This window comes from Hordeum vulgare, chromosome 2H, assembly GCF_904849725.1.
Source record: "Hordeum vulgare subsp. vulgare chromosome 2H, MorexV3_pseudomolecules_assembly, whole genome shotgun sequence".
Lineage (NCBI taxonomy): Eukaryota > Viridiplantae > Streptophyta > Magnoliopsida > Poales > Poaceae > Hordeum > Hordeum vulgare.
Window position 1 is genome coordinate 124,138,096 of NC_058519.1, and position 56,507 is coordinate 124,194,602.

At 46.0% G+C, this 56,507-nt stretch overlaps 2 protein-coding genes and 1 pseudogene across 2 annotated transcripts; 2 read left to right on the top strand and 1 right to left on the bottom strand.

Annotated features, from left to right (window-relative positions):
• The first annotated feature begins 20,686 nt into the window (after positions 1-20,686).
• On the top strand, positions 20,687-23,099 carry LOC123425817. The gene is made up of 4 exons (XM_045109552.1): positions 20,687-21,541; positions 21,644-21,895; positions 21,989-22,080; positions 22,172-23,099. Exons 1-4 carry the CDS (start codon positions 20,687-20,689, stop codon positions 22,956-22,958), a joined length of 1,986 nt encoding a protein of 661 aa, XP_044965487.1. The 3' UTR covers positions 22,959-23,099.
• A 7,179-nt stretch (positions 23,100-30,278) lies between these two features.
• On the bottom strand, positions 30,279-31,900 carry LOC123429767 (transcription factor RSL2-like). The gene is made up of 5 exons (XM_045113768.1): positions 31,345-31,900; positions 31,044-31,253; positions 30,858-30,923; positions 30,699-30,764; positions 30,279-30,605 (listed from the first exon to the last, which is right to left on the bottom strand). The coding sequence occupies exons 1-5, from the start codon at positions 31,798-31,800 to the stop codon at positions 30,507-30,509; spliced, it is 897 nt and encodes a 298-aa protein (XP_044969703.1). The 5' UTR covers positions 31,801-31,900; the 3' UTR covers positions 30,279-30,506.
• Positions 31,901-32,145: 245 nt separating this feature from the next.
• Positions 32,146-35,934, top strand: LOC123425819 (annotated as a pseudogene).
• Positions 35,935-56,507: the final 20,573 nt, after the last annotated feature.

The following is a 56,507-nucleotide window of genomic DNA, read 5'->3' on the forward strand; positions in this document are numbered from 1 at the left end:
ATCCGCTGGAGATGTCAACATCAAGAGTCCTTAGGACACGCTTGTGCCTCTGGCGGCTCTCCTTCTGAGCCACGTGCGTCTAGTACTGACCCTTAGCCTGCATACGGAATAGGGTCTTCATCTTATCCTGCAGTTTGATGGCCCAAGATGGCATGGCAGAAGAGCGGGAGTGAGAGGCGGTTCCTCTGTCAGTAGCAGTCTCTGTGTCAGTATCCATGTGCTGAGAGGAAGTTGATGGGTTGGCCCATTTATCCTTGACGCGAAGCTTGACAGGGTCGTGCACAATGTAGTCAGCCTGAAAGTATAGCTCCTCCTCCGTATAGGTATCTTGCCACTTCTGACTGATAGAAGCAAACAGATAGGGCCCGTATATGGGAACCTTGCGCATCATGATGCAGTTCCAGAGCTCCGTGAACATCACATCAGAAATATCAAGAGGGGCAGACTCCTTAGTCATAGCCTCCTCACAGAGTAGCAGCATCTCAGCCAGAGAGCCATGAACCTCGTCGAAGTTACCAATGCGAGGAAAGAGGGTGTTGCGGAAGATCCGATGCATGATGTCCAGATGCTTGGGGAGCACACCCTTCTTCACATATAGTTGCTGCAATCTGTCTTGGTGGGGGCCCTATCAGTGGGAGCTGCAGCATGAGGACGCGACCCAAGTGGAGTGTTAGCTCCCTGGAACCCAACCTTGAGGAATGCCATGAATTCACGCCAGGTACTAGTCATCTTCTGAGTCCCAGTCATCCACACCATAGAGCGCTCGTCATCAGGAGAGAAGTGGACTATGACATAGAACTGGGCAACAACATTGGGGTCAAAATCTGTCTTGAAGGTGATGATATCCTTGATGCTCAGTTTTTCAATCAGAGAAAGGGTGTCACCAAAATATTCCAGGTTCCGCTGAAGATGAGCGAGGTCAATCCACTGAACGGGGACAAAGTTCTTCTTGAACTGCATGACAATGTCACGGTAGATCCTTGAGTGATCCCTGGTCCAAACATGTTCAACATTCTTGATCACAGCCCGCTCTTGGAGATAATGGTTCTGAGTGCGGAACCGCAGAAAGTCCTTGGGGGCATTGTGCGGACATTGATCCCCTTGTCCTTTTGCGCAGTCTTCTTGAAAGCCTGCTTTTTGGGTTGCAGACCTGATGTGGCGGAACCCTCTGGAGCCTCTGGGTTGCGATAGTGCTTAGACTGCGTGTCCCGTGAGGGGTTCGAACGGCGAGCACCACCTGTGACACAAAACACACACCGAAAAGAAGCGACAGAAAAGGAGTCAAGGCAATGAACTAGAAAATGGCAGAAAAATAAACACTCATGGCCAAGCACATGAAAAGAACGCACAGTGATTCCTCCTGGCGGTAGTACCGCTACCCCTGGCGGTAGTACCGCAGGGGGCATAGCGGTAGTACCGCTACCCCTGGCGGTAGTACCGCTGGGGTTTGATTTTCAGATCTGACAGATAAAGAGACCCCATAGATATGGCTACACGAATTTTTTATGAGGGGCATGGACTGTGTATGAACACTAGGAACTCCACCACATCCCTACACACATGAGGATCACAAGTACCACCGAAATAAGTACAAGCCTAGGCAAGAGAGAGCACGTTTTAGATCTAATCCAAACATAGTTTTAAGTGCTTGATCTAAAACATGTAAATCCTAGGGCATGGCAAAACAAACAGCAAAGATTCACAGGACCTACACTCCCCTCAAATATCTGCTTCATGCCATCCAAGAACAAGGCACAAAATCAAAGACATGGATCCAAACCACCAATGCTCCTACCCCTCGAACGAGAACATCAACTAAGAGAAGAAGGGGAGGAGCTTTACCGGTATTCATGGCCCTTGGAGGAGGAAGGAGAAGTGGAGCAAACGCTCCAATCCAACGGAGAGAAGGAGCTCCACGAATATAGATCAAAACAGGGGGATTTCGGGGTTGGGGAGGGAGGAGCCGCGAGGAAGAAGAAAGAGCCAGGGAAAAACGGGCTCCCCCTCCTTTATATAGCCCAAGGGGTACGGACCAGCGGTAGTACCGCTGTGGACCGGGCGGTAGTACCGCTGGGGTCCTGGCGGTAGTACCGCTCCCCCTGGCGGTAGTACCGCTCCCCCTTGAGACAGCCCTAAAAATTTCCTAGCAGGTCATGTTAGATGGAAATCCTGGCGGTAGTATCGCTATCCCTAGCGGTAGTACCGCTGGGGTCCTGGCGGTAGTACCGCTACCCCTGGCGGTAGTACCGCTACCCCTCGCGGTAGTACCGTTGGGGTCCTGGCGGTAGTACCACTGCAAATGACACAACGCAGCCTAGGATAAGAGAAGAACTTGGGCAAATGACAAGTAAGTAAAAAAGATAGCATCCTAGAAATATGTATTGACTTGTCATTGTATATCCTTTCTTCTATACGAAAGAAAGGTGGGAGGGGCGGTGGCCGAGGCCACCTATGTTTGAGACCATGGTATGACACCGCGAAGAATTATCCTTGGGTTCATGACCAATGCTCGTCTTTGAAGAACAAGTGCCATTTGACAATGGCTAAAGTGAAAGACTAGATTGATTTACGCATAATGGGGGGAGGGAAAGTTCATTGAGAGAACAACACTCCCCCTATGTCCATGCCTACATCTAGACCAAGATGGAATGCAAAGTGAGGTGCAACATGCCTAGTTTCAATCCACATTACTTGAATCAATGATATTTAGCTCATGCCTTAACTCCCGGAACCTTGCTTCGTCTAAAGTCTTAGTGAAAATATCTGCAAGTTGCTCTTCAGTGTGGATGAAGTGAACCTCAATATCACCTAGCTTGATATGTTCACGAATGAAGTGATGACGAATATCAATATGTTTGGTTTTGCTATGTTGCACTGGGTTGAGGGAAATCTTGATAGCACTTTGATTGTCACATAGAAGAGGCACTTTGTCACAAGTGACACCATAATCCTTTAAAGTTTGCCTCATCCATTGCAATTGTGCGCAACAACTTGCACCTGCCACATACTCAGCTTCGGTGGATGATAAGGAGACGCAATTCTGCTTATTTGACGACCAACTTACCAATGAGCGACCAAGGAATTGGCATCCTCCAGACGTTGACTTCCTCTCCACACAATCTCCTGCCCAATCTGAGTCAGAATAGCCAACTAGATTGAAGTTTGCTCCTTTGGGATACCAAAGGCCAAAGTTTTGGGTATGAGCCAAATATCGAAAGATTCGCTTAACAGCCATGTAGTGACTTTCTTTTGGTGTGGATTGAAACCGTGCACATATCCCTACAGTCAACATAATATCCGGTCTAGATGCACAAAGATAAAGGAGGGATCCAATCATGGACCGATATACCTTTTGATCCACTGCTTTACCATTGGGATCACTGTCAAGCTTGCATCTTGTTGGCATGGGGAACTTGACCGGTTCGACATCTTCGAGCTCGAACCGTTTGAGCATGTCTTGAGTGTACTTGGCTTGTTTGATGAATGTCCCTTCTAGACCTTGTTTAATCTCGAACCCGAGGAAGAACTTCAACTCTCCCATCATGGACATCTCAAACTTCTCAGTCATTAGTGCAGCAAATTCTTCATTGAAGGAAATGTTAGGAGAGCCAAAGATAATATCATCAACATATAGTTGGCATATGAACAAATCCCCCTTAACCCTCTTAGTAAAAAGAGTGGGATCTATCTTCCCAATTTCAAACCCACGATATTTTAACAACTCAGTAAGATACTCATACCACGCGCGTGGGGCTTGTTTAAGGCCATAGAGTGCCTTATTAAGTTTGTACACATGATTAGGGAGCTTGGGATGTTCGAATCCCGAGGGTTGTTTGACATAGACCAACTCATTTAAAGGACCATTAAGAAAGGCACTTTTCACATCCATTTGTTGTAATTTGAAGTTATGATGAGAAGCAAATGCAAGCAACATGCGAATAGATTCTAGACGAGCAACAGGGGCAAAGGTTTCACCGTAGTCGATACCCTCGACTTGGGAGTAGCCTTGAGCCACCAATCTTGCCTTGTTTCGAATCACAATCCCATTGGCATCTTGCTTGTTCTTGAATATCCATTTGGTCCCGATGACATTATGTTCCTCCGTTGGCCTAGGCACTAAATCCCAGACTTGGTTACGCTCGAAGTTGTTAAGTTCTTCGTGCATGGCCATAAGCCAATCCTCATCATCGAGCGCTTCCTATACCTGTTGAGGTTCACAATACGAAACAAACGCGTGCTCACAATAATTCCAAATCTGTTGACGGGTGGATACTCCCCTTTTTAAACTGCGAAGTACATTCTTCATAAGATGTGACTTGACTCTCAGCTTGTTTGCAATCTTGGCTGCTCGACGCTCCAAGAGATCTTCATTAGATAACGGGGGAGCATCGACTTGTTTACTTTGCTTGCCCTTGCGTCTTGAGCCGGCTGTTGGTGCTCCAGAAGGGAATTGTGAGACAGTCTCCTCATCATCTTGTCCTTCGACTTGAGCAGGTTCACTAGTTTGTTCTTGTATTTGTGGTTGCTCTTGATCTTGATCTTGTGCTTCTACTTGGTCTGGATCTCGGGGTTGCACTTGATCTTGATCATGAGCAGGTTCGGAGTCTTGGGGTAGTGCTTGAATATCCTGAGACACATCATCATTGTTGGGCAATTTATCTTGACCTTGGGCTTTTTTATTTTGTTGAGAGTCTTCTCTTTGTTCATCGGAAGCGTGTGGGGCTTGTGGAGGTGATGGCTCCACTTGAGTAGAGCATTGTCCTTCTCCTTCGGCCACAAGGGGTTCCTCAATGGGGAGTATTTGACCAATCCCCATTCTTCTTATGGCTTGGGGAGGAATTTCATCACCTACATCACACACACCACTTTGCTCCACTTGGGAGCCATTATTTTCATCAAACTCTACGTTACACGTCTCCTCAATTAGTCCAGTGGACTTGTTGAGGACACGGTAAGCATGAGAGTTTGTAGCATAACCAACAAAGATACCCTCATGTGCTCTAGAATCAAATTTAGCTAACCGTGCACCTTTCTTGAGAATGAAACACTTACAACCGAATACCCGGAAGTACTTGAGATTGGGTTTGTTTCCAGTTAGAATCTCATACGGAGTCTTGTTCAAGCCTTTGCGGATATAGAGCCGATTGGATGCATGACATGCTGTGTTGATGGCCTCTGCCCAGAAGTTATATGGAGATTTGAGTTCTGCCATCATTGTCCTTGCAGCGTCTATCAAGGTCCGGTTCTCCCTTTCTGCCACGCCGTTTTGTTGAGGGGTATATGGTGCAGAGTATTGGTGTTTTATTGCCTCATCATCTAGAAACTCATCCAAGGTGTAGTTCTTGAACTCGGTGCCGTTGTCACTTCTAATCATCAAGATCTTTGCTTCATGTTGACGTTGCGCTTAATTAGCAAAGTTGATGACCGTTTATTGAGTCTCACTCTTCTTTTTAAAGAAATATACCCAGGTATATCTTGAGTAGTCGTCAACAATCACTAAGCAATACTTTCTGCCTCCAAGACTATCAAATGATGGAGGACCAAACAGATCCATATGGAGAAGTTCCAATGGCCTCTTAGTGTAGATAAGAGTCGTTGGACGATGAGCAGTTTCATGAATCTTTCCTTCAATGCACGCACTGCAAACACGATCTTTAGCAAAACTCACATTTGTTAGTCCACGAATATGGTCCCCTGTCAGAAGGCTTTGCAAAGATCTCATATTGTCATGAGCTAAACGGCGATGCCAAAGCCAGCCCACATCAACTTTAGCCATTAAACATGTCGCAGTCTTAGTGGGTCGCTTTGAGAAGTTCACCACATAAAGACCATTTTCGACATATCCAACATAGGCTACTTTAAGAGTCTTGCTCCTCGGGAGGACCACAGTATCAAGATTAAAGAAAGTGGAAAAACCCATAATTGCGAGTTGACGAACCGAAAGTAAATTGTAGGCAAGTGACTCAACAAGCATGACCTTCTCAATAGATAAATCTTGAGAGACGACCACCTTACCAAATCCCAATACCTTTGAAGAGGATGCATCGGCAAATTGGACATGGGTGGGCATAGATGGAGAAGGATGCACATCCACCACTAAGTCCTTGCTTCCTGTCATATGATTTGTTGCTCCACTATCGAGCAACCATGACACCCCACCGGAAGCAAACTCCTGCAATAGATCAAGGCTTAGGTACCCATTTTTAATGGGTCCTTTCATGTTAGAGACAAGGGTCTTAGGAACCCAGATAGCCCATTCAATATCCTCATCGTAGGAACCAACAAATCTGGCATAAACATGCCCATCACTAGCACAACATAAGACATAAGAAGAATTGAGTTTGCCGGCTGTGTTAGTAGGAATGGTTTTGCCCTTCTTGAGGTTTCCATAGCCCACCTTGTTCCTGTTCGCCTTCTGAGTCCCCTCACCCTCTTTGACAAAGATGTCCATGAGGGTGGGAGATCGTTTGTTCCTGTTCCTCCTTTTACCTTTTGACTTGGAGGTGAGTTCAAGTCCCTCCTTTCCTACAACACCCTTTTGAGTGCTCAAGAGGTCGTTTAGACTCTTCTCACCTTGTATGCATGCCACAAGGCCCTTCTCAAGTTTCTCCTTTAACTTGGCATTTTCCTCCACAAGATGTACATGCTCACAACAGGGGTTAGTTGCACAAGCATTATCAATTAACACAAAGGGAGGGCAAGTAGAGATCTCCTTGGTAAGCTTTGCTTGGAATTGATCATGCGACTCTTTTAGAGAGAAATGAGCACCTTTCAAGACCTTGTGGGCCTTGTCAAGTGTGTCAAACTCCTCTTTGACTCTGTCATGGACAACCTCAAGAGCATACTTTTCAGACTTAAGCATACGAGTAAGAACAACATCATGATCTAGTTTCTTTTGCATTTTAGCGCAATCATCGTTATATGACTCCTCAAGAGCCAATCGAAGAGTGCGCTCCTTTTCTAGAGCATTAGATAATTCGGCAATTTCATCGGCATAGTCACGACTGTGTCCCTGAAGCTCGAAGATGGTCTCCTCATGAGACTCAATGAGGTCAGTGGCCTCACCCAGTTGTTCCAAGAGAGCAACAAAGTGCTTCTTGGGTTCTCCCTTAATAGTGCAGAGAAACTTGTCAAGATCATGCTCATTAAGTTCCCCAACATCACTATCTTCAACACAATTTAACAATGAAGGGGCGGAAGTAATGTTGGTCTTAATGATGGGAGTTACCTGATTGATACCTTTTGCCATGAGGCACTTGGTGATGTGGTTCTCGTTGGGGGCGTTGAAGAGAGACACCTTCTGGGGAGGTGTAGTGGCAATAGCAACAGTTGCCGTTGCCACTGTATCATCATCATCATCATCATCATCGGAAGGGTACTCCTCAAGGGCCACCATCCCTTTTGGGTGAGGTTTCTTCACAAAGTTGTTCTTGATTGTAAATGATTTGGGTTTGTCTTTCCGAATGAGCTTGCCTCCGTTGTCTTCCCTTTTCTCATAGGGACATTCGGCCACAAAGTGACTCACGTTACCACAGTTATAACATGTCGTTACTCGTTGTTTGGGTTTGAATCCACTCGAGTTGTTCTTGGTGAAGGAGGGTCTTGAGTTCCTCTTGTTGCCCCAGAATTGCCTTGATGCAAGAGCCGTGTGCTCATGATAGGCATACTTTGTTTCTTCAGGGCAGCCCTCCTCTTCCTCATCATCTTCTTCTTCTTCAAGCATTGCTTTTGCTTTCAACGCAAGGTTGGGTGAAGTTGTCTTTGATCGAGCACGAGCAAGTGCATTGTCGGCTGTTTTGTTCATGATTGACATTGCAATGAATTCATCCAACACCTCACTGGAAGACAAGGAGTGGAAGTCTGGCCGCTGACAAATGAAAGATGACATGGCTTTGTTGAAAGGCATGATGACTTTAAGGAACTTGCGCTTGACCCATGTATCATCCACATCCTTGCTCCCATGATCCTTGAGTGCCACAGCAATAGCAGTCACCCTCCGATAGAGATCACGAGGGTCCTCGTCTTCCTTCATCACAAACTCATCGGCCTTATCAAGTATCACTTCATAGTTGGATCGTTGAATGCTTGAGCTTCCCTTGTACAATACCATAATATGCTCCCAACAATCCTTGGCCAAAGTGAAGGGACGCAAGTGAGGAAGATCTTCAGGTGGCACTGCAGACTGGAGGATAAACAAAGCGGAGTGATTGTATTGATTGTCTGCATCTTCTCTTGGAGTGAGGTTGCTTGGATCATGGGGATAATATCCTTGCTCGATGATTCTCCACAAGTTTGTTGAGCTGTGATTCAAATGAAACTTATTAGAAAATACCCAGTTAGCAAAGTCACCTTTCACAAGCTTAGGAGGAGGACCAACAGGATTAAGACGTGGTGCGGGAACGGATCCTCCATAGACCATGGGGGTGGAACTGAGGCATATGTTCCAGTCCCATCCTTTTCGTGAGATGAGGGAGGTCACATACCTTTAGCCGCTTCCTTAGAGGAGTTGGCCTCCAAATCGGTGACGGTGCGTTTAACCACTATAGCCGGTTCGGGTGAACTTTTAAATCCCTCAATTAACTCTTTAAGCATGGTCTTGACCTCGTTCGTCAAGGACGTCTTGAGAGCGGCCATAGCCGTATTCAAGTCGTCCCTTGTGACCGAAGTCAAGTCCATGGCCTCGGGTTGCCCATGGTTAATTCCCTCTTTGCCTTCCATACTCTTCGGGTGGTTAAACCCTTAATAAAGAGACGTGGCTCTGATACCAATTGAAAGGATCGATATGGTTGACTAGAGGGGGGGTGAATAGACAACGACCACTTTTTAATTAATCTTAGCAAGTTAAGGTAAACAACATATGGGTTCACAAATATTACGACAATGAGGTGAACCCTAATGAAGCTAACAACGAGAGTTATTAAGACAAGTAAGATTTAGTCCGCAACATAAGCATACACAAAGTAAAGGATAGAGATAACCACAAGTGGAACCGATGGAGACGAGGGTGTGTTACCGAAGTTCCTTCCCTTTGATAGGAAGTACGTCTCCGTTGGAGCGGTGTGGAGGCACAATGCTCCCCAATAAGCCACTAAGGCCACTGTATTCTCCTCACGCCCTCGCACGATGCAAGGTACCGTGATTCCACTATAGGTGCCCTTGAAGGCGGCAACCGGACCTTTACAAACAAGGTTGGGGCAAACTCCACACAAAGCTTGAAGGCTCCCAACTAGACCACGAAGCTTCACCACAATGTAATATGGCTTCGAGGTGACCTCAACCGTCTAGGATGCTCAAACACCCAAGAGTAACAAGATCCGCAAGGGATTGGTGGGGGAATCAACTTTTCTCTTGGTGGAAGTATGGATCTAGGCCTTCTCAACCAATCCCTAAAGAATCAACAAGTTTGATTGGCTAGGGAGAGAGATCGGGCACTTTTGAGCTTAGGGAGCAACAATGGAGCTTGGGGAGGTAAGAGATGAGGTTCCACAGCTAGAAGAACCCTTTATATAGTGGGGGCAAAATCCAACCGTTTTCCCACTCTCTGCCCGAGCTCCAGCGGTACTACCGCTGGCTGAAGCGGTACTACCGCTGACCAGGGGCGGTACTACCGCTGACCAGGGGCGGTACTACCGCCGACTAGCGGTACTACCGCTGGTTGCAGCGGTACTACCGCTGGCACTCCAGCGGTACTACCGCTCGGCCCCTGGTAGTGCAAAGACACTACCACCTCCAAGAAAGGTCCGTCCACGAACAACTGCTAGGCAGGCGGTACTAAGCTCCTGGAGCGGTACTACCGCTGACCAGGGGCGGTACTACCGCCAGCCAGCGGTACTACCGCTGGGGACTATTTTGCAAGAAGGAAAGAAACACAGTGGCGGGGGCCACTACAAAGATGAAGGTAAGGGAAAATATGTGAAGTGTGCGCATGCAAAGATAGATTCCACCCAAACCTTTCCACTACGGTTCCCCTCTTAATAGTACGACTTTCCTATGACTCAATTAAAGAGAATCGTAGAGAGCGCCGTGCTTCCGTTCCATGAATGAGGAGGCGAGTCGTCTTGTGCCGTTGACGTTTGTTATCTGAAACCTTAACACACACGGTTAGTCCTTTACGGTACTGTCATCAATCACCAAAATTACTTAGGCATAAACTATGCTCCAACAGTGTTCTCCTCATCATTTTCATCTTGGAAGACCCGAGGAGTGTTTCTCTCAAATCTCGGTCCATTCTCTTGGAGATTCATCATTTCAGCTTTGTGGCATCATCTTGAATTGTGCCAATCATGAGTAAATCCCTTTCTTGCTATCCGGTGCATTTCAATGTTGTGTTAATTTTTTTTCGATCCTCCGAAGGCCATCATTTTAGAAGATTCTTTGTTCTCAGCTTTCAGCTTTCATCCTCAATTCTTCTCAATTGTTGCCTCTTCGTTCGTCTCTCTATTATTCTGGTGTCTTGATTAAGTTTCCTTCTCTCACGTGGCTCATGATCTCTTCATTCTCATGTATCTCCATTCATGCATGGTTGCCTCATTCGTTTCAATTCTCACCGGTGCTTCGTTGATGATTTCTTCAGTTTGTGCTCATATATATCTCCTCAATCATTTCTAGAAGAATAAGTGGTATGCTAAATCCGTTGCTTGTCATCAAGTAAACTTGATGAAGGATAAGCATAACATAATTCTTATTCCTGTTTCATAGTGATTTCAAACTTTCTTCCGGATTGCCTCATGATATCAACTCTTTATCTCAAGTGCTTCATCTTTCTTTTTCGGAGGTCAAGTTTTTCTCAAGTTTCTCTTCGCGAAATTCCATCTAATTATTTGCAAGGCCATCATCTTATTCCTTTTAACCTTTAATTCTTTTCTATCATCCTTTCGTTCCGGAGTCTCCCAAGTGGTTCTTCATGGTGGTTTATTTAGGATTTAATTCTTTCTCAAAGTGTTCTTCAAGATTCTTGTTGGAGAACCTCAAGTATCCTTTCTCTTGCATTTCAAAGTGCAATTGTTCATCCTTCATCTTTTGAGGTGGTCTTATAGCATTCTTGTTAATGGAGGAGCCTCGAAGAATTTTTTTTTCAATAATGAGATAATTAAACCCACCAACTCTATGATCACGAGAGGTTTTCAACTCATGATTTCTCCATTGGTGCTATCTTGATTTAGTTTTCACCTAAAGCTTTTCCTATGGAATGTTGCTATTATGGTGATTTTCATTGATCCAAGTTATCAATGTTTCCTCTTGGTGTAAGAAGTTTTGATATCCTTGCTCTCAAACTATCCTTGTTTCTTTTAGTGGTTGGTTGTCACCTCATAAATGTTGAGATGATTTTCACAAGTCCACTATAAGCTTGTTCTTTTCGTTGTTGTTTTTTCCAACAACTACGTCAATTCTTCTTGTCCGGAGGATCTTCAATTCTATGGTGATAGTAGTTGTAATTCTCTTATTCATTCTTTGATCCCAATGATCTAGTTTTATTCCCTTGTTTCGGAGGCATTGTGATGTTGCTCTTTTGGGTCAACCATGTTGTTCTATCAAGATCATGGTGTTCCCTTGTTCTATTTAGTTGTTGTTGTGAATCTTGTCTAATTCTCCCATCTTATCGATTTTTTTGTCCCCTTTTCCTACCGAAGTGCTGCCGAAATTTTCTACGAATTCTTGCTTGTTTCTAATATCATTCCTCATCGCTTTGCAAGCTTCAAGGATCGTTGGTTTCACTCGTTTTTCAAAGAAGCAATTAAGTTTTACATCTTCTTCCTCATCCTCTTCCCCGTTCATTCTTGGATCTCGGGTCGAGATCCTCTTGTAGTGTAGGAGAGGTGTGACAGCCCCAATGCGATTCTTCCCCCTTTTGTTATTATTTCCTTGTTTGGCAACATTGTGATGGTAATGAGTTCGTGGTTGATCCCAATTGCATCATCATTTACTTTGCATCATGGCATCTTGCATCATCTTTTGCATGTGTGTGTTTCGAGTTGTGAGTGCTTCAAGTGCTGTAAATCTCTAGTGCAATAGGAACTCTTCTCTCCTCTCCTAATTCTTTTGAGGAAATTCCAGTTTCTGGTTTTGCCAAAATAAAAATGTCCCCCCTATTCTAAAAAATATTCCTATTATTTGGGGCAACCCTCTGGTTTTAACTTTATATTTTCCCCCTTTTTGTTTTTTTAAAACCAGCGCCTAATTTTATATAGAAGGGTTTTACTTTTATTCTTCAAAAATCCCAATCTTTTTTTATAAGTTGGAGTTTGATTTAGGAGCCCAAAAGTATTTTTATTTTAGTCAATTTCTTTTTCTTTTGTATGTGGTATTCTGTTTTTAAAACCAACTTTATTTTGATGCGAGGCCTTTTAGCTGAGACAGAGACATGCCACCCGAAGCCCACTACCAGCCGGCCAGCTAGGCCCAGCCGTCGCGTGCGCTCCTCCTAACCTAGCCCGGGCAACACTCCCTCTCGATTCCCTCCCCCTCGTCCCGACAGCGCCGCCGGTTGCACGCACGTACACGCACCAGAGGCGAGCGAGAGCCCCGCTCCCGAGGCCTTGACCTCATGCTCCTCCCGCAGCTGCAGCGCCTCGTCGCCAACCCCATGGAGCCTCTGATCCCGTCTTCTGTCGACGACCTGCTACACCAGGTCGAGGCCGCCGCTGACGAACACCACCAGGCCAGGCCCCTCGCTTCTCTTCATCCTCCCGTCTCTCCACTCCTCTCGTCTAAGCTCTTTCCCTTCCCATGTTCTTCGTGGAGGTGTTGCCATGGAAGTGAGCTCCAACAGTGTTGCGCCCATGCCCGATCTTCGCCCCATCTCCTCCGGTTGGCGAGCATCAGGAGCTCATCCCCGAGCTCTAGCAGCCGCATAGCGACCCCGAGCTCCCGAGTGGGAGCAGCCATGCCCTTGCTCCCCCCGCATCCACCTCCTATCATGCGGACCTGATGCCACCATGGCCATGCTGGCCCTCGACCCCCCCTCCACCCAGTGCTAACCCCACCCGGATCCCGCACGCAGCAGCTCCGTGTCCGTCACATCCTCCATGGTTGCTCTTTGTTGTTGCTGTGTGCGATTGGGGAGAAGAAGACACACGCTTTGTTTAGTATAAGTCGTTTCCCTCGGCTAGTAGACCACAAGATCAACCTTAGCCGAGCTTGATAGCACCACTCGGTTCCATCCTTGGTCAGTGAGCAGCGCTAGCACCAGGGAGGTCCTGGGTTTGAATCTAGGATGCTACAATCTTTTTTTGCTTGTTTCTGACTAGGCCACTTGTTGCAAACTCAACCTCTCGGGTAATTCGAGTCTTGCATTGTTGTATGAGTTGCGATGTTGCCCGTTTCGTAGATGCCATGTTAGTTGCACGTACCCCATATTTATGCCTCCGGCACATGGGAACCCGATAACCAGGATCACCCCATCATTCTTTGGCATGACACGCACACGCTCACAAATCGTTGGCACCGATACCTCATCGAGTTATCGGTACTGAAACGTTGCCGTGGCATCGTTTCCGTTTTGCCGCCTTGGTTTGCTCTCGTTCGCCATGGCGACACATGCTTCATATCCTTCTTGCCAATGTTTTCACAATTGCATGCATGTTGCATTCATGGCATAATATCTTGTGTCGCACGTATGTTTTTAACCGTAGCTCCGTTGGTGATGACCTATATGTGTATACCGGCTAGTATGACATGTAGAATCACACGCTTCACCTCTTGCCATGTTTAACCAACATTTAATATTGACGTGTACCTAATCAGGGTAGAACGAAATAAGTTGTATGTGGAGTTTCGTCAGTATTCAACTCGTTGCATATTGAACTTCACTTAATGTGTAGTGTTTGATTGTTATGAATTGCCATGCCATGCCTTGCATTATTGAACTGATCATGCATCATATTAGGTTGTGCATCATGTCGTGCATTGCTGTGGTGAATATATGTGTTGATGCTTGTTTCCGATTTGCTCTGTCTCGGTAGAGTTCCGCAAGCGTGTCGGAATGTGAGGACCCGTTCGACTATGTTGGTTCGCCGACTCCACGGAGTTGTTCTACTTCCAAGTAGGATCTCAGGCAAGATGACCATTTCCCCAGATAGCATCACTATCATTGCCATGCTAGTTTTATCGCTTCTATCGATTATGTCTCGTTGCCTACCACATGTTAAATATGAGTCTCTCAACAATGCCACGAAAACCTTCAACCTGTTCACAACCTAGCAAACCACTGATTGGCTATGTTACCTCTTGCTAAACCATGTGTTAGTGTTGCTAGTTGCAGGTGCAGTTGTTTCCATGTGTTAACATGGGCTCCTTGTTTTATCACCCTATCAAATGCTATTTAAATTAATGCACCTATATACCTGGTAAAAGGCGGAAGGCTTGGCCTTTCTAGCCTGGTGTTTTGTTCCACCTTTGCCCCCTTAGTTTTCGGCTACCCGTGTTATGTTCCATAATTGAGCGCTCCTAACACAATCGGGGTTGTTATGGGGACCCCCTTGATAATTCGTTTTAGATTAAAGCTGGTCTAGCAAGGCCCAACATTGGTACTACATTTGCCCAACATAATAATTGTGTTAATACTGAAATGCATAGGGAGTTAGCGCTACCCGAGGAGTAATTCTACATAATACAGGGAGGGCTAGTGCTGATGGTGCTGGTCCAAAACAGAGCACTGTGCGGGGCCAACCCAGGGAAACTTGGGTGATTTCTATCAGGTCACCGTACGCGTCGCTCATCTGTTGTGTCTTGAGAACGAGATACGCGGCTCCTATCGGGATCGTCGACACGCCGTGCGGCCTTGCTGGATTACTTTTACCTTTGATGAGATATCTTGTGCATCGGGATTCTGGTGATGCTTTGGGTAATCTCAGAGTTGAGGTTTTCTACTAAGGAATCCGACGAGATCGCGAGTGTCGTGATCGAGGATTTCTATGCGGCTTGTGGTAATTTGTGATGGACTAGTTGGAGCACCCGTGCAGGGTTAAATCTTTCGGAAAGCCGTGCCTACGGTTATGTGGCAATGTGGAAAGTTTGTTTAACACTGATTCTAGATAACTTGAAGTTAACTTAATTAAAACTTGTCAACCGTGTGCGTAACCGTGGTTGTCTCTTTCGTGAGTTCCTTCTCCGATCGAGGACACGGTGGGGTTATGCCTGATGTAAGTAGGTGTTCAGGATCATTCACTTGATCATCAGTAGTCCACGTCCGCTATGCGTAGATCATCCCCCTCTTTATTCTTGTACTCGTAAGTTAGCCACCACATGTATGCTTAGTCGCTTGCTGCAACCTCACCACTTAACCTTACCTCACCCATTAAGCTTTGCTAGTCTTGATACCTTTGGAAATGACATTGCTGAGTCCCGTGTGGCTCACAGATTACTACAACACCAGTTGTTGGTACAGGTAAAGGTTACTTGACGCGAGCGCGGTGATTGTTCATTTGGAGTTGCTTCTTCTTCTTCTTCATCATCGATCTAGGATGGATTCCAGGCCGGCAGCCTGGGATAGCAAGGATGGACGTCGTTCTTCTTTTCTCGTTTGTTTTCGTCGATAGTCGGACCCTGCTCTTCTTCATGATGATTATGTATTGTACTGATGTGACTCTGATGTAGCTTGTGGCGAGTGTAAGCCAATTCTTTATATCTCTTATTTTTAGTACATGTACTCGTAACGATATCCATTCTTGCGAAACGATGAGATGCGCTTCTATCCCTGACGAGGCCCTCGTGCCAAATTGAGGATAGGATCGCATCTTGGGCGTGACAAGAAGCCTCTAGTGAACATTATGGCCCACGGGTCTACTTCACCTCATATTTTCAGATCCACAAAGTTACTTTGTTGCACTTTTCACCTTCAGATCTCACCTTGCAAATAATCGTGAAGGGATTGACAACCCCTTTACAGTGTTGGGTGCAAGTTTGTTTGTTTTTGCGTAGGTACATTGGTGCCTCATCTTGATACTCCTACTGGAGTGATACCTTGGTTCTCAAACTGAGGGAAATACTTACTACTACTGTGTTGCATCACCCCTTTCCTCTTCAAGGGAAAAACCAACGCAAGCTCAAGAGGTAGCAGGCCCCAAGTGACATGATTTCAGATATGAGTTCTTTATGTTTCCATGAATATATATGTGTTTTGGATCTTATCTAGAAGTTTTATGCAACTGTTATGGTTCTAAACTCTAGACCTTGAAGTGAGAATAATTAAGGTATCGAAGTGGGAGGCTATGATATGAGGATTACATATGTTCATGGATTTAATGCTTTGCTCTGGTTCTTTGTGAAAGGAGTGCCTCGATTACGGTTAATTTCCTTTTGGATCCCGTTGGAATGGGATGGTAGGACAAAAAATGGTGTGCAAATTCTTATTGCAAACATGCACAACTACATATGGAATATATGCTTACATATAAAGGATGATTTGGTATAGTTTGTTGTCAACTTGTGCTACGGGCTATTACATATTTGATTCCATCCATGCAACATCTTCTGTCCACTCTCATGCCTACGCCTCTCATTGTTCTATTTACTTTAATTTTGTTCTTGGCAACTACTAGCTCTATTTACTTTACTTTTGTTCTTTGGAATTGTTGGGAACAACTGCTTTTGTTACTACTTCACAATCACAACTACATCTACTCCATCGCTTTTTGCTGCTTCTAAATCCTGTCAAGGAAACATTCTTTCTAGATGTGGTTAAATTGAAAACTTAATTGCTAAGGATTATAAGTATTCTTTGGATGTCCTTGTGTCAAATCTATAATTTTAAGTTGTAATACTTTCTTGAAGACTGTTGCGATCTCATACACTTCTGGGTTATCACGTTAGTGTTGCCCACCATCACGCGTTAGTGCTGAAACCGGTCGATGGCAATGTTGGAACCGTCCACCGGTAGTGCCGCGACTGGTGGCCAGGCATGTAGTAAGGGAGGCGACTGGATTCTACGACAGTAGCACATTTTGTAGGTACCGCTAAGACGATTTGTTGGTATAATGCTAGAACAAACTTTTACGCAAGTTGCAATGGTGATGCGATGGCGGCGAAGAAACGAGGTGGCGCTCGACAGTTTTGTGGCAATGCTGCCAACAAAAAGATGAGATGTAGCGATAGGGACAATGACGTTATTGGGACTTAGGGAAGGGGGCAAGATGATGTGACGAGGAAAATGGAGGATGGACACGAGCAGTCGAGCACCGGTGGGGCTCACTTACGAGGTGAGGGTGCAATTCCACTGTAAGACATGGGTCAACGAGTGATCGGCTACGAGCGGCATGGCAACATCGACAATCAACTTTTTTATGTGCGTGAGCCATGCGAGAAGAGGTATGCTTTATATTTTCCTGTCTTTTTTCACTCTTGAGAAGCGCATGACGAGAGAGACGACATGGAAGAGACTCGGTCATGGACGTACATGGCTAGCAAACAGATGACTTGGAAGGCCACCGATCGGGGCATTGACTAGTCGACCAACGCAAGATGTCATCCAAATAAATATTTCATGAGTACGTCTAGATAAGTCCATTTGAGCGTCAAGTAATTTCAGACGGAGATTGTAGTGTTAGGAAAGCAACTTATCTGTATTGAAGGCCCAAGGGACATATATACATTATACATGACTTGAGGTGCAAGGAAAGTAAACATAGACTAATAAGGACTCCTAGACTAATACTAATAGACTAATAAGGACTCCTAGACTAATACTAATACTTCCTAACACCCCCCTCAAATGCAAAGCATATGCAATAGCATTGCATTTGAAGAAGTGTAATACTAAAAAACAATGATAATCCAAATCCGCGTCTTGAGAGTGTTGTCGTAGCATGAAGAGTCTTCAAAACTTGTCGAGTCGCCGAAGGAGAGAACGAAGAGATGGCACATCAGAGGTAGACACAGTATCACTTGAAGATACAAGATAAGTATCAAGAGAAGATGGGTTGCCAAAATAAGATGGCACATCAGAGGAAGACATCGCATCACTTGAAGATACAACATAAGTATCAAGAGAAGATGGGTTGTCAAAAGAAGATGGCACATCAAGAGGAAGACACCGCATCACTTGAAGATACAACATAAGTATCAGGAGAAGATGGGTTGTCAAGAGAAGATAGCACATCAATAGAATAAAGCATTGCGCAGAAAATCATAGTCCACAACAACCGTCGGCGAAAGAAGCTCGGCGGATAAGACACGATGGACGTAGATCGACAATGCAAAAGAAATCCAAAAAATCCTATAGAAAACAGCAAGGACAAGTAGGCCACAAAAGTTGCATAGAAAGGATCAGGACCGGAGAAAGGCTAACGGACTAAGGTATGGTGGACTCACATGGCATGAGAAAACACAAAATATCAACGAATTTTGTGGACGCAGCGGAAAACAAGGAAGCTAAAAGCTAGGAAGCATACACGACACAAAGATGCAAAATCCGCTGTGTATGCAGAAGACATTGTACTTTTTTATATTATTATTGTTGAAATCAAAATAGGAACGGAGCAGAAGGTAGCACGCCGCCAACCACGTACATGACGGAAAGGCAGCAGCTAGCATGCATGAGCGAACGCAGCAACTAGCAAGCAGGCTAGCAGAAACGCAGCAGTTGAGCAGTTGAGCAGTGCAGCAAAGGGCAGCGGGAACAGAGCATGCAACCGGCCACGTAAAAAGGCAGCAGCTAATCGAACGCAGCACCGCGCAGCAAGATAGCAAAGAGGACAACAACACATGCAAGAAGCAACATCGGACAAGCATGCAGGAAGAAGGCAGCCATTGTCCACGATCTGGAATAGTGCCGCCATGTCGGCTTCGATTTGGAGAGCCGAGTTGATGCTCGCTGCCGGGTTTGGCGGGCAGAGACGAGGTGGAGCCCAACGACGAATCCGTCAGGTGGGGACGGAACTGCGCGTCGGTGAACCTGCCTGCTCGAGACGGGCGGAAGAGAGCAGGCCGGCGAGAGTGGCGATCTGGAACGGCGCCGCCATGTTGTTGACCCGTCGATCCGCCGCTGACTGGAGCACGAGATGCCCGTGCAGTTCTTCCTTCTCGAGCGGGAGCACGGGCAGGGAGATCCTTATAAGATCGGGAACGAGAGAGGAGGCCCGATCCGATCAAGGACGGGGTGAGCAGCGGCTTGGCAAGAGACGAGATCCAGCGACAGGAACGGCGGCTCGAGCAGATCGAGACGGACGGGATCCAGCGGGGGCTGGAGCGGGAACGGAAAAAAAATTGGATCGTGAGGACGAGTTGTGGCGTCCGGAGACCTAAACCTAGGCTCTAATACCATGTTAGGAAAACAATTTATCTGTATTGAAGGCCCAAGGGACACATATATATTACACATGACTTGAGGTGCAAGGAAAGTAAACATAGACTAATAAGGACTCCTAGACTAATACTAATACTTCCTAACATGTAGTATAGAAACTCATGATTATGTGCTCATATTAGTTTTATTGTGTGAATAGTGTTTATGAAATCATGCCCGTGATTTACCTACCTAAATGCAATGTTGAGGATATCGTTTATCATTAGCGTTTTGATAGGCTCGGGATTAGATATTACTCACAATTTGGTGGATTTAATCGATTTTATGGATTGACTATTAATCGGCCAGTTTTTGATTGTAATTCTTAGGTTCCAAACACTAATAAGATAAAAATGAGAACAAACATCAATATGCTATGAGACTTTAGATAGGTTAGCACTACATGAATACATAACGACATGCTAGCTACTCCCTCCGTTCTTAAATATAAGTCTTTTTTAAAGATTCTACATTTTCATTAGGGGACTACATACAAAGCAAAATGAGTGAATCTACACTCTAAAATATGCCTATATGCATCCGTATATAATCCCTTAATGAAAACCTTTAAAAAAACTTATATTTAGGTATGAAGGGAGTACATGTCAAACAATGATCCATTGACAAATAAAGCAGGACAACACTACAACATATGTCCTATCAAACAAAGGGATGAAGTGTGGTCTGCATGAGGCTACCGAAGGGAGGCCCTGTTACCATATGGACCGACCCGCTTAATAACTAGATCGATAAATCGGGCCAGATGACAAATTTCGAAGACAAGGTATAATCTTAGCGGCAATCCACCGATAAGCGATAAGTTGGCTGACAAATCGGCGAATCGAATGACATATTGACATACCAAAAGACATATTTTTTTCGCAAGTTAATCAAAGGGGAAACACTTAAAATGATTTTTAAGAAAAAAACAAGTGAAAAAAACATACAGATAGGAGGAAAAAAATCAAAACGAAGAGAGACAAGAAAAGTGTATTTAAGTTTGGAAGGGGAAAAGGAACACTATTTTTTTTCATTGTTTTTTATAAGTTTTCTTTTGAGGCTTTTATTTTTTTTATAAGTTTCTTTAGCGGTCTTTTTTTACAAGTATAGAGAAAACTCCAATTGCATCCCTACTGGGCCTGCCGTTTGGAAGTTTTTGTAGGCTTCATCTTGTGAAAAGGTGAGAATAGAAGGGCCCAACGTTAACAGTACTCTAACGAATAACCAAGTCCAAGCAGTTGAGGCCCCGTGCTCGGCCGAACCGTCGTTCAAACTCACCGCCGCATCGCCCGCCACAAACCTTGCTCCGCTCCTCCCGTCCCATCCAATCAGCCGGACATCTCGCGCCGGCTTCCTCTCTCTCTCTCTCCTCTCCGCTCCCCATCCCCATCTCGACCCGGCCGTCCGATGGCGCCACCGCCGGCCTCGTACCCCTCGTCGCCGCACAGGCCGGCACTCCGGCCGGGCAGCCTGCAGCGCCTGCTCCGCCCGCCGGACCCCTCCGACACCGACGACGCCCCCACCCCGCGCTCCCGCTCCCGTGCCCGCTCCAACGGCCGCGTGCTGCTCCAGGTCACCAACATCACGCCGGCGCTCTCCGGCGCCGACCCATTCTCGGGCCACCAGGGCTTCTACCTCCGCCTCTCCGACTCGGCCCGCTCCTGCTACGTCTCCCTCCACGCCGACCACGACGACCTCATCCTCGCCAACGGCCTCCACATCGGCCAAGTCATCGAGGTCGACCACCTCATGCCCTCCGTCCCAGCTCCCGTGCTCCGCAGCTTCCGCGTCCTCCCGGGGCGGTACCCCTGCATCCAGCACGACTCCACGGACGACGACGTGGACGCCGCCGCCGGCTCCGCCCGCGCCGAGGTCAAGGACAAGGAGGTCGTCTCTGAGCGCCCGCGCCCGCGCCGGCCCTCGCAGACGCCGCCCCTCCCGGAGAGGAAGGCGCGGCAGTCCGGTTCCCCTGCCCCGTTGGGCCACGGCCACAGGTCGCGGTCCGTCACGAATCTGCCGGATGCATGCGCGGCGGCGGCGAAGCCGGTGAGGAGGAGTGAGGGGGAGCGGAGGGGCGCCGATTTCCTGAAGAAGGTCAGAAAGATCAGCGTCGCGTCCATCGACGGCAACAGCAGCGACGTCGACGATGACGATGACGAGTCGGACGTCTCGTCGTCGTTGTCCACCGCGAGGAGGAACTGGGATTTCAGCGGCAGCATAAAATACATGAGACCCGTCGGCCCCCGGAGACGCAGCAACAGTGTATAGGAATTTCTCGAATTTTGTGTAGCTAACAAGAAAAATAAGATCCAAAAACTCATCAACCTACTAATTCAATCAATTTTCGTTTTTTGCATGCTGTAGATTTCGCCAGGGAAATCAGGCCCAAACCAGAGCGGCAGGACGAATGACCCGCTGGAGTCGGTGAGGAGGAAAGCCGAGAAGGCATTCAAGGTGCTCTCCAAGAGGAGCGCACACGCCTCAAGCAAGACGCCCAGAGAGAGCTCCAGCGCGGCGGGGACACCGCGGAGCACCGGTGGGACAAGCGGAATCCGGTGGTGCGAGGACAATGTGCTGTGGAGCTCGCTCTCCTCGAGCTTAATGAGGCATGGCAAGGTACATCTTGTTTCTTCTGTTCATGTTATCTGAAGAAAGCAAGCTCTATTTGCTGATAAAGACGGCTCGCAATTTCTGTTCCAACAATGGCAGGAGGCAGTGAAGCAGAGAGACATGGCACTGCAGGCTGTGCTTGATGGATTGCTAGAGGCGTCCACCACGGAGAAGTTGATAAAATGCTTGAGGTGAGTAAAATCGAAAGCTCATGCAAACGTGATCTGAATCTTGAAAGAACATCAGTCAAACTCATTTCATGCCTGATCCCTCTTTTCGCAGTACATACTCTGAACTGCAATCTGACAAGGACGACGACCCAAAGGAGCTCATCGAGAGGTTCTTGCGCTTCTCCCAAGAGCTGGATCATGCCATCTTCGTCGCTCAATCACAGACCAGACTTCGTCAGGCGAAGTCAGGTGGTACCAATTCGACCTCCTCGGCTTCGGCCAAGGCTGCCATGAAGGCCGCGCTGGACAGGAAACAGTCCGCCATCTCATGGGTCAGAGCAGCCATTGAAGCCGACCTCTCGCCTCTCTCCAGCCATGCAAGAGTCACCTCTGAATCCGCAAAGCCATCGCTGTCCGAATCAAAGCCTGTCACCCCACGTCTCTGCTGTTCCAAGACAAAGTGCAACTGCAACGGCAAGTCCTCCTCGAGGAAAGCCGCCGACGCTTCTTCCCATGGGAGCAAGCTAAGTGCCGCCATGGACCTGGCCGTCGCGCTGCGGTCGGAGTGCAACCGGTGGTTCCTCAAGTACATCGACAAGTTCCTGGACGACGTCGAGAACGAGGCCGGATACACGACGACGTGTGATTCGCAGGTCGCGGGGCTTCTGCAGCAGCTCAAGAGAGTGGACGACTGGCTCAACCATGTCGTGCGGCACGAGAGGATGCTCCCGGGGCCGGGAGACAGAAGCAGCAGGGACTGCGTGTTCTCAGAGGAGGAGGAGAACGATGCGTGCGAGAGGGTTCGGAGGAAGATATATGGGGCGCTCCTCAGGCATGTCCAGCATGCCGCTATAGCGCTAGAGAGTATGAGTAATGTAGCAACTGAAGAGGAGAATTAGTTGCTAGTGGCAGTAACTAGGTAAGCTCTAGACAGAGGCAGAATGAACATTTTTCAGAAGGTATTGTGTGCTACTGATAAAGTTGATGTAAGTGGATCATCGTCACACATCAAGTAGTAACATGAACAAGTGTCTGACTGAGAGAGGTCTGGCCACACAAAGAATGGGCATTCAAGGAGGTGTTCTCAGGCTTATGGTAACCGGCCATTGAAAGTCATACCGGTTTGAACGAAGTTTGTGCAAATTTAACAAACTTCACTCAGGTTTGAGTGACTTCCAAATTTTGTTTGAATACTTGGGTGGTAAATTACCGAATTTTTCTTCTTCAAAAGTACGCCAGATTTTGTACCAAATTCGAAAACCGATAGCCCAAATTAGAAAAATTCACAAATGGTATCCCGTCGGCCTCTGGTGGGCCGAAGAGTGGCATGTCAGCCGTCGGGAGGCCGAAGGGTGACCGGTCAGCTTGCGGGCGGCCGAAGGGGGCCCGACGGTCCACTGGTGTCCGAATAGCCACACGTCGGATTGTGGGCAGCCGAACAGGGCCCGTCGGCCTCCAGGAGGCCGAAGAGCCCCTGGATAAGGTCGACCGAGCCCTTCTGCCTCCTCAGTCGTTGGCTCCTCTTCTCTCTCTCGTTTTTCTTCCCTCATTTTGCCCCCCCTCCGATCTCCCTCCACCCTCCACCCATTTTCTTATTCAATCCGCTGAAACAATAGGTCATACCCATCTCCACCGGCCTACCTATGGTCTCATTTTGTGCCATGGGGTAGTTTTTTGTTCGTTTGGAGGAGCCATGGTGGGGTGGTGGAGGTGTGGATGGTGAGGAGGTGGTGTGGTGGAGAGGAAGAAGAAGGTGGAGAGGGAGAAGAAGGGGACACACATGTCGAAGGTATACAATTTTTTTTACTGTAGGTTCTTTTTATTTAGGTTTATTTTAGTATAAATTAGTTCGTTGCGAATAATAACAAGCTGGTAATGTCTGACACCCGAAAAGACTAGACATTAGGTAGTTGAAGCATTAGTTGACTACTAGTTTTGGGATGGATCCTGAAGTCTGTTCCATCAGTATCATGCATTGTGGACCAAATCCTGTAAAAATGTCAAGTGTGAGTTGATGCCGATAGATAGGAGCCAACATTGGTTATCCCTGTTAAGTCGTTCCAGAGACCGAAGAATCCACCCATATGCCCTAGTGCAACCAGTGGCGAAGGAGGAGAATTTCGTACAAGTCAACGTGGGTGAAAGGATCGATATGGTTGGCTAGAGGGGGGGGGGGCGAATAGACAACGACCACTTTTTGATTAATCTTAACAAGTTAAGGTAAACACTATACGGGTTCACAAATAATATGACAATGAGGTGAACCCTATAGAAGCTAACACCAAGAGCTAATAAGACAAGTAAGATATAGTCACAAGCATAAGCAAATACAAAGTAAAGGTTAGAGATAACCACAAGTGGAACCGATGGAGACGAGGATGTGTTACCGAAGTTCCTTCCCTTTGACATGAAGTACGTCTCCGTTGGAGCGGTGTGGAGGCACAATGGTCCCCAAAAAGCCACTAAGGCCACCGTATTCTCCTCACGCCCTCGCACGATGCAAGGTACCGTGATTCCACTATAGGTGCCCTTGAAGGCGGCGACCGAACCTTTACAAACAAGGTTGGGACAACTCCACACAAAGCTTGGAGGCTCCCAACTAAACCACGAAGCTTCACCACAATAGAATATGGCTTCGAGGTGACCTCAACCGTCTAGGATGCTCAAACACCCAAGAGTAACAAGATCCGCAAGGGATTGGTGGGGGAATCAAATTTTCTCTTGGTGGAAGTGTGGATCCAGGCCTTCTCAACCAATCCCTAAAGAATCAACAAGTTTGATTGGCTAGGGAGAGAGATCGGGCACTTTAGAGCTTGTGGAGCAACAATGGAGCTTAGAGAGGTAAGAGATAGGGTTCCTCAGCTAGAAGAACTCTTTATATAGTGGGGGGGAAAATCAGACCGTTTTCCCACTCTCTGCCCGAGTACCAGCGGTACTACCGCTGTGCCGGAGCGGTACTATCGCTGTCCGGCGGTACTACCGCTGGCTGCAGCGGTACTACCGCTGGGCCTCCAGCGGTACTACCGCTGACACCAGCGGTACTACCGCTGGCCCCTTGGTAGTGCACAAGCACTACTACCGTCGGGAAAGTCTTCGCAAAAGGGTCCGTCCACGAACTACCGCTAGGTAGGTGGAACAAAACACCTGGAGCGGTACTACCGCTGACCAGGGGCGGTACTACCGCTGGCTGCAGCGGTACTACCGCTAGCAGTCCAGCGGTACTACCGCTGGGGACCATTTTGCAGAGATAATCGAGACGAATAGGCGAGGGCCGCTCCAAAAGATAAGGAAAGGGAGAATGTGAAGTGTGCGTGTGTAAAGATAGATTCCACCCAAACCTTTCTACTACGGATCCCCTCTTAATAGCACGGCTTTCCTATGACTCAAATAAAGAGAATCGTAGAGAGCGCCGTGCTTCCGTTCCAAAAGAGAGGAGACGTGTCGTCTTGTGCCGTTGACGAGTGTTACCTGAAACCTTGACACACACGATTAGTCCTGTACGGTACTGTCATCAATCACCAAAATTACTTAGGCATAAACTATGCCTCAACAGTGGGGTATGAACCAGGCCAGGTAGTCAATTGGCTAACGAGATTTATGTATCCGGGTCACAGCCACCGGATGTGGATGCTAGCCAAGCCGAGAAAGAGTCATATTATGTGCCACACAATGTTAGTGGTCATGGTACTGGGCAGAGTATTCAGTCGATAGTATTACCTGGCTCTGGTGTTGCTGATGGGGATGAGGAAGGCGATGAAATGCAGAGGGTGATGGAGGAAGAGAAAGAGGATGGGTTTGCGGAGCATCTGGATTCTGAAAATTCCGAGGATGAAGTGGAGGTACCGATTCCTTCTGCATGGGATCAGGACATATCCGCCGGCATTACTGTCAACGATGGCCATGAGACTCCATGGCAATATAATACTAACCTAGTCCAGATCGGGGCTATGTTTGACACAAAGAAAAAAATGAAGTATGCGGTGATAAAGTGGGCTATGTCTATGCAAAGGGTTTTCCAGACACACATATCTAGTCCAACAAAATATACCGTGAAGTGTGTTGAAACAGGTTATCCTGCGAAGGTGCACGGGCATGTGCCGAAGTATAACGTCCACTAGGTTGTCACCAATGTGGTCATACATAATTGTGTGAGGAAAAACCTGTTGGTTCGTCATCCAAACCTGACTTCAACTCTCATAGCGCAACTCATGTATACTGAGATAGTTGAGAAGAAAGATATGGAAGCAAAACATATCCAGAAAGCAGTGAAGGTTAGATGGAATTATGACATTCCATATGGGAAGGCTTGGAGGGCTAAGCAAAAGGCTATGGAGGAAAGGTTTGGGACGTTCTTCGACTCATATGATAATGTTGTCCGTCTCCTTGACATTTTGAAGGAGAGGAATCCCGACACTTATGTTAACATAGAACACACAAGGTTGGAGATTATACCAGATTACAAGGTGTTGAAACGAGTATTCTTCTCTTTTGGTTTGTGCATCGAAGCTTTCCGGCATTGCCCTCCTGTGATGTTTGTGGATGGTACGTTCCCGACTGGTCAGTACAAAAGGCAAATCCTGACTGCTATTGGTGTGGATGGGAACAACCAAATCATCCCACAAGCCATGGCATTTGTGGAGGGTGAGAACTTTCCGAGCTGGGTATGGTTCTTCCGGCAAGTTAAAATAGTGATCGTGAAGGACCGACCAAACGTGTGTGTCATTCATGACAGACATCCTGGTATATTAAAGGCCGTGAAGGCACTAACGAATCCAAGAGCTCACGAGTCAACACCTTGGAAGGACTTGCAAAGCCGGTGGTGCATGGCCATCTCGGTGCAAAAATTTTCTCACAGTTTAAGAACAAACGGTTGATGAACTTGTTAAAAAATTTATGCAAGCAGAACCAGCAGCGCAAATACGAATTTATTTGGTCAAAACTAGATGAGTTTACTAAGAAGCAGGTCCTTGCTAGGAAGAAAATGGAAGAAGACCATGTTAAATTAACACCACTCATCGTGGAGCTAGAGGAGCCAGTAGGTCTTTGTGACTTGCGAGCAATTGACCCTCCTAATACGAAGAGAAAGAATGGCAGGGCAATAAAGAATTTTTCAGAGTGGATAGAGAAAGAGCCTCCAGTGAATTGGTCTTTGCTGCATGACACCCATGGAGCCAGGTATGGCCACATGACAACCAATATTGCAGAGGTGTATAACTTTGTACTCACAGGAAATAGAGCATTGCCACTGAACTAATGTGGAGGGTGTATTCCATGGGACTTTGAGATATTTTACAGAAAGACACGAGTTAGCAAAGAAGCATATTGCAGTTAATCAGAATACACCTTATTGTAGCCGTGTCATGGAATACATGGCTCAGAAGATAAAGAAAGCAAAAAAGCACACTGTCACACTCATAGGTAATCAGGAAAGGAGGTATGAGGTTCAACTTTCTACTGCTAGTTTTGGTTCTGCAAATGAGGTGAAGACGCATGAGGTTAAAATTGGAACGGAATTTTATCCAACTTGTGAGTGTACATGCAACAAACCGCAGTTGTTGCACCTGCCTTGCTCACATGTGTTGGCTGCCTGTGGCCAGATTGAGTTAGACACTATCTCCTTCATGTCTCTGTACTATTCAAAAGAGGCAGTACTCAATGTTTGGACATGTGAGATGACAGGGTTTAGAGTCATCGGCAATTTCAACAAGGTAAACGATGGTGAGAGAGTATACATCTCAGATCCTAGACTTCGACGAACTAGCAGGGGCAGACGTAAGGTAAAGTGCATTCGAAACGATATGAACCAATCTGAAGCTGGTGGAGCATCCAGACAATGTTTGCTCTACGCGGCTTATGGACATAGGATGAAATATTGCCCCGACCTGAACAAAGACGGTGCTTCCACATCGACGAGTGTTTCCACATCGATGACTGCGACAACAGTAGCAAGAGGTGGTCGTGGCAGTCGTGGTGGACGTGGCAGTCGAGGCCGAAGGGGTGGACGAGGAATAAATAACGCAGAAGCTACATAATGTGTCGGCCTACGTTTTAATTTATAATATGTCTGCACTATGTTTTAATGTGTACTATGTCGGACTATGTTTTTATTTGTAATATGCAAATTTGAGAACAATTTTCGAACATGAGCTTAGTTAAAAAACATAATTACTGATACTATTGGATAATTCTACTAGATAATTCAATACAAATTCTAGTACTGGATATTTCTACTACTGGATAGTTCTACTACTGGATAGTTCAATACAAATTCAACCATTACATACTTAAAAACATGGTCTGCCAACTTCTTCTTCTTCTTCTCAATCATGGTGTGCCAACTTCTTTTTCTCAATCTCCTCTTTCAGATCACTGATAGCCAACCTAACATTGCCAAGCTGATTAATAGCTTCCTCCTTGTCAGCCATAATTTCTGCAAAATCAAGTTTGAAAAATCTAAGCTCTTCCTCCATCTTCCTCTTTTCTCCAATTATTTTGAAATTTCTTCACCCAACTTAAGATTTTTTCTAATTCTGTCCTCGTTTTCTTTGTCATGCATGCTCCACAATTGACCTATGCAAAACTGTATAACAACCGACCACTCAGGGTCTATCCACTCCAGATAGCTGCACTTTTTTCCTAAAATTTAAAACAATTTTAGTGATTAACATACATGAAATTGAGTGGAGCAGAAACTAACTAAGATTAACTAATTACAGTGCAACATACCTTCTCCTTTGCACAAGCAAGAAAACACCTGCGAGTGTCAGTAGATTGAAATACAACTTGCCTGAGGCAAGGCTCTAGATGTAGACATCGAGAAGATAGTTCATGAGCAATGCCAGTCCATTCATAGCATGGGATAGTCCTAGGAAGTTAAAAACAGAAGACACCGAACTGTTATGAATTCCCGAAATGAAGAACCCTAAACCTAACCGTAAATGTTGGAATCCCGAAATTAACGTACCTGGCTAGTCACACTCTCGTCATCCCAATAAGAGCTTGATCCCTCGCTCCAAAAAACCATGGCAAATTAATTGGCAGAACTAAATCTACCGAAGAACCTAAAAATATTTAAACAAGTTAGCTGGAGACTTAAATATATCTACATCTAACGGAGAACCTAAAATATATTTAAACTAATTAATTGAACAAATTAATTGGCAGACCTAAATATATTCAAATCTACCGGACAACCTAAAAATATTTAAACAAATTAATTGGCACACCTAAATATATCCAAATCTACAAGACAACCTAAAAATATTTAAACTACTTAATTAGCAGACCTAAATATTTCTAAATCTACCAAACAACCTAAAAATATTTAAACTACTTAATTAGCAGGCCTAAATATATCCAAATCTACGAACCTAAAAATATTTAAACTACTTAATTGAGTCACCTAAATATATCTAAATCTACCGGAGCATACGGGAACGATTGTTGAATTTTACCCTTGAAACGGGCGAAGAAACGACGACCGACGACCCACGAACTACCACCACCTTTACCCACACCTCCACCACCACCACCACCACCACCACCACGACGTGTGTCCCCTTCTTCACTCCTCTCTACCTTCTTCTTCCTCTACACCACACCACCTCCTCACCATCCACACCTCCACCACCCCACCATCATGGCACAAAATGAGACTGTAGGTCGGTGGAGATGGGTATGATCTATTGTTTCAGCGGATTGAATAGGAAAATGGATGAAGGATGGAGGAGATCCGAGGAGGGAATGAGGGAAGAAAAACGAGAGAGAAGAGGAGCCAGCGACTAAAGAGGAAGAGGGGCTCGGTCGGCCGTATCCAGGGGCTCTTCGGCCTCCTGGAGGCCGACGGGCCCTCTTCGGCCGCCCACAAGCCAACAGGTGGGCTTTTCGACCACTTGTGGGCCGACGGGCCCCCGTCGGCCGTCCGCAAGCCGACCTGTCCCCCTTCGGCCTCCCGTCGGCCGACAGGCCACTCTTCGGCCCACCAGAGACCGACGGGGTACCATTTGTGCATTTTTCTAATTTGGGCTATCGGTTTTCGATTTGATACAAAATCTGGCGTACTTTTGAAAAAAAATCTAAATTACCGGCGGTAAGTGCCGCGGTATATTTTCTGCCCTTCCGGCCTTCCTTTTTCTCCCAAGTGTTGTTGTGAAGTCATGCATACATTCAAATGTCAACAGAATTAATAAGCTAGATCTACAAATCATAACCCAGTGACGTGAAAAAAAATGATCTGAAATGTGAAGCCAATCATATCACTGTGACCTTTGATCATTTACATGATTATGATTACTTCTTTGTATAACTCCCAGGAAATGCCAAGAAAAGTGAGAAGTGAAACAAAGTATAGTTACATTACATGTATAATGATTGGAACTATATATAAGGACCCGAATCAGTTAATCCCTATGCAGTTCGGTGTTAGCGCCACATCTGCAGAGTGGTATTTATTTTTGCAGAGCAGCGATGTGCATCTCAAGACTGCTGACATTCATCCCATTGTAAGCGAGGGGTGCGTACATCCACATGTCGTCGGAGCTCAACAACTGCACATAAATGTTTGATGATAATTTAGTACATTTGGTTATGAAAAGTGTTTGGTCAGTTGACAAGGAAATGTAGATGTTAATGTTACACACCTTAATCTGAAGCTGCATAAACTTAACATACTCCACTGCCTCCTCTAGCATTGTACTGATGTCAACCTGTCAGGTCAGATTAATCCAAGTTAGACCTCAATTTATATGTTCAAACTTGCTCCTTGCAGACCAATTAATACATCCCAGACAGGAGCCTACCTTTGTTCCATTGGGAACCAAGTTCTGCAGGGTTTTCAATCTTTCATTGATCCTCTCTCTCCTTTTCTGCAGAATTCACATTAATTTACACCCATCAGAATTCAGAAACAAGCCCTTGTTGATTCACCATGCAACCTTTATTATCTTTTTTGTTGCACTTTGTGATGTTGTTTAGTGAGTACTTACCCTTGCATAGAGGCTCTGGGGATCAGTTGCTGCTCCACGGCTGGCTCTGGTGCCTGCCTTCTTCGAGCTGGACTTGGCGTTGCCATCCAAATCCCCATCTTCTGAGGTGCAGCTGCTGGAGCTTTGAGGATCGATGGCATAGGTGTCGTCACCTTCGATGTCGTTGCCCGTGAAATCCTTTTTTCCAGCCTTCTTGGCCTTCTTTGATGCCTGCATGAGTACATAATTATGATAAGTATGGATCAAGGCAACATTGCAACTGAATTAAGTGACCAATCCATTGAAACTTCTGAAAGCTTACCGTGGTGGCAGCTCTGGACTTCCTCTTGTTAGTCACAGGCGTGTGATCATTTGCTGCTTCTTCACCTCCGGCTGGCACACAGTTGCCATCTAGAGGACTCAGATCCTCGCCGCCGAGGTAGGGGATGTCGGTGCAATGGGACTGGAATTCGGCATGCGGGAAGGGGTCCACCACCGGGAACTCAAAGCTCTCGTAGCCGTGAGCCGGATCAAGGAAACTGGTGACGCTGGAACTGTGGCCTGGCTGAGGCTGTGGCCAGCATTGTGGAGACACGTCGTAGTTCAGGCAGCTAGAGGAGGAGTTGGAGTCGGTGTCGAGGGCAGGCAAGAACATGGCCGCCATGGCCTCCATGGACTCGTCCTGCTGCTCGTAGGCGAAGCAGTGGTGGCTGTCTTCGAGGAACTGCGACATCATGTCGGTCTCCATCGGCATGGCTGAACTGTAGGAGCTTTCCATTTCAGCTGGGAGAATTGGGAGGGAAGGCTCAAGGCAAGGGAGGGCACTATACTAGCTTACAGAGAGAATGCCTTGACTTGGGTGCTTCTGCCTGGGGTCTGCGCAGGGTATTTGTAGGGTGCAGCCCTGCGGGGTGGCTTGGCCTTGGCCTCTATTGTTGACAAAGTACGGAAGCATGTACAGCAAACACCTTATCATCACCAAGTTGCCTGTCTCGAAGCCAAGAAATGTTATCTCCGGGGTCAAACCGTCCGCCCCGTGGGGACGCTGCTGAGGTGTTGCTGCCGGATTCTTGATCTTGATATCGACAGGATAAACAAGAGCCTCATGCGCAATTATGCCGCGATGGTGTGGCGATATTGTTTATCGTCCAGGGAAGATATGTTTATGTTGGAGGTGATGAGGAGATTGGCTTGGCATTTGCACAATCACTCGTCCTGTGGGACGTGGGAAGTGGTGGCGGTGGTGGTGGTGAGCTGACGGGTTGAGGTTGAGGTTGAGGTTGAGGTGGAAGCAGGAAGGATCATTATGGGGGTTTAGTTCGTGTGGTTGTTATTGAGATCAGTAGATAGATACCAGTTGATGCCTGTGTGATCTTGTGCTTCCCATGGAGATTGCATTGCAGATACTACGTTGCTGCCATCTTCTGTAACTTGAAGAGCTGTCAGATCCTCAACATGGGGGAGAACAGGATTTCTGCCTTAATTCCTAATGCATGTGAGTTCAATTATAGCATTGCAATGCCGTTTTAAGATTGTGGAAAAATCTTTATATTAAGAAAATACCAGTGGCCACATAATTTGTAAGTGGTGGCCAATCTTGCACTATGTACAAAATAGCAGTGATCAAACAACTTGTAAGTGGTGGCCAATCTTGCACCAGGTACAAAACAGCAATGATCAAATATGAATGTGATTAAGTTCTTTACATGTTGATGAAGAAAGACATACTTTTTTTTTGTTTTGCCAAAAGGCCAAAGGCCATATATTAAGTAGCACAAAACCCTTACAAAAGCATCCTTACAGAAATTGAAAAACGTATCCAAATCCTTGGGGGTGCCGAAGTCTTCTTCCTCCTGCATCAACTGGCGATGCGCTGTGAGCAAAGCTCGTTGCCACCTATGGGCCTCCGCCTCAGCGGAGCAAACTTGTTTAAACCCGGTCTTAGCAAGGACATGATATCAAGAGCTATTTAAAACATCAAGGATGCACATAACCAAATCATTAAATATATAAGAAAAAAAAGGAAAAAGTGCAACAATGATTCACGCGAAGCTGCCACATCGGCCACCCTTGACAACACCAAGACTGCAAGAATGGTTCTCGAAAAGCAGCACCTCTAGGAAGGGAACGTGTGCGACGCTCCTATTGCCAAATCCAGGCAGTAAAGTCCAGATCATGAGTTTCTCATCATGAAAACCGTAGGTCTATGATACCGTCTCATGGGCCTTCCTTCGGGAAGTGCTCCTCCGGAAGGGCTCTCATGATCGGTGGGTGACCCGAGTTATGCACATGGTTTCGTCTGGCCGGACAACGGTTAACATCAACGGGGAGGCTGGACCGTACTTCCGCACCCTTTGTGGGGTTAGACAAGGGGATCCCTTCTTCCCCTTCTTGTTCAACATGGTGGTCGACGCCCTTGCCACCATCCTCGATAAGGCCAAGGCGGCCGGACATATTCATGGAGTTGTTACTAATCTCATAGGAGGGGAGGGGTCTCCCTCCTGCAATATGCTGATGGCACCATTATCATGGTGGAAGGATCTGAGGATGACATTATCGACCTCAAATTCCTCCTCCTTTGCTTTCAGCAGATGTCGGGGCTCAAGATCAACTTCGACAAGAGTGAAGTGATGATCCTTGGCTACTCCCCCGACGAGGCCTAACTCATCGCCGACCGCCTCAATTGTCAGCTTGGGTACTTCCTCTCCTCCTACCTCGGGGTACCCATTAGTGACTCGTGCCTCTCCATCGCTGACCTGCGGCCTATGGTGTCTAAGCTCCAACACCGGATAGAACTCTGGCAAGGCAGGTGGTTTTCCAAGGTGGCCATGCTCATCAACTCCTTCCTGTCCAGCCTTCTCATTTTCGTGATGAGCTTCTACAGTCTCCATGAGACTCTGCATCACGAGATTGCCAAGTACGAGTCTAGATTTTACTGGACCGGCAAGGGCGTTAAGCAGAAATACCACATGGTCAGCTCGCCCGACATCTGCAGGCCTCATGACTAGGGAGATCTCGGGATCATGTCGTCGAAGCGCATGAACATCGCCTTGCTGACTAAGTGGTTGTGGAGGATTGCCAATGGTGACGATGGCCTCTGGCTGTACATCATTAGGAACAAGTACCTTCGGGGACAGCCGCTGGCATTCTGCCAACGCTGAGGAGGCTCTCAGTTCTGACAATCGGCCATCCAGTTGCCCCCTATCCTTCGCATTGGTTCTTCCATCTCGACTGGATCCGGGTCCGCAACACTGTTTTGGTTTGATCAATGGGCCGGTGAATCGCTGTTCGCTGCCGTCCGCTTCTTGGACTTATTCTCCAACGCGGTGGAGCCTAGGACCTCGGTCGAGGTCGCCCTTGTGGATTTAGGGAGCCTCGCGTTCCGCCGCCCTTCCGGTCCGCCGAGATCGCTCTCTGGGATGGGATGCTGGAGTGCATCGCCCTCCACTCGCCCTACGTCGACATTGCCGCGGACCGCATGTCATGGCGCCTGGAACCCTCGGACCGCTTCTCCTCTAGGTCTCTGTACTGGGTCAAGATGGGAATGGGTCGACCCGGACCTGGCCTTGGACCTGGCCCGGTGGCCTCAAGGTCAATATGCGAGGCTATGGGTCGACCCATTTCATTAGAATTTTCTGGCCTCAATGACCCATTGGATACACGAGGCCAACCCAAAATTCAGTATTTTTTTACACACGCTTGGTGTCCTCGTGCATTACTCATCCAGTCGTCTTCCTCTCTCGATTGTTTAACTCATCATGTCCGCACAGAGATGAGCTGAAGTACACGTCATTAGATACCTCATTACGGGAAATAATTAGCCACAGTGCACTCGCAGAGGCAATATGCCTATATGTATGCATGCACGCTATGCAATATGCCTATATGTATGCATGCATGCACGTTGTTTTGCGTCCTTGGTTCAGAACTTCAGATGCTATAACACGAGGATATCAAATGGCCTCACGTACTGACCCATTTAGGCAATATGTATATGCATGCCTGCTATTTTGTGTCTCATTGGTTCAGATGGGTCGACCTGCCTGACCCATCGGGTAGCACGGTGTCGGCTCCACTTACCCATATATGATTCAAGGCCAACCCGCTTGACCCATTGGCCTTGACTTTTTGGGCCAAGTCAGTGACCCGGTAGGCCGACCCGGCCCGTTCCCATCTTGAGTACCGGGCCATCGCTCTGTCGAATGCCCCGGAGGCCCTCACTGCTGTGTGGGCCATTAGGTCACCACTAAAAATCAAAATCTTCCTGTGGCAATGGATCAGGGGCCGGATACCCTCAGAGGTGGAGGTGCTCAATCGCAATGGCCCTGGAGATGGGATCTGCCCTCTCCGCGACGTGATGGAGGACTCCAATCACATCTTCTTCACTTGCGTCACTGTTCAATTCCTCCGGAGTTGCTTTTGCAACACCATCGATGGTCACTGGTGCCGTACCAATGTCCCTGACCTCTTCGTGAAGATTCAGTTCATCCCCTCGTCGGCCCGCCACATTAGGTGGCTGACCATCGGGGTGCTCACGTGGACTCTCTGGACTGTTCGCAACAAGCTTGTGATTCAGCGTGTGTCCCTACGACGTGACATCCGTGTCGCCTATCCGGATGAGGCGTTAGGGCTCAGTTGGCAAAATAGATCAGAATCTCTTCTGAATCTTAAGCTCAGAAGATTATTCCATCAACTGCTGACTAAATGTACTCTGTACTTTCTAAAACAGTTTGCAACGATAAGTTATATCCACTAATCTGATGGTAGTTTGGTACTACACGCTTACTTAATCCATCATACTTTGCTTGTACTGAATTTCCAATTTAATTGTCCTTGTTATTCTGTACAGATCAATGGGCGTAGAATTACATTTCAGAAAATTCTGGACAGATCAATGTGGCTTGTTCTTTAATTGTTCTTTATAGTACTTTGCAAATGATAGCGGCAATCAGTCAACTTGAATCATCCACTTATATGATGGCATCCTACTCTGTTAACCAAAATCGGCGTACTTTGTTTGTACTTACATTTCAAATTAACTTCACTACCTGATTAGTACAGTTCTTGTCATGATCTGAGAGAGAGAAGCTATTCTCGAAATCTGTACAGTACTGTTATCTTAAAAAAATGGTAGCTCTAACAAGTCAATGGACAGATGGTTTGTACTGTTCTTGTCTCCAAGTCATTGCTGGACCAATAGGAACCATACGCTCTATTTCTCAAAATTTGTTGTTTAAACGCATTGTGAACCCATTCTTAACTGGAAAAGGTTGTACCTCATTTGTAGCAAAAATAAAAAGATAGAGAGAGAATGAGTTCGCGTATGTGTTTTGTCGGCTAGAGGTCAAAGATATGAGATATTTCTCTTTTTGAATATTTGATGTTAACATCAAGAAGAAAAGGAAACAAACATCACTGCAAGAGAAAACTGTAGTAAAATGCATAGTACTCTTTTGTCCTTGCTCAGGCACATAACTTACTTCTAAGTGCTAACTCACTGTCAACTAAAGCAGTTGACATTTGCTTTGGTATGACATGACAGGTTGACATATGACTAATTAACAGCAATGCACTGAGTTTTCTCCACTCATGTTGATTGACTCTTGGTTTACGGAAAGAGAGAAGGAAGTTTCCTGTATGTCATCATTTCTCTGATTTCATAAGATAGTGTGCATTTTGATTTTAATTAGATAATCTCTCTCATGTGTTCCTCCTGTTATTGCTAGTGCATTGAACCTACTTCAAATTGTGCACAGTTTCTCCCGGTTGATTACTGAAACTGAATAAGTCTACTTAGAAAAACCATGCTAAATACATTGAACATTCTTAAGTTTAGACAAGAGACATCACAGCTGAGTTAATGAGAGAATAAAAAGGCTTGGCCTTGGTTGTCAGTGTTGTCACCATTCCAGGAAGCAAATCTGGTGTTGGAATAAAACCACACACTTGGAATCCTTCAGTGTTTGCCAGCACTCTTGGTCCATTGCATTGGGCTAGAATTACTACTACATCATTTCACTAGCTAGTAAGCACTTGACCAAACTTAATTATTTTTAATTATGTGCAAACGTGCTCCTGCTCCATGGCAATTATCATATGGATAAGCCTAGTAGTTTTGTCACTAAGATGCAGCTCAATTGCACTGATTAAGAACCGGTGACATCATTGGCATAACAAAAATATATCAAGAAGATGCACGTACTACTCCCAAGAGAGAAGGGCTATGAAAAGAGAGGACAAGCCGTTTCATGATTGCTCCATCGTTGTCATGTTTTGACGTGATTAAACTAGTTAACCGCCAAACCCTAACCACCTAGCATCCAATTAACTCTTTGTCTGATGTAACTAACAAGATGAGATAAACTAAAGCAATTTTCTTTTGAGATAAACTAAAGCATTTAGTACAACTGATGGACCAAAACAGAAGCCAGGACATAGTTATTATATTTATCAAGAACACCAACCGAACATGCAAATCTTAGCGTAACACGCAATCACAGAAAATATACTCTAGTAGTTAACAGTTGCTCTTTTTTATGGGCACGTTTAATTTAATATCATATCGTTAACTGAAAATTAATAATAGCATATCGTTGACAATTGCCTGTGGTTAAGTCTCGTGCTGCATACTGCACCATGCTAAGCTCTCAATTAGCTACTGTGTATAGCGTAATTAATCGTTTGCTCATCATTAGCAAAGAGAATATTCGACCCACTTGTTTGCCTTTACCATCGTTTGAAGAACCAATTAGTTAGCATTTGTTCTTGGCAAACTAGTAGTAAGCCGTTGGCTCCTCCTCTTTATAGGTCTCTTACTAAATATGTTTAACCTTGTATCTTAAATACTTTATTTGGCTAATCCATCTTTGTCCTTGAACTTTAAATTCCGGAAAGCCAAACACATCCTTAATATTCTTTGGAAAAAACAATCCTAAATGTTGTGCCCAGAATTCATTTTTGCAATTTAGTGCAACAAAAAGCAGCATGAATTTTTTTGAACAGAAAAAGCAGCAAGAATGTTACAGGACCTCATTAATTGTGGCAGCAGCCCACTAATCTCTCACTAGCAAGTGCCATTTTCAAATAGCCAATGGCAAAACATACACTAATTAAGTTAATAGTCGTGCCATGATTTTTGTAGAGGCACATATATTTCAATTTCTCTGGAAGCTAATCATTTGTTATGGTGGCAACACCATGAATGATGCCGTATTACGTGGCATTTTCATCTAAGGCCCATTAACATTCTCATGTCCATATGTTTATTGTGCACGTGTGCAATGGTCATGGCTAACAGACCTTTGTTTTCTGCATACACAAGAAGAGACGTTTGTTTGATAATTACTTCTCAAATTATATGAAACATTTAGGCCAATTTATCTTTGAGCTAAATACAATAAGCAACCTACTCTCGGTTTGACATGCAGTTCAATACTTTTAAAAATAAGGCGGCGACCAATATTACATTTCCTCGAGGTAAACTACTCCCTCCGTTTCTAAATATAAGTCTTTTAAAAGATTTCAACATCAACTATATACAAAACAAAACGAGTGAATTTACGTCTTAAAACATATCTATATACATCTGCATGTAATTTGTCTTGCAATCTTTAGAAAGATTTATATTTAAGAACAGAAGGAGTAGCAGACAAGCAAGCACACAATATTTACGAGAGACCTACAAGCAAGAAACTAAACTACATGATATCACACATTAGAGCATCTGGCAACCTGTAATTTTTCTCCCGCATCCGTCCATGAACAGGGGGACCAGTTCGCGGACACGAATGCGGGAGGTCGACATCCAACGTTGTCCGCATACATTTGTCCAACAATTCAAACTAAACGGGCAAAATTCGTTTAAACCAGGCGGATTTCAATCAAGTTTGGATATAATTTACATAAACGAACGATATTATGACTGCTTTACTAAAAACTATAAAAAACACTAAACCATGTATCACACAATCACCTCGTAAGCATGGCCGCCCTTTCCTGCCGCACCGCCGCCGTCGTCATCCCTTTAGGGATGCAAGGGTGTCGTAGGGCGTCATCTGCCTAACGCTCGCGAAGGGCCACCTTGGCCACTTCCGAAGGCGCCGACGGCGTCCTGGCGGCGGCCTTGCCCTGCCAGTGTTGGCGGAGCAGTTGCTAAACGACCGCTCCTCGCCGATATTGGCCATTTCGCCCTCAAGGTGGCAGCGCCGCCTTGCGGCTTCTTCCACGGTGGTGAGGGAGCGATCGAGCATCCACGTCGCGGCAAGGTGGTCTGCGTCGTTGCGGACCCATTCCGGCGCCACGTCCGTCTTGACGTACGAGGAGCAGCGATCAACATTGTGCCGGTCGTACCTCGCCTGCTACCACCTCGGGCAGAGGGTCTCCAATACCACATCCCGGGAGCCGGAGGCACCGACGAAATCGCCACCTCCGAGGTAGTAGAGGATGCGGCCACATGCCTTGGTGATTCTGGGTGGCAGTTCTCCTTTATCGGGCGGCGGTGGCGTCGTGGTGGCGAGGAGGGTCCATCGATCCACGCATACCAGTTGTGTGGCGGGGGCGTCTACTTGTGAGTTGTGTTGGGGTTTTCCCCGAAGAGAAAGAGTGAAGCAATATATTAGCTGTCGAGTCAACGTTCCTGACAATGAGTACTAGGGGTGCGAACGAGGGGCAAAGCCTAGGTACAACGCAAGCATATCACTCGGATTTAGCTAGTTCAGAGCCCTCTCGGAGAGGTAAAGACCTGTAATGCCCCAAGTGTAAAACCTTCACTATTTGGAACCTACTTCATGTGGGTCCACCTTGTCATTGATATGAGAGAGTCCTATGCATGTATGATTTCATGTGTCCCTTATTTTCTTCCTTGCATGCATGCATACCATATTGTGATATGCCATGTCTTGTCCTTGTGATTGCATTGTGTTCTTATGAGATGGTGGTTACCTTGTGATTTCATGTGGCTAGTAGTAATAGTATTGTGGTGGCACTAGTTTTCAAAATCCCTTTCTCTCAATTTATCTCTAGCTCCTTATTCCAACTATTCCTTCCCTGATTTTAAATGTCCAATGTTTAGGGAATATTGTGGGGATATTGGAGTGCTAGATTTGGTGTTTTGGGAAGTGTTCTAAAGGTGCAAATAAACCACAAAACAGAAACTAAATTGCTGTTTTGTATTTATTTAAGTTGCTCCAAAAATTCCATTTGTATTTTATTTAAATAGGTTATTTATTTTCATGACCAGGGACATTTTTAGTTTGATTTTATCCACAACAGATAGCCCTGTGTCTATTTTTCTTTCTCTGGTTTTCTTTTAATAGGAATTAGTTCGGGGTTTTCCTTTTTCTCTATCTGTCGCACTAGATGGACCTCCTCCCACCTAGTCGGCCCGTTCCCTCTCTCTCGCGAGCCCAGGGCGCGTCCCTCTCTTCTTCCTCGCTTTCCAGCTCGGCACCTGGGTCCCGCATGTCATCCTCTCCAAACGTTCCCCTTTGCTTTTCACCGGAGAGCGTCGCGCACATGGCCGCGCCGCGTCCCTCTCCTCCCCTTCGCCCTATTTAACCCCCTTCGCGTCCGTGCCTTGGCTAGGGTTCCTCCTCCGCCGCCGCCACTTCCAATCCCATCTTCCTCCACTCTCTGTCAATGACGCGAGGTAAGCAGATCGGCTCCGCCATGGCCGAGCCGTGAAGGAGGTCGTCGCCGTCGCTGTGCTGCCTCTTCCTCCTCGTCGAAGGGTCCAGGAGCTCGCAGATCTCTCGAGGAGCCCGTTCCCGTTGTTGGATCGTCTTCATCGCCTCTGCTTACTCTTCTTCCTGACGGCGCTTCTTCTCCGTCGAGCCTCTTCGCCGACGCGCTTCTTCCTACTACTTCCTCTACGAGCACCTTCCTCCTCGACCCGTACGTGAGGTAGTACCCCTCTTCCTTCCTCCCTGTCCCAGATCGAGAGTCGTGGCTTAGTTTCGTCGCGTGCGTCTCCTCTGTCGCCGGAGCCGCCGCTCGTCGTGGATCCATCGTGGTTGGGCCTCTCGGGCAGTAGTCGCGGTAGAAATGGAACCGTGGTTGCCCAAGCAACCTTCCATATAGCAGCCGTAGCTCAATTCGTAGCACAACACCGGCGAGCACCTTCCCCTGTTCCGGCCATCGTCGGGTAGTGGAGATGCAGGAGGGGATACTCAAAAGAGTTATGCCCCTTCTCTGTCAGATGCCGAACCGTAGTGTAGTGGTAGTGGTGTTGTGTGCCTGATGAGAGGGCGTGGGTTCGAATCCCCCCTCGGCACCTTTTGTTTTGAATTGTTTCGACACTGTAGCCACAGGGGACACCTTACCTTGTTCGATCCCCTCTCTCTGTCGATAGCATGGATTGTAGTGTGGTGGATCAGGCTCGGTGGTTGGAACCAGAGGCCCTGGGTTCGAATCCCAGGCCTGCCTCTTTTGTTTCCTGCCTTCTTTTATTTATTTTTCCTTTTGTTATTATCTTGCTACACCTTGTGCCTAAATAATAGGCATGAAGGTGTGCATCTTATTTTTTCTTTTCCTGTCTAGTACTTGTAGTGGTGTTGGTAACATGTGTGAGTATGGTGTATGTGAGTATATGTGTGCATGCATGGTGGTATGTATGTGAGTGTGTGGGTATGCTAGCATTGTGTAGTGTGTGTGTGTAGGTGCACATAGTGTCATGCTTATGTGGAGTAGGGTGGTATGCTTGTGTGCATATATCTTGTGGTGTGTGTGTGCAACACACACACATGAGTTTAACTCATGTGGCACAAGTAGTTGTGCATGTGTATGTGATATGATTCTCCCATGCTTGTGTTACATATTTATATGACTTACATATTGTGTTTTGATCAAGAGCATGTTGTAGTGTGGTGTATTGGAGAAGATGGTGTGTGTGGTCACCCCACCTTTGCAAGTCAACTATGCACCTTCACATGACCATATGTGAGTGGGCATGATGTCTTGTGTGTGTGGATAGCTTGGTAGATGATCTTGGATGATGATGTGCTATGATACACATACATGGGGTCAAAACCCTCATGTCACTTTTGTTGTTGTTGCACATGAACAAGTAGCTATGTAGGAGTGGATATAGTGATGTGCACATGAGATGATGCACTATTCACTATGTATGTTTCTAGTAGATTTTCCTTCCTTGTTTGTGGTCACTTGCTCCAAGTAAGTGCATAGATATTATATACTCCCTCCGTCCCAAAATAACTGTCTTAAGCTTAGTACAACTTTGTATTAGAGCTAGTACAAAGTCAAGACAGTTATTTTGGGACGGAGGGAGTATGATTTTGGGGTAGAATCTCCCAAGGAATCCATTGGTGAACTTAGTTTTGCCATTGGAACACTTTCTAGAGATGACATATTCAGATTTGTTCTAAGTTTAGTCCTTGTTTCCATGGAGTGAGATGAGCCCAAGGGCATGTTATCTTGTTATGGAAGTAGAGGGTGATCCCCTCTATAGCTTGTTGGTGTCATTTCTCACTTAGGGCATCTTGTGTGCAAGTTGTGCCTAGACAAAGTGGGCATCTGGCTGAAATTCCAGATTTTCACTAAGTCTAAGAATCTGTTTATATTTTCTTCTCCTGTTGATGAGGTTGTGCAGGTCAATGTGTTGTGATCTAGACTTAGCTAATAACTGGAAAGTTGAAGCTGATATGTTTGTCTAGCTTCCTGTAAATCGTCATTCCATTTGGAGTCCTGTATATATTGTTTTGGCTGCTGTCAAAATGCTTCAGAGCAAATACAGATAGTGAGAATATGGAATTTTCACCAAGTCCCTGAAATCTGATATTTTTGGGCAAGTTTGCAGCCTTGTAACTTTCTGTGTTTAATTACTTTGTGTGTGATTCTTTCTTGTGTTTGTTGTACTATTGGATAGCTACAGCCACATATATTATTTGTCATATTTGGGTGGCTGTAGGTGCTTTGCATGTAGCTCACAAAGTGCTATGATGCAGTTTATGGCAGATTGTGTAGTTTTGTCATTTTGACGTTTGTGAGTGCTTAGTTGATGATGTGGTCTTGTTCTTTGCTCCACCCATCCATGTTGGTTTGTTTTATGTCTTGGCAACCTTGAAATACCAGAGTTGTGCCATTGGAGTGTGTGGTGATGAATTTGACATGTAGGGCTTCATATCTTGTTTCGTTGATTCCCGTTGATCTGTAGCTCCGTTGGTAATGATCTTTGTATGCTTTTGCATCGTTTTCTCGAGACGCATATGATCATGTCACTCTCATGCATGTCAAAATAGTTTAGGATGCAGTTCTGTCCAGGAACATGTATTTGCTTCTCATGCTTGTGCTAGTGATAGAAATAGTGATGCATGCTCATATTCATCTCTTGCATCATGTGCTTATTGCATCTTGACGTGCTGTTGTTCATTGGATGTTATTCTTATGTTGGGTAGCACCGGGATCGGAGAACGAATACGTGGATTCGGGAGAGTACGTGCAGGACGAACAAGAACCATTCCAAGCTGAGGATATCACACGCAAGATGATATGACCTTGATTCCATCTTTAGACTTGTTATGCTAGATTACGTTTCCTTTGTCATATGCTCGCTGCCTACCACTGAAATAATTGCCTCCTGAAATGCCATGAAACCAAACACTTATCCCTTCCTAGCAAACTTGAATGGCTAAGTAGGCTTTGCTCAGCTACTAAAGTTAGCGTTGCTAGATGCAGGTGCTTTGTCTCATGTGATAACATGAGCTTGATATCATTATCTTAATTCTGTTATTTAAACTAATGCACCTATATACTTGGTAAATAACGGAAGGCCTAGCCTTTTTCCGGGTGCTTTGTTCCATTATTGCCGCCATAGTTACCGGCTACCGGTGTTTGATTCCATATTGATCGCTCCTAACACGTTCGGGGTTGCTATGGGCCCCCCTCGATAAATCATGTAGTGTTAAGACTTGTCCGGCAGGACCCAACATTGGTGTTAATTTGCTAATCACTTAATAATAATCTGCATAGGGAATAGCCATTTCCCTTGTTTTGTAGTTCGTAGCAGAACTACTTTGGTTGTATGCGTGATGTACTCTGATATATTTATGAGATGGAAATTGAATCCCTGATTTTCAATCTGTTGTTATTATGTATGTGCTATGATACCTTGTTTGCGAGACACTTAGATGCGCTCCTTTCCAATTCGGGGCCTCGATCCCCAGATCGGAAAGGACCGCATCTTAGTCGTTACAAGACCCTATATCTCGCGCCCGAAGTCTTTATGTTTTCTTGGGGGAGGGTGATTACAACAGGATGTTGAACCCTTGTCACGGAGCTCAGGGGTGACTTATATTGAGTGTGTTGAGCCCCATTGATGATCCATTTCAAGGGAGATGAAGGAGAGTAATGTGGGTAACGTAGCATAAATTCAAAATTTTCCTACGCCATATTCAGATCTTCCTATGAAGAGACCAGCAACGAGAGAGGGGTGAGTGCATATTCATACCTTTGAAGATCGCTAAGCGGAAGCGTTGCTAAAACGCAGTTGATGGAGTCGTACTCGCGGCGATTCAGATCGTGTGATTCCGATCTAATGCCGAACCATGGCAACTCCGCGTTCAACACATGTGCAGCCCGGTGACGTCTCCCGCACCTTGATCCAACAAGGAGGAGGGAGAGGTCGGGGAAGATCTCCGGAAGCACGACGGCGTGGTGTCGATGGAGAGACGAGGTCTCCCGGCAGGGCTTCGCCAAGCACCGTGGGAGGAGGAGGAAGGAGGGGAGCAGGGCTGCACCGAGGGAGAGAAGAAACCGTGTGAAAAACAGCCCCAAACCCCTTGGTATATATAGGAGGAGGGGAGGGGGTGCCACCCCTAGGGTTCCCACCATAGGTGGTGCGGTAGCCCCCCCAGATGGGAGGTGCGGCGGCCAGGGCAGGGGGAGGGGGTGACGCACCCCTAGGTGGGCCTTAGGCTCACCAACGCCTAGGGTTTCCCCCCTCTCCACCTCCTGCGCCTTGGGCCCCTTTGTGGGAGGCGCACCAGCCCACTTTGGGCTGGTTTCTCTCCACCTTTTGGCCCATGCTACCTCTTGGGGCTGGTGGTCCCTCCCGGTGGACCCCCGGGACCATTTCCGGTGGTCCTGGTGGTCCCAGTACGCTACCGGTGACGCCCGAAACATTTCCGGTGTCCAAAACCATCCATCCTATATATCAATCTTTACCACCGGACCATTCCGGAGCTCCTCGTGACGTCCGGGATCTCATACGGGACTCCGAACAACTTTCGGTAACCTCGTATAACATTTGCCTATAACCCTAGAGTCATCGAACCTTAATGTGTAGACCCTACGGGTTCGGGAAACATGCACACATGACCGAGACGCTCACCGTCCAATAACCATCAGCGGGATCTGGATACCCATGGTGGCTCCCACATGTTCCACGATGATCTCATCGGATGAACCACGATGTCAAGGATTCAATCAATCCCGTATACAATTCCCTTTGTCTGTCGGTATAGAACTTGCCCGAGATTCGATCGTCGGTATAGCTATACCTTGTTCAATCTCGTTACCCATAAGTCTCTTTACTCGTTCCGTAGCACGTCATCCTGTGACTAACTCCTTAATCACATTGAGCTCATGATGATGTTCTACCGAGTGGGCCCAGAGATACCTCTCCATCACACGGAGTGACAAATCCCGATCTCGATTTGTGCCAACCCAACAGACACTTTCAGAGGTACCCGTAGTGCACCTTTATAGTCACCCAGTTACATTGTGACGTTTGATACACCCAAAGACTCCTACGGTATCCACGAGTTGCACAATCTCACGGTCGAAGGAAAAGTCACTTGACATTAGAAAAGCTTTAGCATACGAACAATACGATCTAGTGCCATGCTTAGGATTGGGTCTTGTCCATCACATCATTCTCCCAATGATGCGATCCCGTTATCAATGACATTTAATGCCCATGATCACGAAACCATGATGATCTATTGATTAACGAGCTAGCCAACTAGAGGCTTGCTAGGGACACATTGTGATCTATTTATTCACACATGTATTACTGTTTCCTGTTAATACAATTATAGCATGAACAATAGACGATTATCATGAACAAGGAAATATGATAATAACCATTTTATTATTTCCTCTAGGGCATATTTCCAACAAGTAACTAGGGCAGTTACTAGTAACTGACACCATTACTACTGCAGTTATAGGTAACAACGGTCATGACTACACTTGACATGCGGTTTTAAGTCCCTCGACCGTTGAAGCTCCCACGTCGTCCTTATGCCATCTCTTCCGAGTCCCGATGTTGGGCTGAATGGTTGGAAGATGCCCGAGTGACTTGATGAATTCGAGTGGCTTCCTTGACGTACGCATCCAAATGCACATGCGTTCCTCGGACCTTTAGTGACGGTGTGGGGCCATAGGTGGGCCATGGATGTAAGGCCCATGACCCTACCACTAGTAGGTGACCCCATCATTTTTTGACATGGAAATGTCTTTATTCCATTAAACAACAGACGCAGCGGCAACATTGGCCATCAAATCACGTACAAAAGTAGGAGCTCCACCCGACCATACGACCTGAGGGTCTGCGTTCAACTTCGCACCAAAAGTCGCTAGTGCATGATCAATCTTATTACAAATTCTGGGACAATGCTTAAACTTAAAGGAATAGAAGTTCAGACTAACAAAAGCTTTAATCTCTCAGAACAGGGCACCATTGGGAGAGAGGTCGTAGCTCTGTGTGGTGACCGCCTGAACAATTTCACGGGAATCCATCTCAACCACAATATTTGTCATGCCCCATCCCCGTGCTGCCGTAATAGAATGTAAGCATGCCTACGCTTCCGCCTGAAGGGAGTCTTGCAAGTAGTTGAGTGCTACGTCAACAAAAGTACTTCCTTGGGAATGGTGCCAGAGATCCTTCTGTCGTCTCTTGAGCTTGCGTTGGGTTTTCCCTTGAAGAGGAAAGGGTGATGCAGCACAGGAGCAGTAAGTATTTCCCTCAGTTTGAGAACCAAGGTATCAATCCAGTAGGAGAATCTCGTCAAGTCCAGAGTACCTGCACAAACACAAAAGAGCTTGCACCCAACGCTATAAAGGCGTTGTCAATCCCTTCAAGATTGATTGCAAAGTGAGATATGAAGGCGGAAAGTGCAACGAAGTAAAAAGTGTAAGGCTGAAAATATGGTGTGGAGTAGACCCAGGGGCCATAGTGTTCACTAGAGGCTTCTCTCAAAATAGCAAGTATTACGGTGGGTGAACAATTTACTGTCGAGCAATTGATAGAACCGCGCAAAGTCCTGACGATATCTAAGGCAATGATCATACATATAGGCATCATGTCCAAGACTAGTAGACCAATACTTTGTGCATCTACTACTATTACTCCACACATCGACCGCTATCTAGCATGCATCTAGTGTATTGAGTTCATGACTAACAGAGTAATGCCTTAAGCAAGATGACATGATGTAGAGGGATAATCTCAAACCAATGATGAAAACCCCATATTTTTACCCTTGACGACAACAACATGATGCATGCCTCGCTACCCCTTCTGTCACTGGGTGAGGTCATCGCACGGTATGAACCCAAAACCAAGCACTTCTCCCATTGCAAGAATCAAAGATCTAGTTGGCCAAACAAAACCCACAACTCGAAGAGAATTACAAGGATATGAATTCATGCATAAGAGAGATCAGAAGAAACTCAAATAATATTCATAGATAATCTGATCATAAATCCAGAATTCATCGGATCTCAACAAACACACCGCAAAAGAAGATTACATCGGATAGATCTCCATGAAGATCATGGAGAACTTTGTATTGAAGATCCAAGTTAGAGAAGAAGCCATCTAGTTCCTAGGTATGGACCCGTAGGTCTATGGTGAACTACTCACGCATCATCTGAGAGTTCATGGTGTTGATGAAGAAGCCCTCCGTATTTGAATCCCCCTCCGGCAGGGCACCAGAACGTGCCCTAGATGGGATCTTGTGGAGACAGAAGCTTGCGGCGGCGGAAAAGTACTTTCGATGCTCTCCTGATTTTTATGGAATTTTAGGGAATATATAGGCGCAAAACCTAGGGCAAAGGAGCCTCAGGGAGCCCACAAGCCAGGGGGCACGGGCTCCCCCTGGCAGCGCCATGAGGGCTTGTGGGGTCCCTGGTGGCCCCCTGCCCTGATTCTCTGGCTTCCCGATCTTTTTTGTTTCAGAAAAAATCTTTTTGGCAGTTTCATTCCGTTTGGACCCCGTTCAAAATCCTCCTCTGAAAGGGGTCAAACACATGGAAAAAACAGGAACTGGCACTTGGCACTGAGTTAATAAGTTAGTCCCAAAAGATATATAAAAGGTATACAAAACATCCAAAGTTTGACAAGATAATAGCATGAAACCATAAAAAATTATAGATACGTTTGGAGACGTATCATTGAGCTTGCCCGCCCTGAGCCATCAGTTTCTCCAGCCTTGTCACGAATCACAAAACCCCAACCTCCTACACGCTCATTGAGAAAAAAGCTTCCATCAGTGTTAATCTTCAGTGTGCCATCAGCTGGAGGTTCCCATTTCTGCACCTGGACGATCCTTTCCTTTGGAAGCTTAAGGCAAAAAGTCTCAAAATCAGTTACCCATCTTCTGATCTAGATCAACACAATGCTAATGTCCAGCTTTGTGTTCTGTGCATTCATCTTATTTCTCATCGTCCACAAAGTCCAAAGTAATGCGATGCACGTCATGACCTTCTTTTTGTCCCAATTCAGTAACCCGTTCAGGAGTTCTTTGGGGCCAACACAGTCGAGGAGCATTTGGCGTTCATTATCCATGTCCAGACCTGCCCAAATTTTGCGAACCTCCTTACACTTCAGAAACAGATGAACTCCATCTTCATCAAAACAGTGATAGACAGGGCAAAGGGCATCAGTTTCAATCCCTCTATGCTTGATGCTAAGCGGTGTTGGCAAACTGTTATGTGCGATGAGCCATAAAAATGTTTTGTAGCCGCCGTACACGGAGCATTCCAGATATGATACCAATGAAAATCCTCCTGGTCCGTTGTAGCTGAAGTTCCCGCTTGTTCCCTTTGTTTGAAGTGCACGTGCAACTTCTACGTCGACTTAACTGAGAAGATTCCTTTGGGATGACACGACCACACCAGCTTGTACGAGCCATCACCCACCCGCTTTATTACTCCATTTCGCAGCAGCTCAATACCTTGCAATATGCTTCGCCAAGTATATGAGATACCCTCTTTTGTCTATGCACCTAACTGTTGGGGAACGTCGCATGGGAAACAAAAAATTTCCTACGCGCACGAAGACCTATCATGGTGATGTCCATCTACGAGAGGGGATGAGTGATCTACGTACCCTTGTAGATCGTATAGCAGAAGCGTTAGTGAACGCGGTTGATGTAGTGGAACGTCCTCACGTCCCTCGATCCGCCCCACGAACAATCCCGCGATCACTCCCACGATCCAGTACCGAACAGACGACACCTCCGCGTTCAGCACACGTACAGCTCAACGATTATCTCGGCCTTCTTGATCCAGCAAGAGAGAAGGAGAGGTAGAAGAGTTCTCCGGCAGCGTGACGGCGCTCCGGAGGTTGGTGATGACCTTGTCTCAGCAGGGCTCCGCCCGAGCTCCGCAGAAACGCGATCTAGAGAAAAACCGTGGAGGTATGTGGTCGGGCTGCCGTGGAAAAGTCGTCTCAAATCAGCCCTAAAACCTCCGTATATATAGGTGGAGGGAGGGGACCTTGCCGTGGGGCTCAAGGAGCCCCAAGGGGGTCGGCCGAGCCAAGGGGGGAAGGCTCCCCCCCCAAACCGAGTTGGACTTGGTTTGGTGGGTGGGAGTCCTTCCATCCCTTCCCACCTCCTTTTTTTTCTTTTCTCTTTGATTTTATTTTCTAGGCACATAGGGCCCTTTTGGGCTGTCCCACCAGCCCACTAAGGGCTGGTGCGCCACCCTCAAGGCCTATGGGCTTCCCCGGGGTGGGTTGCCCCCCGGTGAACTCCCGGAACCCATTCGTCATTCCCGGAACATTCCCGGTAACTCCGAAAACCTTCCAGTAATCAAATGAGGTCATCCTATATATCAATCTTCATTTCCGGACCATTCCGGAAACCCTCGTGACATCCGTGATCTCATCCGGGACTCCGAACAACATTCGGTAACCAACCATATAACTCAAATACGCATAAAACAACGTCGAACCTTAAGTGTGCAGACCCTGCGGGTTCGAGAACTATGTAGACATGACCTGAGAGACTCCTCGGTCAATATCCAATAGCGGGACCTGGATGCCCATATTGGATCCTACATATTCTACGAAGATCTTATCGTTTGAACCTCAGTGCCAAGGATTCATATAATCCCGTATGTCATTCCCTTTGTCCTTCGGTATGTTACTTGCCCGAGATTCGATCGTTAGTATCCGCATACCTATTTCAATCTCGTTTACCGGCAAGTCCCTTTACTCGTTCCGTAATACAAGATCCCGTAACTTACACTAAGCTACATTGCTTGCAAGTCTTGTGTGTGATGTTGTATTACCTAGTGGGCCCCGAGATACCTCTCCGTCACACGGAGTGACAAATCCCAGTCTTGATCCATACTATCTCAACTAACACCTTCGGAGATACCTGTGGAGCATCTTTATAGTCACCCAGTTACGTTGCGACGTTTGATACACACAAAGCATTCCTCCGGTGTCAGTGAGTTATATGATCTCATGGTCATAGGAATAAATACTTGACACGCAGAAAACAGTAGCAACAAAATGACACGATCAACATGCTACGTCTATTAGTTTGGGTCTAGTCCATCACATGATTCTCCTAATGACGTGATCCAGTTTATCAAGCAACAACACCTTGTTCATAATCAGAAGACACTAACTATCTTTGATCAACTGGCTAGCCAACTAGAGGCTTGCTAGGGACGGTGTTTTGTCTATGTATCCACACATGTAAATGAGTCTTCATTCAATACAATTATAGCATGGATAATAAACGATTATCTTGATACAGGAATTATAATAATAACTATATTTATTATTGCCTCTAGGGCATAATTCCAACACTAACAAATCCCCATTTGGGTAATATTTGGCTCGCAAAACACATGCACACAACGAGTTCGGGTCGGTGATTGACACGTCTCCATTGTATCTATAATTTTTGATTGTTCCATGCTATTATATTATATGTTTTGGATGTTTTATATGCATTTATATGTTGTTTTATATTATCTTTGGGACTAACCTATTAATCTAGAGCCTAGTGCCAGTTTCAGTTTTTTTTCAACGTTTTTGAATATTGCAGATAAGGAATATTAAATGGAGTCCAAACGGAATAAAATCTCCCGAAAGTTTTTTCTTGGACCAGAAGACACGCAACAGACTTGGAGTAGGGGCAAGGCAGTTGCCGAGAGGCCACAAAATACTCTTTTGCCGCCGAGAGCCTCTGTTCCCAGGAAATCCAATCTGGGAGACTTTTCCGGTAATCTGCCGGAGAAGGAATTTACCGCGGAGGGCATCTACATCAACTCCATTGCCCCTACGATGATGTGTGAGTAGTTTACCACAGACCTACGGGTTCATAGGTAGTAGCTAGATGGCTTCTTCTCTCTCTTTGATCTTCAATACCATGTTCTTCATGATCTTCATGGAGATCTATCCGATGTAATACTCTTTTGCGGTGTGTTTGTCGAGATTTGATGAATTATGATTTTATGTTCAGATTATCCATGAATATTATTTGAGTCTCTTCTGAATTGTTATATTCACAAACTCCTTGGTTTTTGTTAACCATTCTTTGATCATCTCTTTGTGACTAGTGTGACCGATGTACATCCACGCATGATCACTCATCTTGCCTAGCTACTAAACACACAAGAAATATATATATAATTCAACATATATATTCATCATTTAATCAAGTTTGTCAGTTTTATTACGTTCATGCAACCTACACCATAATAGGTAAAGATAGGTCCTAATCCCACGCGAGTATGTGTAGATTGGGTTCGTTTTCCCATGCTCTGCTCCGGATCCGACAGAAAATTTCGATAGCACCTCCCTGCTGTTCTCTTGATACACGTCTCGGCAATAAATAGAGAGGATGTGTACCCGAGGAACAATAGGGATGCACTGTCAAAATTATGCATCGGATCTGAGGCAGGGCATACGGGAAAATGAACCCAATCCACACATACTCGGGTTGCCCACTTATAACGTTGGACAATTCGAAAGAATCACGATTATAAATATATGCAAATTGAAGGGACGTGGATGTCGCCTAGAGGGGGGTGGTGAATAGGCACTTTAAAATAATGAAGGTTTAGGATTGAACAAATGCGGAATAAAACTAACGTTTAATATGTCAAGCACAAAACCTACAAACAACTAGGCTCACCTATGTGCACCAACAACTTATGCTAAGCAAGATAAACAACTAAGTGATAGCAAGATATATTACAATAAACAATATGTCTATCACAAAGTAAAGTGCATAAGTAAAGGGTTCGGGTAAGAGATAACCGAGGCACGGGGAGACGATGATGTATCCCGAAGTTCACACCCTTGCGGATGCTAATCTCCGTTAGAGCGGTGTGGAGGCACAATGCTCCCCAAGATGCCACTAAGGCCACCGTAATCTCCTCACGCCCTCGGACAATGCAAGATGCCGTGATTCCACTAAGGGACCCTTGAGGGCGGTCACCGAACCCGTACAAATGGCAAACCTTGGGGGCGGTCACCGAACCCGTACACGTGGCAACCCTTGGGGGCGGTTACCGGTACCCGTACAAATTGCTCGGGAAAATCTCCACAACCTAATTGGAGACCCCGACGCTTGCCCGGAGATTCACACCACAATGATTGAGCTCCGAGACACCACCAAGCTTCTAGGATGCCAAAGCATCCGCGAAGAACAATATCTAGGGTACTAAGTACCAAAGGTAATAAGCTTCTCAACCTTCACTTCCACGTATCACCGTGGAGAACTCAAACCGAGGCAACCAATGCAATGGCAAGAACACACGAAGTGGTCAAGTCCCTCACACTCAAATCCCTCCACAACAACGAAAGCTATGGAGAAATATGAGAGGAAGAACAAGGAGCTCACAAAGAACTCCAAGATCAAGATCCAAGGGGTTCCCCTCACATAGAGGAGAAAGTGATTGGTGGAGATGTGGATCTAGATCTCCTCTCTCTTTTCCTCAAGAACCAGCAAGAATCATTGGAGGGATTTAGAGTAAGCAAGCTCTAAGAATGTCAACAATGGAGGTAGAACAAGAGCTCAACAGATGGATAAGGCCAAGGGGGAAGAAGACCCCCTTTATATAGTGGGGGAAAGAATCAGACCGTTACCCCCACTCTCTGCCCGAGCTCCAGCGGTACTACCGCTGGCTGCAGCGGTACTACCGCCAGCTAGTGGTACTACCGCTGGCACTCCAGCGGTACTACCGTTGGCCCCAGCGGTACTACCGCTCGGACCCTGGTAGTGTAAAGGCACTACCACCGCCAAGAAAGTCTTCGCAAAAAGGTCCGTCCACGAACAACCGCTAGGCAGGCAGTACTAAGCTCCTGGAGCGGTACTACCGCTGACCAGGGGCAGTACTACCGCCAGCCAGCGGTACTACCGCTAGGGCTAGCGGTACTACCGCCAACTCTAGCGGTACTACCGCTAGGTCCAGCGGTACTACCGCTCGCCACTGAAACAGCCATAACTTTCGCATACGAGCTCCGAATCAAGCAAACCTAAGCTTGTTGGATTCAGGACGACAAGAGCTATCCAAACAGCGACATAGTACACAAACACGTAATGGACAATGCTTACCATACCATGGGATCACTTGATCCCTCTCGGTACATCTTGTACGCTTTGTGTGTTGATCATCTTGATTTACTCTTTGTGTGAGATCTTGATCAACCATGTGTCTCTATGACCATACTTTGGATAATACCTTGAATACCATCTTGGTCATCATATAAACTCCTTGAACCCAACAGATGGACTTCAAGAAGTGCCTATGGACAAATCCTATAAATATAACTTAAGGCAACCATTAGTCCATAGGAATTGTCATCAATTACCAAAACCACATATGGAGATATATGCTCTAACATTCTCCCCCATTTTGGTAATTGATGACAACTACTTCAAGAGAGTTTACATAAGGAAATAAGCATAACCAACCGCACACATACAAACACCATGGGTTAGTACACAAACATGTAATGGACAATGCTTACCATACCATGGGATCACTTGATCCCTCTCGGTACATCTTGTACGCTTTGTGTGTTGATCATCTTGATTTACTTTTTGTCTGAGATCTTGATCAACCATGTGTCTCTATGACCATACTTTGGATAATACCTTGAATATTGAATACCATCTTGGTCATCATATAAACTCCTTGAACCTAACAGATGGACTTCAAGAAGTGCCTATGGACAAATCCTATAAATATAACTTAAGGCAACCATTAGTCCATAGGAATTGTCATCAATTACCAAAACCACATATGGAGATATATGCTCTAACATTCTCCCCCATTTTGGTAATTGATGACAACTACTTCAAGAGAGTTTATATAAGGAAATAAGAATAACCAACCGCACACATACAAAGACCATGGGTTAGTACACAAACACGTAATGGAAAATGCTTACCATACCATGGGATCACTTGATCCCTCTCGGTACATCTTGTACGCTTTGTGTGTTGATCATCTTGATTTACTCTTTGTCTGAGATCTTGATCAACCATGTGTCTCTATGACCATACTTTGGATAATACCTTGAATACCATCTTGGTCATCATATAAACTCCTTGAACCCAACAGATGGACTTCAAGAAGTGCCTATGGACAAATCCTATAAATATAACTTAAGGCAACCATTAGTCCATAGGAATTGTCATCAATTACCAAAACCACATATGGAGATATATGCTCTAACACAAATGCATGCATATTTATAACTGTAACCCTTTCAAATGGGATACACATACTAGTCACGCATAGTGATGATTTAATGTACCTATATCTAGCAAGTTTCATCGGCACGAAGACCAGAACAGAGCAAATGAAGGGGGGGGGAGGAGATGTCATTTGTGCTTACTCGCAAACGCAGGGGCGAATCTCGTCGAATGCACGGGGAGGTCGTCGAACACCAGACCCTCGTAGCAATGAAACAACTGCACATTTAAATCCACCCGATCAACACAAATATGATGTTTCATAACAAAATCAGAAAATATATGACCTAACTCATAATTTACAAAACTAGGACCCCGTCGGCCTTTGGAAGGCCGAAGAGCACCTTTTCCGTCAATAGGAGGCCGAAGAGGTGTCGGGGGTTGGGAGTGATTGGCGTCGGGGGCGTCGTATTAACACCTGTGCTTCGGGGGTGAGTGTCCTCACGGGTGAGTGGCATCGGGGCGGCGTATCAACAGGAGGCCGAAGAGGTATTGGGGGTGGGGGTGATTGGTGTCGGGAGCTCCTCTTTTTCTTCTTGTTTCTCCTCTTCTTCTCCTCTTCTCCAATTTTTCTTATTCTTCTTCTTCTTCTTCTTCTTCTTCTTCTTTTCTTCTCCTCCTCTTCTTCTTCTTTTTCTTATTTTTCTTCCTTCTTTTCCTTTTTCCTATTCTTCTCCTCTTCTTCTTCCCCACTTCTCCTCTTCTACTCTTTTCTTCTTCTTTTTTCTCCTCCTCCTCCTCCTCCCCTTCTTCTTCCCCTCTTCTCCTATTCTACTCTTTTATTCTTCTTTTTTCTCCTCCTCCTCCTCCTCCTCCTCCTCTTCTTCCCCTCTTTTCTTATCTTCTTCTTCTTCTTCTTCTTCTTCTTTTCTTCTTCTCCTCCTCCTCCACCACCACCACCTCCTATTCTTCCCCTCTTCTGTTATTCTTCTTCCTCTTCTTCCTCTTCTTCTTCTTCTTCTTCTTCTTCTTCTTCTTCTTCTTCTTCTTCTTCTTCTTCTTCTTCTTCTTATTCTTCTTCTTCTTCTTCTTCTTTTCTTCTCCTCCTCTTCTTCTTATTTTTCTTCTTCTTCTTCTTCCTTGTTTTCCTTTTCCCTATTCTTCTCCTCTTCTTCTTCCCCTCTTCTCCTCTTATACTCTTTTCTTCTTCTTTTTTTCTCCTCCTCCTCCTCCACCTCCTCCTCTTCTTCCCCTCTTCTCCTCTTCTACTCTTTTTTTTCTCCTCCTCCTCCTCCTCCTCCTCTACTTCCCCTCTACTCCTCTTCCCCTCTTCTCTTCTTCTTCTTCTTCTTCTTCTTCTACCACTACTACTACTACTTCTTCTTCTTATTATTCTTCTTCTACTTCTTCTTCTCCTCCTCCTCCTCTTCTTCCCCACTTCTTTTCTTCTTCTTCTTCTTCTTCTTCCCCTCTTCTTATTCTTCCCCTCTTCTCTTCTTCTTCTTCTTCTTCTTCTTCTTCCCCTCTTCTCTTCTTCTTCTTCTTCTTCTTCTTCTTCTTCCCCTCTTCTCCTCTT

Excerpts from the sequence above, each read along its gene's own strand:
- LOC123425817 (XM_045109552.1), top strand. The coding sequence starts at position 20,687 with ATGGCGCCACCGCCGGCCTCGTACCCCTCGTCGCCGCACAGGCCGGCA. Across the intron at positions 21,542-21,643 it reads CCCGGAGACGCAGCAACAGT|ATTTCGCCAGGGAAATCAGG; the intron begins GTATAGGAATTT and ends TGCATGCTGTAG. Across the intron at positions 22,081-22,171 it reads AAGTTGATAAAATGCTTGAG|TACATACTCTGAACTGCAAT; the intron begins GTGAGTAAAATC and ends CTCTTTTCGCAG.
- LOC123429767 (XM_045113768.1), bottom strand. The coding sequence starts at position 31,800 with ATGGAAAGCTCCTACAGTTCAGCCATGCCGATGGAGACCGACATGATG. Across the intron at positions 31,254-31,344 it reads AGTCCAGAGCTGCCACCACG|GCATCAAAGAAGGCCAAGAA; the intron begins GTAAGCTTTCAG and ends GTACTCATGCAG. Across the intron at positions 30,606-30,698 it reads TTATGCAGCTTCAGATTAAG|TTGTTGAGCTCCGACGACAT; the intron begins GTGTGTAACATT and ends ATTTATGTGCAG.